The 70,204-nt window shown below is 49.8% G+C and overlaps 1 protein-coding gene across 1 annotated transcript; it reads right to left on the bottom strand.

Moving 5' to 3' along the window:
* Positions 1-30,437: 30,437 nt before the first annotated feature.
* On the bottom strand, positions 30,438-52,252 carry WSCD1 (WSC domain sialate O sulfotransferase 1). The gene is made up of 8 exons (XM_088537976.1): positions 51,717-52,252; positions 45,214-45,328; positions 44,538-44,722; positions 39,685-39,806; positions 33,289-33,463; positions 32,244-32,408; positions 31,312-31,512; positions 30,438-30,848 (listed from the first exon to the last, which is right to left on the bottom strand). Exons 1-8 carry the CDS (start codon positions 52,144-52,146, stop codon positions 30,496-30,498), a joined length of 1,746 nt encoding a protein of 581 aa, XP_088394102.1. The 5' UTR covers positions 52,147-52,252; the 3' UTR covers positions 30,438-30,495.
* Between the last annotated feature and the right edge of the window lie 17,952 nt (positions 52,253-70,204).

The raw sequence follows: 70,204 nt of genomic DNA, 5'->3' as shown, positions 1-70,204 counted from the left end.
AATGTTTGTTTTTCACTGGGGCAGGTATGTGTATGACCATGTCATCGAAGGCTGTGTCCTCAGTTAGTGTTCACCACTCAAATTCCGTGCTCCTCCTTTGGAGAGCTGGCGCAGGACGGGATGAGTGCGTCCGGTGGCAGCAGGGAGGTGACCTGCTGCAGGTGCAGATGGCTGAGGTGCAGGTAGACCCTCTGGAGAAGAAGTGTTTCATTTAAAATGAAACATAAAACATTTAAAATTAATTTTTAAAAATGTTAAAAAATGCAAAACATTTAAACATTTAAGAATGCAGTTCCCTTGGGCCAGTGCAAATGGGAGCTTCCATTTCATTGGAAAAACAGTATTTATGAGGGGATATAATCTCTCTGAATGTGATTTGGGATGAAAAACTGAAGTTGTAGCAGAGACTGCATTTTGGTGACTGAAGTATGAGACTTGGACAGTGCATCTCATCCTCGGGGTTTCTGTTGGTTATTCCCTGCTGTGGTGGCTTTGCTTGGAGAGGACAGAGAACATCTGAAAATCCGTACTTATGAAGAACTGTTCTTCCAATTGGTTCCAGTACAGGATGTGTGCCAGGCAAGCAGAACATACCTGATGAGGTGCCAGAGAAGAACATGCTGGAAAAAATCCTTCAGACTTCGCGTTTGTCTTCTCCAGCCTCAGCAGCGCTGACCTTAGTGTCATGTGGAGGTTTGATTCAGTCTTCTCCCCTCTCCACTGCAGCCTGACCTAGGAACCATCTGGAGCAATACCTTGCTCCTAAGAGATGCCTTGCAAAACTAAGGGATAAATAGACGTGCCAGGGCCGCCGGCCATTGGGAACCGGCTCTGTGACCCCGTGCGAGAGAAGGGCCGCGCGGGAGCCCGCCCGGCGCTCCTGCCCACAGAGCCGGGGAAGGGCGCACGGAGCAGCGCCGCTGAATTGCCGCTGAGAAGGAGAGGTCAACAACGCACCTCGTCTCGCCAACCTCCTCCTCCCCCCGCGTCCTTCTTTCATCCCCAGGAAAACGCATCTCATAGGAACAAGAAGAAGGGTTTCTGCAGACCTAAAAAGATCTATAGTTAGTTTAAAGCAGCTCACCCAGAGAAAGCCTCGGGCTGCCTTGTTGCGGTGGCATGGCATGGCCGTGCTCAGGCTGTGAAAGATGCTGCTGAGTTATTTCAGACCCTTGCTGAAGGCCGCTGCCTAGGCATGGAACAACCCGTGTTTGCCTTGGGCTGCCAGGCGTGTGGCCCATGGGTAGTGAGGACTGATGCTGACCCAGCAGTGCCATCCCCAGCTCACACGCGGCCTCCAGGTTCTCCATAGGCAAAACCTGTCCCGTGTCCCCCTGCACCACCTCTTTCAGGGGCAGCCTCATGGCTCTGGCTCCACCAGAGCTACAGCAAAGCCTCTGCTCTTTGCCCGGCTGTAACCACGAGCTGCCGCTGTCCCCAGGCACAAGGTCGTAAAGGTCCCGCTGCCTCTCGTTCCCGTGTGCTTGGGCTGTCCATCAGAGATGTGCACAAGGTTGTAGCCTGGCAGCCTGCACCATTTCCCCTGGATTTCTAGCCAGGATCATCCCTGCTCGCTGCAGGCTTTGGCAGTGCTGCTGTCAGGGAGTCCCCTGGTGCGTCAGGGAGTAGAGGCCCGAGGCTGTGGAGTCAGCCTTGTCCTCGGACTAGGAACCCCATTTTGACACCTTTGGGCAGCCTCGGACAGGCAAGTTGGCCTCTCAGTTTCTCCCCTTGAAATGGGAACAACAGAAGCTTTCCTGCCTTGTAGGCTTCGGAGAGGGAATACTATGAAGTTTGGAGATGGGCTCTTACCTCAGAGGTGGGGACCGTGATTACGGATGTCAGGTTACAGAGACCCCAGTTGGTTTGTGGCTTGTTTGCTTGGTTGGGGTTTTTATTGGAGGGACTTAATTTTTCAGAAGAATGATTTGGCTATTTTAAATGGATATTTCCAGTGCAGTGATCTTGATGAGGATGCAAGTATCCTGCAAGAAACCCAGAGAAAAACAGACTCCTTTCCGTTTGTCTTACTCATGATGCCTGTTTTCTTCCCTTGCTTTGTGTAATTGTCTCGTCCACAATCTAATATTCTGGATTTATGGGTAACAGCAAATCAATATTCTCTTTTTTGAAAACTGCAGATTAATTAATTGCTAGTGTCTGCCTGGATACTACAATTGTATTAGATGTCAGCAGTAATTAATTTTTAAAGGAAATAGTTCTTGCTCATTTTTTAACAGCAGACCGGCTCCTGCCTTCACTGTACATTCATCTAAAGAAACATTAGGCTGCTCCCCGCTGGGCGCATCTCCTGACGGATGAGGTGAGGAATGGGCCCTGCTCGCAGGGAGATGGGAAGGTGACACATCTGCACTGCAGCTCCTGGGGACTCTTGCAGCATTTTCAAATTAAAATATGTTACCTTAGCCTCTGAGAAATTGAAATTGCATGCAGAAAACTGAGACAAAGATATATATTCCCTTGAAAAAAATAACCATCCTTACCAGTGTAGAAAAAATATTCTGCAAGGTCCCCTTCTACTGTGTTGCAGACACATTTGCTGTGGTATTGATACATACTTTGAAGGAAAATCAAACCTCAGCTTTTCTGGCTGGCGTACAAATTCCCTGATGTTATAAACCGAGCTTAACTCAGCTCTCATTATAAGTTTTTGTAGGGGATACAAGGTAAGTACTGAATTTCTGCAGGCTTCAGTGAGGTCAGTTCTCTTCCCAAAGGCCGGGTGCCAAAGGCTGCTCACGCCTCAGTCCCCCACCTTCAGGATCAGCTCGGAAAGTATCTGCATCATTCAGTCGAGGTGCAGGAAGACCCGGTACTGAATTCTGTGCTTTTAACATAGCCTCTTCTTTAAGGTTACCCGAAGCCTACGACTTCATGGTGCAGGGAGCAAATCTATAATATAAAACCTCCATTTGTGTAAGCTTTGGTCTTGAGGAACGCTCTTGGGGACGTCTCGCATGCCACGCGGCACGGCTGTCATTTCAGCCAGCACTGAAGCGCCGCTGCCCCAGGACCGGAGCTGCAGCCGCTCGGCAGCGCCAACGTGGGCAGGTTTGCCTGGTTCCAAGCACGTGGCGAAGCCCTCTTGTTGTCAGCCAGGTGAGAGGAGAAGAACACGACTTGCCAGTTTGTTGTTCTGCAGTAGGAGCTCTCTTAGAGTTTTTTCAGTGGCTTATTAGTTTAAATAATTTCTTAATGTGATAGACTTTTTCCTCTCTCTTTGCTTGTTGGCACAGGATTACTTGTGCAAAATCACTGGTTTCCTCTTTCATGAACATATTTCAGCACAAGCAGCACTGATTTAGTGTTGGGAATTAATAAGTGATTTTCCAGTGATCCCGTCTGTGGTTGAAGTTCTTTTCTAACAGGATTAGGCGCTGTGAGGGTTGAGCTTTCGATTTGTGCCTCTGAAGTAGCTGGGAGGTGTTGGGGCAGTGCATGAGGGAGAAGAGATTTTAACCTGGGGCTGCTGCTTGTTCCAGGCTTGTTTCGATCCCTGCCCTCCCTGTGCTTGGAGCAGCCGCCGCAGAGCTCCCGAGGAGGCTGCTGTCCGCTGGGCTGCAGGTGCGGCCGCTCCGCAAGTGGTGTCACCTGCTGGCATCCTCGTGGCTGCCCTTGCAGGTTGCTTTTCCACGCTACAGCTGTGATGGCCTTAGAGGCTGTGAAAAAGGGAAGAAGGGAAACTGCCTGCTGAAGAGGGCCAGTTCTGGCCTTGCAGAAGTTCTGCTGCTTTCATCAGGATGCTGTGTCCATCGCACCAGAACTGTGGGCTATCTAAGCTGGTGCCTGACAGACAGGGAGCAAGGTGAGCCAAAGAAAATCTACTCTGACTTGAAAATTAAATGAAAGGTGACTTGGGTTAGGTTTGTTTCTATGTGAGCTGTACTTAGAGCTGGCCCCTCTGCTCACACCTCTAGAGAAGCAGAATGCCGAGTTCTGTGATCGCGGCACAAATACAGGCTGGTGTTGTGTGCGTCAGGGGACTGTGTGGCTGGTGACTTGGTTTGACCAAGAGTATCCTTCTATCCTCTGCACAACCTTCAGCACAAGCCTAGGAGTCCTTAAGCCTTCAAATATCCCCCATCTTTTAACAAGACCCAGCTTTGCTGGTAGGGACTGCTTTGGAGTGACTTGAGATAAAGCAAAATAAGGATTTTGTTTGCTTTTGTAGAAAGTGTGGTGTAGTTGCATCTGTGTTAGGGCTCTTAAGTTCAGAGGGGTGCCCATATCAGGCACATGTGATAAAGCCAGCTGGAGAGTTCACATTTTGTTAAAACATTTTGTGATAAAAATGGAGTTAAGGCAAAGTGTAACTTCGTGGGGGGGGGCAGGGAAGAGTAAAAAAGAGTGCTAGCTGTCTTGACCTATTTCTTAAAAACACCTTGAAAAGTAGCATTCAAACAATCTGACAGATATTTTTCATAAATCTTGGGTATGGCAGTTGGGTTTTCTAAACCATGCTGGAAAAAGGATTGCAGTATTTACAAAAGAGACAGGAAGATTGATTCTCACTTGGAAAATCTGCCAAACTTGTTGATTTAGGGAGCTGGTGATTGGCGGAGTGCTTAAACTTAATTTATGTTAGACTTGCTTTCTTCCTTCTCCCACCTGCTTGTTCCTCATATGGTAATGTGAGCTAGTCCTCATCTGAATGAGCTTGTTGCTTGTTTCATGAATCTTGTCTTCCTTGGATGTTTTTGATAGCCAAAACTCTTGTGTAATACCTGCTTCTTGCAGCTACACCTTCCACTTCCGTAAGGTGTAAATCAAGGTGTTTGGCTTTACGCCGAGACAACCATCACCGTCTCGTGCTGGAGACAGGCACACGCCGTCAGAAACGCTGGTCCTGGAGGACCTCAGCTGCAGGTACCTGGTGCTCGGTGCACCCTCCTGCAGCCCCTCAGCCCTGCTGTGGGGGAGAGGGTGTAGGCGGGTGCTGGCAGGGATGGGGACAGGGACAGGGATGTCCCTGCACGGTTGGAGGTTGCCAGCAGCAGCCCAGTCGGGGCCGCCTGGCGGAGGCAAAGCAGGACAGTCCTGTCTGCAAATAAATCAAGGCTCGCTCTGCGCCACGGGGCTGTTAATCCATCCTGGGTGACTCTAAATTCTCTTGAATAATTCAAAGCAGTGGCAAGCCAGCAAAGAAAATGAACACACGTCAGAGGCAAAGAAACTTAAAAGCATAATTGATGCCCTATCGTTATCATTACAGCAAGCATCTTATATCACAAAAGTAGTACAGGGCACTTCTATGCTACAGCTGGTTCCGAATCATTAATTAAACTGTGAGATGCTCCTGTTGCTGTGCTTTACTTCCTGACTTTCCCATGCAGGTCTGCTTTAGCTAAACAGCCTTCGTGTTGTCCCCATGCAGAGCTTTTCCACCTAAAACTGCTGCTAATGGGGCACCCAGTGTGTTCGTTTGTCGTCTTACCTCTTTTTTTTTTTTTTTTTTGCAATTAATTACTGAGACATGTTATTCTCAAACTGATCCATCAAATCAAATGATTGTTTTCTTAAAAAAAACAAAATAGGTGGGGGGGAGGCAACAAGTGATATTCTCAAGTGTAATATTAGTAATTCATGGTATTTGTGGGGTGACACTTTCAGGGATTTGGGCAGTTCCCTTGTATGAGTCTAAAATGAGACAGTTACATAGAGGTGCTGTTAATTAGAAGAAAGGAGGGGGAGAAGGATGATGGAGCAGCTGCAGTGAGGCATTGGCATTTTATTGGTATGTTTTGCTCTGCTTTCTTGTCCTGCAGAGGAAGACTTTGTGAATAGAAGATCCAGAGTTTGGGAGGCAGTTGGGGTAAACTCAGCACCCGAGCCCGGCCGTGCAGCTCTGCACCGTTTCCCAGCGCTGGGCTGTTGTGCTGAGCTCTTCTTGCAAGGCAGGTAGTCACTGCAGTGCGGGAAGTGTTCTGATCCAGCCTGGTTCCCATGGACGTTTAAATCCAGGCTTTTAATCTAAAGCACAGGCAGATGATGCTTGTTCCGCACGTGGAAAGGCTGTCTTGGTTCAGAGGCCTCTGCAATAGATTGTCTTGAAAAGGTGTGATGACATCAGTGGAGCTTTAGAAGTCGGGTTAAGTACAGAAGCGAGGATGGGTTACAGATCTCCCGACATTCCCCTGGCTCCTGCTCCTCTTTGCCAGCTCTGGACAAAGTGTAGAGCAGTGTCCGATAAGCCTGCTCACAGAGGAGCACATGCATGAGCAATGTTTAAAAAATGTACCTGCCAGGTAGATTTTAATACTGATATTTGTATTTTGAATAAAAACTTTTTGGTTCAGATATCATGTAGCTGAGTACTAGCAATCCAAGTGAGTAATAGCTGAATGTGCCTAATGACACTGCTATTGAATTGCAGGTGAAGAATTGAATGGATTAAAAACAAAACAGGAAAAAACGCCCTCTTTGCAAGAATCTAGTATTGATGAAAGGGTCATGATGCATTTACAGTGAAGTCTGCTTCTGTGAGGGGAGGTCACATCGAGACCGGTGTGGTGCTCGAGCCCCTGGGGTTTGAGTAGAAGTCAAGTTTTGCGTCAGAGTAGCACTGACCTGCTGCACAGCGATTAATTTCACCCTTATTACTTCATGCAGTTTTCAGTTAATTAGAATACATCTAGATTATCTCTTATTAAATCATTAGTGCTCTTTTAACAATAAATTAATATATAATTAACATAGACAATCTTATTAAATCCATATTAGGGAGCTTATTTGAGACAATTGAAATCCTTAATTGGAGGTGTTTCTAAGCGCCTCTCATTCCTACAGTAGTAATTGTAGTTCCTTGCTGAAGCATTAGATTGTGGGGGCAAAATGCCCCCCAGGGTGTCCCTAGGTTGGCGCATGACGGGGAGCAAATCCCCGTGCTGAGGCGTTTCGTGTCTGCGACGGTTCTGCTCTGGGCGCTGGGCGTTTTGCAGGCCTGAGCCAGTCCTGGGGCAGCGGGTGCTCCTTGGGGTCCCGTCCGGGGTCCCCATCTGGGCCAGCTGTGCAGGGTCCCCGCGGGGCCAGCGGCAGGATGGCAGCGGGGACCCCGCGGGCAGGGCGCCGGGCACGGCAGGGCGCATCCTCGTTAGACCAGCGTGGCTGAATCTGCTGCTGATCAGGAGAGCTTTGTTTGGCTCAGCGTCAGGCTCCTCTCCCTTTCCCAGTTTAGACCTTAGCTAGACTCCCAAGATCAGAAATTTCGGTGCCATCTCTGCTCCGAGCATGTGTAGATCTGCATCACTCCATCTTTATTATGTTGATAGGAACTCTCTCTGCCTTGACCTTGTGCTGGCTGAAATCCTTGTTTTGCCTTTTTTTGCGATATCTGTTTTTTTCTATCAACTTCTGCCGAGGGCAGCGTGGCTGCTGGGCAGCTCCCCCCGGCCTTGCCGTGGGGCACAGCCGCGTGCCCGCGCGCGAGGGGAGCAGCAGGGGCTGGCGGCTGAGCCCGGCCCCGTGCTGGGCGCTGGGGCAGACCAGCACCAAGGGGGGCCAGAGAAGCCCCATGTCGTTTCCGTGTTTTCTTCTGTGTTTGTTTCTCAGGTAGGTGAAAAAGAAACTATAAAGAAACTATTTTGGAAGGGGTGAGAATGGTACAGCTGTTATCATGGCTTTTTTTTTTTTTTTTTTTTTTTTGGTCATCCACTTCCCCTTGATGAATATGCTCAGATTCGGTGCCAGGAATAAGAATCAGCCTATCACGCTTATGAAAGTAGAGGTCAAGGGAATATCTGTCTGTTCTGCTCCTGCAGTGCAGTAACTGTGCACAGGAAACATCTGCTTTGGAAACTACTTAGCAGCTCAGAAGCTTGTCTGTGAGTCAGAGCATCCTGCAGTAGCTGCTCGTTACGGTCGTTTATCCTTCTTCGCTGCAGTGAGCCACGTATCCTGGAAATATCACCGCGGAGCGGCTCGCCGCCCTGCCACATGGCGGGAACGTCCCAGCTTGGGCCAGGCCACCAAGCGGAGCTTGAGGAGCTGTGCTCAGCAGAGATCTACCAGAGCAGAAATATCCCTTTTTGGTGATACCTGTGGAAGTCCTGGCTTGTCTGGGACGTTTCTCGGGCCTTGCCCGTGTCCCAGAAGCTCCTCTGCTCCTGTGGCAGTGCCTGGGCTTGGGTCCCAGGGTTGGTGTGGCCGGCTCTGGAGGCTCCGGCTCCGCAGGCCCTTCCTGCACGGGCGCCCCCCGGGCCCTGCCCGGCCTCGCGGAGCAGCCAGGGCAAACGGCCCCTCTGCCTTGGGCTCCTTTTTCAATACGGGAAGGCACAAAGATTCACAAAGCTTCTCTGGGACATATGCTAAGAGAAGATTTTGCACTGATTTATTATTATTATTTTTAATGATAGCTGTGACTGGAACATTCTCCCACCTATTTTTGTTGCTGCTGTTATTGTGCTTATAATTAATATAATTTATTCTGTAAAATACCAGAGTTATTTAGTAAACATGTCTGTAGAGATTTGTCCTCAATAACAGTGCTTTATCAGAGATAATCCTCAGCTACTCAGCTCAAACAACGTTTCAGAGCTGGAAACTGCTCACAGAGAAACCAATTGTGAATATTAAAAGGGATTTGGAGAAGGAGGGAAGAGTACATTTTCACATATTCCAGCGAGTTAAAGATTTAACCTAGCAACATCATTGAATCCTTACACTGACTCGCAAGCCTGTTTTCTTTTATATTAGGACTCTTGGCTGCACTTTAATTGTGTGCATAATATTATTGATATTTAGCAATTGTTTCTGTCACCTTCACCTCAGTCAGCATTGCAAAACACAACTTGAATTAACTTAAAGCTAATTTCCTGGCTAATATTTTTTTCTCATCTCCTGAGAGGAGCTGATATAATAGCTACTAAATCAAGGATCAAACAGCTCCCATTTTATAGCTGTGCTTGCTCTCCAGACTCTGATCTCCGGTTGAAATGGAAGTTATTTCCTCTTGCAGGGTGAGGAGGTGGCTTGGCCCTCGCCTCAGAGAAGCGAAGCACCTAGAATTCAGTCCCATCCGCTAGCGTTTTGTGCTCTTCCTCAGCTAGCATGCAAAACCAAACCAAACCACAACAGAGCTGTTCTGATTACAGATGCTCGTAACGCTCCAGTCTTGGCAGTTAAAATGTTGGTAGTGTTTCCTTCGCCTCAGACCAGACGTGCCCCCTCGCTCACCGTGGGTGCTCGAGCTGCAGAGGCAGCTGTTCGGGCCGGCAGCCCTTGCTTTTCCTCAGCTGGTGTTTCCGCCTTGCAGTAGCTACGTATAGCAGTTTTTGTAACTAATGCAGTAATCGCCTTGTCTGCCAGGATTCGCCGCTGCCCATTGGTTTAGCGGCTTGGTTGGGTGTATGTTAGTTGTTTGTCACAGCGTTCGGCTCCTGTGCTAAGGCTGGGCAAATCTTTGGGCTAAGCTGTTGGCAGGCAGGCGCCTAGCTGGGCTTGTGCCCCGTGGGCAGGGAAGGAGGCGAGTTGTCACTGCGCAGCATCGCGTGTGCCGTGCCCTGCTGCGGCCTGGGCTCTGCCCAACGGGAACGCGCGGCTGCTCCGGGCGCGTGGAGTGCGCGTGCCCGCCGTTACAGTGCCCTCTGCCCAGGACGTGCTCTGGCTCAGGCCGGCGCGGCGTGGCGCACGGGTGGCTGCCCGTCTAGAAGGTACTCGGTGGAGATGTTTCAACGTTGACCACATCAAGTCTTCAGAGAGTTTGTTCATTGCATCGGTTGATGGTGTCGTATCCATGCCGTGAATGTTGCCTAGACCGTAACTAAGTAGGTGTCTGTCAGGGCTTTCAGTTTCACAGGTAGGACTTGACTAGCATCCAGACTGCAGGGCTATCTGAAGCCTATCTTGTGATATGAAAGTCATGTTTTCTTCAGTGAGCTTTGACTCAAGATCTAATAGCTTCAAATTTAGTCAGAAGTGGGGGGAAAAAAGGCCGTTTGGAGAGGAGGGGGAAAGGTCTACATATTATAATATCTTCATTTTTATATATGTAAAAAAATCAGCTCTGCTGTTCTAATTTAAATGTGCACAGCATGATAACACAGAGCCTGTGCCTGGTCATATCCTGGTTATGCTGTAGCACGGAAGTTTGAATTTAACCTTTTGTTCTTCGGGATGTCTCGGAAGGACTGTTTCTGCTGGATATCATAATAGTTTTCATATCACTAAGTTCTCCTAACAAGTTTGCACTTTAATAAGGAGCTAAGAGCTTCGATCCCTCCTGATTTTTAATAAATCATATCCTGGTAAGTCAATAAGCTGTCAAGTGCTACTCTGTGTGTTCAGCTAAATAACTCCTGTAAAGCAGTGCTGATGTATGACCGGGAGGTGTAGAGGGAGATTTAAGTGTAATCCCGTGCAGTGCGGCCGTGGTTCGGAGCGCTGGCCACAGCAGCCCTGTTGGCTTTGCATCCCCTGCCAGGAGGGACCTGTGGGCACGTTGTTCTTGCCTCCTTTCTGCACCATTTGAACTAGGACAGATTGCGTGAAGAAGGGAAATAACAGCTGGGGAAAGGGAGCTGGCAGTTCAGGGTACCTACCAGCCCAGGAGGAAACGTTGCCCAGCAAAGGGAAATCAAATTAATTTTGAAGTTCACCACTGTCAGAATAACTGAGCACTCACTCCAGGACATAATTTAATTGAGATAAATATAACTGAATAAAGAGCCTTTCCATTAGGTAATAACTTGCCTCATACTATTTCTCTCCACCAGTCTCGGCGTGTTTTGCAGATGGGGGAGCCGCAGTGGAAGGAGCTGCCGCGTGCAGGAAGGTGGAGGCGTTGGCGGCCCGCCGAGCCGCGCTGCCGCCTGCTCTGCCCGCCGGGGGATGTCCTGGGCCTGCTTCATTCGTGACGGTCTCTTGGCTCCTCGAAGTGTGGACCCCATCTGGAAAGAAATGCAACCATGTTAAAAGGATGTAGCGCTAAGGGAAGGAAAGGCCAGTGTAGGGCCTACATGATGTTACAGAATAACAAGATGGGTTTTTTTTTCCCCTTTAAGTGTTTATCGGTTAAGAATGACCTTTCCATGAAGCAGATATTCCTGCTCTACCATTCCTGTCCCACAGAAAAGGGAGCTTCTGCCTTGGCTGGTACTTTGCATTTTATCTGCTCTTTGCCTTCTCATCACTCCTTCCCTGCATCCCCAGCTGCCGTAGCAGTCCTGTCTCATGTGAACCTCTTCTGAGGGGCTGTGACCCATGGGTTCTGTTTCTTCCTCTGGAGGAAACGCTGTAAGACAGGTATGAGCAACTTCTACCCTGGTGTAACCACCTCTGTTTGGGAAGATGATACCTTTTGGCCAAGCAGCCGCACGATGGAGGCCCAGCTGCTGTGTGTGATAGGGCGCCCTGTCCACAAGGCCAGCACGGGTCGCTTGTCTCAGCCACCTGCTCGTGGGAGAGCCGAGGCTGCTGTGGTTTAGCCAGTTGGCCTCGCAGCCGAGTAGTGCAGCCCGTTGCCTTGCTCCGAATCACCGTCATCATCCGAGGCTGCTGCCGTGAATGTGGCTGTGAGCTCTGGCTCTGTGCTCGCAGTGCAGCGTAGTCTGGGGAATGGGATCTTTGAGGGGTCCTTCTCCTTTTTCTAACCACCGCTGTGATAGGGACCCTGAGGCAAACGGCACGAGGCCTCTCATTTGTGCCCGCGTCCGCCAGCCGCGTGGCACGTGGGCCCGGCCAGCGCGGCGGGGACGTGGGGCCGTGTCAGCCTGTGCACCCGCTCGACCATGAGCAACCCTGAGGGCCGGCCAAGGAGACGGCCGCGTCTTCCCGAGTTCGTACTGAGAACGCAGACCCGGCTGTTCTGAAACAAACTGAAAACAAGGCAGATAATCAAGGGACAGCGTTGCTGTCGTGCATGTTATGTGCGTGTTAGTATAGGACGAAATGCGAGGAGCTGTCTAGTAGGATTTAAGCTCATTCTCTGCTTATAGTTGTTTGGGCTTTTTGCTGCTGATTAAACATTTTGCAGGAAGACATATCACAGAAAGGCTTTTGCAGTGGTATCCATGGAAACAATAGGATGTTTCTATCTAACATACATACTAATTTTTCCAAGCTGTTATTAGAACTTGGCTGTTCCTGCCAAGGGGGTTTAAAGCAGCAATAAGAAAGCAAAATATTGTAGCAAAAGATGTGAAACAGAATCAGTGTTACAGGTTTATGAGGACGGGATACTTTTTCAGATAGTTTTTCAAACCAGTGTAAAGCCACTAGCTTAGGCTGCATCCTTTAATTTCAAAAGAGTTGAATCATTGACATCAAAAGTCAGCAGTGACTTAAGTCACACCCATGCTGTCAGAAGCCCGATTTATATTATAAGACAGACAATATTAAAGGGATTCCGTGAGATGAATGAGAAAAACATTGTCAGGGTTGGTTCCATGCTTACCCACCATTTGCGTTGCTGTGGATCAGCTTGGGCTTTTATTATTTAAAAACAAAAAGTTCTAAAAGGTTTTATTTCAGTTTCTAGCCCTCTCTTTACCTCAGTAAAGTAACTGATAGTAACATGTTCTGTAGCAAAAAATAGGAAAGAGCCTGAAATTACAGTGACAGGATTATGGCACAGTTATAACATCATGTTCATTACTAATTCCTTTAGCATGCATTATTGTTAGATGAATCATAATGAACTCGTCCGGTATTAATATAAATGCAAATCCATGCAAATTCCAGTGTAATTCAGCATTATTTAATGTACAGTTAAACTTCATAAGCTTCCCCTGAACCAAGGTCTTCCTTTGAGAGCCCAGCTATTACTGAGGAATAAAGGAGTGATAATTTGGCTACTGGGCTCCTTATGGGACTAACAGAAGGTAGCAGTTAGTCATTGTGAGCGACTGTTAAAAAGAGAGACATTTTAATTCAGAAATTAAGGCTGAGCATTGTGAGGACAGTATGCAATTTCAGCATCAATTAAAGGCCTTTAATTTTCCTTTACAGCTCAGTAAATGATCAGATCTAGGATGTTTTAACTGAGGGTCTGTTTTATTCTTTTCCGCCCCTTCAGGCTGCTGATGCAGCACTGGGATGCAGCTGCTTTTAGGGAAAAGAGGCAGAGATGTCGGTCGCTCCTGCCTGCTTTCCCGAGCCCTCGTGCCCGCGGGCACCTCGGAGCAGCCGGCAGCGCCGCGCCGGGGAGCCACCTCGGAGCGATAGGAAGGAGCGCCCGAAAGGAGGAGACTTCTGGTGCCTCCGTTTAAACTGCCTGCTGTTCCAAAGACAGCGAATTAGCATTTTATCTCTCTTGCAGATTTCTTGCTCTACAACCCCTTCAGAAGGCTTTGAAAAGCATCCTCTGTTGTGCTTCCCCTGGGAAACAGGGTCAGAGCTGGCTTTACTGCTTCTATTTCTGGAAATATCTGCACATAATCCTGGTTTGTGTTTCTTCGTATTTGATCCGTGCTTGCAGGAGTTTTCCCTGGTTGAGATGTCAAGCAGCTGTCCTGGTTAAAAAAAAATGTTCGAAAAACAAACAAACAAAAAACAGAAAAGGTGCAGAAATTCATTGAGACCCTGCATGAGAGAAGCAACAGGGAGTGCTTGATCCTTCTGTTTGCTGATGTTCTGGGATGCTTTAAAAGAGGTTTGGTGTGTGGCTTTTAGTGACAAGTTCGGGCCCTTCTTAGCAGCCTGGTTAAATTCAAAGGGAATGTAGTGTTCTTAATTGGAAAGAAACTGCTTGTAAAATTGTGGGGCTGCTTTTGAAGTGGAAATGGCCATTCCCGCATGCGGGTGGAGGTGCCCTCGGTGCTCGCTGCACTCCGTGTTTCTCTGAGGCTTAATTCTGCTTTCCCGATGGAACCTTTCCTGCCGCCTGCATCCCGGCACGGCGGAGCTGCCGGGGCCCGTCCGCCTGCGCCGCGGGTGCCCTGCGGAGAACCTGCCGTTTCCTTACGGGCCCTGCAGTAATTAATTATTCACTGTCTCTCTAGTCAAAGGCAGCGCAGAACAAAGGAAGTCCCCCCCTCCTTTTAGGAGGCAATGTCTTGAAAATCAAAACACAACTTGCAGCGCACCAGACACCTACCTGATTATCATAATTAAATTAATTACCAGTATTTGCTCACTTTTGAAAGATGAACGGCATTAAATACTAGATGTGTCTCTCTATGAAAGCGTCACTAACCACATTAAAGGTAGGCATGTGGAAAGGAGAGCTGTTCCCGCTGGAGCAGCAGCTCCCGCGGGGATGCGATGGGAGGGAGCGGGGCAGGGGCGGGAGACGCTCCGTGCCCGGTGCCTTCCAGCGGAGCAGGCTGCGGTGGAAGCGGCTGCGGGCCGGGATGCGCTCACAGGATGGTTTTGTATGTGCTAGTAAGCAAAAACTGCAGCCTTGGTACGTGTACATGGTGAGTTCCAAAGGGGAATACGGATTTTTCTCTTCTCTGAAGAAGATGCAGTGACCCCTTGCAGAGGTGAATTCTGCCCCCTCACAGCACGTCACCTCCTGTGTCACCAGAACCGGTGATCCCTTCCCCGCGGGTACGGGAAAGGCGTCGTTACGGCTTGTTCATTCCGCATGGGGACAAGGCTTTGAATGGGAAATACAGCTATTTCTTGCTTTAGGTGCTCTGGTTATAATCCTGCATCTTTCATTAAATGGCAGCTTTATATATTTTATGTTCCTTTGCTGTCTCGAAGCGAGCGGAGCTCCTCGGCGGTGCGTCCAAAGGCAACAAGTGGGTGCAGACGAGGGGCCGGGCTCGGGGCCCGAGGAGGTGCCCGGGGCCGCAGCGTCTCCGCACGGAGCGTGGGACGGAGGCCGGGGGCTCCGCAGCGGCAGAGCCGGCGCGCGCGGCGCAAAGGGACGGGCGTTTGACAGCCCTCTGCCCAGCGACAGGGGTTTGGCTCTGCCCTGTCCTGCGTCTGGAGAGAAAGGACCTGTTTTACTTGGTGTCGGTGGTATTGACTCTCTCCAAGCAGAAACTAATGGAAGTGTTTCTCCTCTTTACGGCTTCAGGGCTTGCTGTTGAGAAGGAAAAAACACCTGCCCATCCGTGATTCTCCCTGCAGTTCCTTCTTACAGCAGTACGTGCCCATTTGTGTCCGCCTTCCTTTCTCCCCAGTTTTTAAATGTACGCGGTTACAGGACCTCTGGTTGTGCTTTGGAAAAGGATGTTTAATGCTTACTATTGAGTGCGATAATTTCTGATAACACAGGCAAGTAGTTTAATAAATAAATAAATAAAGCTTAAATTATGCTGTCCTGCAAGCGAGGGCGAGTGTTTGCAGCAGTGAGCAGTGCAGGAGAAATACTGCTTTCTTTGTCTTGATACAGCTCTCACTTGCTCTGGCCTCCTTCACGCTTGAGACAAACAGATATTTTTGCTCTACCTGGCAGGTTATGAAACTCATAAGGTTTTAATGATTATTTTCTAAATGGAGTGCAACTTCTTATTTGTAAGTGCTATCTCTACAAACGCATAACACGGTCTGGGGATACGTAGAGTGAACGGCTCCCAGATCAGCCCCAAGGTGATATATTCTGCAACTCCCTTGACCTTCTTCCATTTCCATCTCTTGCTGGAAGTCTCTCCCCCGATAATTGAATATGTAAAATTCTCACCTTGCAGGCAGCCAGGGATCAATGAGGGCTGGTGTTGTGCAGGCGAAATATATGGGCTAATGGCTTTGGTTTTACTGAGCCATTCAACAGCGATGACAAGGGGCCCTGCCATTGCCTCACTGCTGCCTGAGGAGTAAATCCATCCTGCCCCAGCAGCGCGCGCGGGACCGCGAGGGCTGGGGCGGTTTGTGTGCGCAGCCTGGCGTGGTTCGCTGCGCCAGGGCCTCGTCAGGAAAGACTCCTAGTTAAATTAGGATTGGCAAAAGAGAGCGATTAAAGAGGGAAAGCAGAGGAGCATTGACGCAATTCTTCAGTTTCAGGGCACCTTAATCAAACCGACACAGTGGACATCTGCTTAACCTGGCAGTTTGCGTGAGTTGTTTAACTGCTCCAAATCCAGAACGCTTCTCCCGGGCCAGCCAAGCTCTCCAGCGGGAGGCTCGGGGAGGACAGAGGGTCTCGGATCCCTGCTCAGCTTGGTGGGGCCGTCGCCCCCAGTGCAGCTTGACTCGCAGATGCAGACCCCCCTGCCCGGAGCAGCCAGGGCAGCTCCTGGTTGGCGCGGGAATGCGCCGTGCTGCGTGGGCAGCCCTGGCGCTGCCGCGGAGCCCCCGCTGCTGAGCCGGGGAGCGGCGAGCGCCAATGGGGCCTGGGCCGCCCGCCGGCGCGCGGCCCGCAGCATCCCTGCCCTGCAGGGCTGGCCCGGCCTTGCAGCAGGGCGCGCGGCGCCAAGTGCCTTCCCTGCAGCCGCCTGGTTTTCCGAGAAACCGCTACGTGGAGCCGTGATTTGATCTTTTGGTTTGTGTGAGTTACGAGTTTGTTTTGTCTCCTGCAGCCTGCAAACTGATCACAGTGAAGTCCTGCCTTTCTAAATCTACCCAGCACCGTGCGTGCTGAAATATTGGAAGCTGCCCTATATTAACAGTATCCATCAAATCCTAATCCTTATTTTCTAATAAGTATTTCCCAGTGGGGAATACTCCTTGCAGTACTTTTCCTGACTGTTTCCTGTACGTTCTGCGCTGAAGCAGGGGGTAGCGAGGCAGCTGCCAGCTGTGATGCTTGTGGGTTTTTCAGCTGTACAATTAACTCCTTTCCTTGGCAAGGCACTGGGGCACTGAACAGCGTGGTACACCAAGCATTGCGGAGCTTTGATTTAGAGAGAACAAGGATGGTTTAGCATGTTCTGGGCACCAACCAAGGGACTTATTTAAACTTGTTAAGTATAGTCATATATTTATATTCATATTCAGTGAAGATTTGGTTCTTTTTTTGCAGGCTTTTCTCCAGTCACCAAATTAAAATAAATGCCTCGGAGTGTTCATGCATCTGAACACATGCTTTTTTATTATTATTTTTTCCAATTGAATAGGATCCTTAATTACACACTAATATTTCACCTTCTGAATTAGTTCTCCTATTCCATGAATTACTAAGCATATGTGTAACAGAGAGCATGGGAAATACTGGTGCAGTTGGCTTTAGGGCTGATGCTAGTAAGCATGGGGTGTAAATGGAAAGGAAATAAGCTGTGGATGTCTAAGGAAGAGCAAATTGCTCAGGAAGTGAGGCTCCTGCCAAGCTCTTGTTGGACTTAGTGGAGTAACAACATCTGCTCCTTTTACTAACTTGAATTCAGTTCTCTTTTTGCCGCTGTGCCTCCCACATTATTTAACTGATGTTAAAGAAACATGCATGGTACTGTGCATATGCTGGAGTGTTCACTGCAGCAAGGTGTCTCGGCGTGTCACTGGGGCAGTAATACCTAGCTGGAAGCTGCAGCTCGCAGCAGTTCCCGCGTGATGAGGGTTGCAGAGCGCTGGGCTTGCTGCAGCGGGGAGAGTCCGGGAAGCTCCTGCTGGCACGGGGGGCAGTGCTGCAGGGCCCTCCGCTTCCCGTGGTGCTCCACCAGTGACCTGGCCCTTACTGGGACGGGAGCTTGCTGCGTTTTCCCTGTCGCAGAGCTCCGAGAAGGCCGGGGGGAGCGTGGGGCCGCAGAGCTGTGTGTGTGGAAGCCCCGTCCCCACGGCACGACGGGCCTCCCGTTGGGCTCGAACGAGCGAGCGTCTTCCTAGCTCAAACGGTGGGGTCAAGGTCCTGTGCTCTTCCTGCAGCTCCAGCAGTGCCCGTGTGCCCTTTCCCACGTGCCCTTTGAGAGCAGGCACAGCCTCCATTAGGCCCTCGGCTCATGAAACCTTCTTTCAAGGTTCCTTCCAACCTTCCATCCCGTGGACACCCCTCCATGGAAGCTGCCGGGTGTCCGTGGTGGCACCGCCCGACCTGCCGTGTGCCCGGCTGCGGTCCTGCTCTGCTGGCAAGGGGCAGGGAACTTGTCCTGCTCGTACGGAGAGGCCACAAAGATTCACCATCAGTGCAGAGCGTGGGTGCTGCTTTGAAGGTGACTGGCCCCTCGGAGGTAGGAGAAGTGTTTGGATGCATTCTGTCAGTTAGCAAATTAAAGGCAAAAGATGCTCTTCAAACGCTGTCTCCACAAAAAGGGCTGGATCCTCAGCTGCTGTGCGCACCCTGTCAAATCATAGAGCCAGAGATGGGCCCCCAGACTTCATCCGGTTTCCTTTGCTCATGTCTGGAAGCCTAGAATTATAATCAGCTCTAAATTGTAGCTTGGATTGTGTTACACAATTGCTTAGATCCTTGTTCCTGCTTTTGAATGTTCATTTTCTACATTCTTTTCACAGGATGTATTATGTAGTGCTTGAATATGTTCCGATAGCTGGAGGGTATCACCTTCTCTAATATAGTTTAATGGGACTTCCTTTCCTCTCCTAATCCCATGGAAATAGAAGTTGTGCTGGATAGGATCACGTATGAATGTTACCATCGTTTTGTTCTGTGTCAAAGATCTGATTTCATCAGAGGTTGACTGCCTCCCTAATTCGAGAAAAGGGCATAAGCATTAGAGCTGAGCCAGGTAACCTTTAGCAATCCTTTGGTTTGGAGGGAGCTGTTTGGGATGCAGGTTGTTGAGCATTATGCTCTGAAACATTCCACTAACTTTGAACTGCAAAATTATTCGACTGTCAGAGCTGGGGTCACTTAACCCAGCTACAAATCTGAACCATAGCTTGTAAAGGAAATAAGAATGCTGCTAATATTCAAATGAATTTCTGCTTCCATATGAAAAATCGAAGACTTCATTGTAACTATAATTTTAGTGTCAGCTTGTATGGAGAAGGTGAATAAAATATCCTGTCTTACCACGGGCTAATCGTGGCCCTGGCTCTGAGGCGGTGTGCTGGGAGGGCTCCGTGCGGCCGGCTGGGGCTCCAACTGAGGAATCTTCTTTCTCTGTTTTGGGTCCCAGAAGGTGCCAAGTCGTCCCTTTAGAGCTGGTGCTGGCTGGCAGCCAGAGCCACCAGCGACGCTGTGGAGATGCTGAGGGCGGCTGTTCCAGAGCAGGGTGCGGACGCGGCTCTCCCCGCTCGCGCTGCGGGGCTGGCACCGGCCTGCGGCTCTGCTGGCCGGCAGCGAGTGGCCCTTGTGTCCCCGTGTCCTGCCGCGTTACCTGCAAGTCCCACGTGGGGCGGGATGGCGACTCGTGGTGGCCATCATCTCCTTGTGTCCCTGCTGTGTTATGTGCAAGATAAGTGTCCAGGTTTTACCCTGTGAAGTTTCAGGACTCTCTAACTTAGTGAGAAATGCAGGATTGATGCTTTGCAAACCTTAGCCCATATTTCTGCTATTCACCCGAATCTGTCAGTTATTTTGCCCTTGGCACACAAATGTGGCCAAGCACAACCCAAAAGGTGTTTTCTATGCTGCTGCTTCCAATATGCTGGTAAGATTCTAATACTATGATTTTGTGGAGGTTTTGATGGGATAGGTTGTAAAGACTGGCATAGACAAAATACAATAGCTCCCTTTGAATTTCACCACAGAAGATTCAGCCTGCAAGATGGTAACTGTGGCACAGTTTGTGGCTTTTCTGTAAAGGGAACAGCAAAGTGAGTGCTTGTGCTCGGTCTTGCACGTCCTTGTGGCTCTGCTAAAGCAGAGCAGGTGAAGGTGCCGTAGCGGCTGGCTGCCCGGGGATTCCTCGAGTATTCCCCGGGCCGGACAGCGGGCCGGGGCAGCCGTCGCGCCGGGTGCCGCGGTGCCGCTCGCTCGGGCGCTCGCCGGGTGCCCGGGGAGGCCTCGCTCTGGATGCGCGGCCCCGTCGCGGGCGGGAAGCGCCTTCCCTCGCTGCTGGCCTCTCGCCTGGGGGAGCGCGAGAGCGGAGGGAGCCTGTTTGTGTTCCTAAGGAGAGCCTGCCCTCCTCAGCCTGGCTTATTGCCCTCGCTTTGCTTCCTACCAGCTGGCTGGGGAGCAGCTTTCCCCAGGGGCTCACAGCTCGCTCCGTGATTCCCTTGCTTAGTTGCCCACTTTGTCTTAGATCTTCCTGATTCGAGGGTTGGTGCGATGTTGAGTAAACCTCTCCTGCTGCCTCTCCAGCAAGCACGAGCGTTGCGTGGGCTGACGGCCTGCGCTCAGCGGCACGTCTGCGCTTGTACGTGTGCTGTTTTCCTGTTCAGGGTGGGCTGCCTGTTCACAGTGAAGAGTGATTGCAGAAAGATTGCCTTGAATAATGCAGGAACTCCTGAGTCCTGGAAAATGCAAAGCTGTTGATAGATATGGTGCAGCTGCAACAAAAATGAAACAAACTTAAAAATATGACTTTGGCCTTTTACCCAAGGTGAATAAGTAATTCCTAATAGAGGCTAACTCATCTCATATTTCCACAGAATGTCTGTGTTAATTTGTGGTTGCTGCTGTCCACGACGAACAAGCCGAGGTGCCCCCAGCACCCTGGCTGGAAGGTGCCCGCGGGGCTGCCCGGGTTGTTCCCCTGCACTGGTGATTGCCGGTGCTTTTGCTAGACACCGTGTGCTTGTGTAGCCTCGCGTATTCGCTCGGTTTTGTAACGCGCCTTTTATTTTGCAAAATATGCTGAAAATGACCTACTTATTTTACTGTGGACTGCCAACTAATTTAAGATCTAGCAGATTAAAGTAAGTACAAAGAAGGCAATTTTCTTAATCTAAGGCGCAAGCAATTCCCATTTATTTAGATCATCTTTTATCTGCCTTGGTTTTCCCTGAATTAACCCAACCTTGTTGCCAGTGGAGCAGCATTGAAGTGATTGCTAACAATGACAAAATCTCTCAAAACCAGGCAAGCGAAAACCCAAAGACCAAAGCTCCATAAGTGAGTGGTGAGCGCGGGCACGAGACCGAGCGCCAGTGGCGAAAGGAGCCCGGTGCGTGGGCAGCGCAGCGACGCGTCGGCCCGGCTCGGCGCCGCGCAGGAGCAGGGCTGCCGCGCGGGCTGGCGTCAGGCTCCTCCATAGCGCCTGCCCCGCCGGCCAGGGGACGGTGGAGAGGCAACCGCCTCGCGGCCCGGCTGTTTGAGCTGGGGGTTGTGTTAACCTGCTGTGCGCTTGGTTTGCAGCCCAGGGCCGGGGAGCGGGCAAGGTGCTGCGGGCTGCTTGGAAGGGTCCGCTGGCTCCGGCAAGCTTTCCTGCCTCCTGTGTCCGGGGAGCGTGGCGACGGGAGCGCGCTGAGCCGCAGAGCTCAGGAGAACTGGCGTGACAGGGAGGAGCAGAGTACAATGGGGCTAAAAGTGTGGAAAACAGTTAACGTAGCACAGCAGAGGAGTCCTGGCTGGAGAGTACACAGGGTAGTCATCTGTGCTGTAAAAACTAATTTTCTCTCGCCATAGGGATTTGTGATTTAGTGACAATGTTCTTAGCCTCTTTGGCATCATCCATGCAAGGAGATTTCCAGAAATTAATTTGCTTGTGCCAAATCCATGGCTGATCTAGATTAACTAAGGATTTGGCCCTGACTGCTGCCTTTGGCTGAGTCTGGTGGAGCATGTTATTTGCCTGAGGACTGTAAGATTTTTGTGAAAGCCCTGAACTCAGTTTACGGAACATCTTAGCCAGCCATGAACTGTCTATAGAGTGGTGGCACCCATGGCCTCTATGGGTTATTTTAGTGAACATTCACTGGTCCTGCTTCAGTTACTCGAGCCCCTTTGCTGAGCTCCATTTTACTCTTTGAGAGCAAAGATGCTGTCAGCTCTGTCCTTAACGACTGGCGAAATACAAATCTGAGAGACCTGGCTGGCACTGTACATTAAAATGGTAGGAATGTTGACCATTGCTTCCTCTAGCTGGTTATGAGTTCTTGTTTCTTAGGTTCATGTATCCTGAGCCTTGGATTGTGCTGATCATGAAACACTGATGCCAAAGAAGCTTCTGGATTAATGCAGACCTTGGCTCTTAGACCACCAGATTTTTAGTTTTGCAGTAACTTAGGTACTGTCAGGGTGCAAAGCATTGCAACCTCAAAGAGTAAAATCTGTCATCCCTGCCAGGATCAGAGAGTGCAGTCTAACAAGTTGCTGGTGCTGGATGTGTTTTTAAAGCTCAAGGAAAGCAGGGTCTTTGAGCCTTGCCAGTTGCCAATAAGCTAATCCTTGCAAAATGAAAATTCCCATCTGCTCCTGTAATCAGAGGCAGGCATTTGGGCCCAGCTCTGGTGGGTTTGGAGCGGGTATTGGACCAGGTGCAGGAACACATGTCACTCCTGCGAATAGCTGGTTGCTGTTCCTCAGTAATACTACGTATGACATCTGGCAAACGTAATAATTTAAGTTGATACCAACTTTTTAAATCTCTTCTGTTTCATAAAGAACCAACAAAGAATATTGCTACATATTATTCTCTAATATTAATTTCAAACTATTATTTAAACTGTCAACACCCTGATGTAAGAACTAAAAGCACATGGTACTTCTGTACAGCCTTTGGTGCATACAGATGAGCCCAAATACGTACGTTTAGGTTATACACTGGTTAAAGACAGGAACCTGCTGTCTACCCCGGAAACCTTGGGGAACAGATTCTGAAACGCTGAGCTCTGCAGCTGGGAGGAGCGAATGTCCCCCTGTGCTGGGCGCTGCCGAGGCTGTGCCTCAAACACTGCGTTCGGTTCTGGGCCCCTCGCTACAAGAAGGACTTTGGGGGGTGTCCAGAGAAGGGCAATGAAGGGGCTGGAGCCAAGAGCAAGAATTCAGTAATGCAGCAGTATTGTTGTTCATGAACTCAGCTATGGCAGGAATTTAAGACTTGTGGGTATTATTTTTCAAGCTGGCGTGTTGGTGGTTTCCTGCGTGACTTCAGAGCAGGCCTGGCTGCCCTGGGCTGTCCCTTCCCAGGGCCTTTCTCTGCGTTTTCTTTGCCCTTGTGTCTCCTGCAGCCGGGTCTCGGCAGTGTGCAGGGGGCTGGAATAACCTGCAGCACTGCTGGAGTTTCTCCCTCCTTACCTGGGGCTCTTGCAGCAGTCTCTTCACTGCATGTTGGGCACAAAGCTCATTCTGCCCTTGTCTGTAGGGTACAAAGGGGGCCGTGTTTGAAAATGAGATTCCCTGGCCTGAAATCAGTGCCGTATGTTTTCATTAGCTTTGGGACTGAAGCACAAAAAGCTCTTTTTAATATTGTTTTAGATAGCTGGGCTTTATTGTTTGTAGAAATGCACTGTGGCTCTTGTTCTGGACAAGATGAAATTTTGCTCATATCTTCAAACAGAAAAAACACTGGGCTCTAGAAATGTTCTTAAGGAAAGTGTTGCACTGCAGCATTGCTCTTCAGGAATGGATGGACGTTAAAAGGGAAGCAAGAAGGCAACAAAACAGTATGAAACAGGTCATAATGCAGCATGTAAGTCATGCCAAAAGGGGGTATTCCAGAAGGCCTTATTTCACGTGGAAGCTACTTTTCAGATAGCAAATCCAGGAATCGTTCCCCCCCTCCCTCCCTTCCCCCTCCTGTGCCCGGCTGTCGGCGCGGGCGCTGGGGGCTCCTCGGCCTCGTGCCCTGCGCGGGTGCCTGGGGGCAGAGCAGGCTCCGAAGGCTGGGGCGGGCAGCCCGTGCCACCTGCAGGCTGGCCCTAACTGCAGCTCTCCACCAGGGCCGGAATTGCGCGCGACATTTTTTTGCCAACATCTAGAACTTGCTTACATGTTTATTTTAAATTAAACAATAAGTGTCTGTATTTATAAGCAAACATTTGTTCCTAAACTTGCTTCAGGATTCAATTTGTTCCATTTCAAGGATTTCTAATCAATATTGCATTCTAGCAGAAAAATAAAGTAATAAGCTATTATTAAGATAATGCTGTATTCCTTTGTTGATGCTTATAACTGACAGCTAATCTTTATTTTAATTAATTTTTAGATTAGGTAAATAGAAGCCTTTCTCATTTTTCATGCTTTAAAATTTATTTATTTATTTTAAATTGTATGTACCCAGCAGGGTTAAAATCAGAAGGATTGACTGGAATTTTATATTCTGATGCTATGTAACTTTAAAGTTAATTTCTCAGCAATATTAAGGCAGGTTTGTTTTTATTTTTGGAGCTTAGCAGAGTGCAAATACCGTATCAGTTTTCATAAAATACTGTGGAAATACAAGTTGTTGACACAAGCGCATTGTGCGTGGTTCGGGTGGGAGGCAGCCTGCATCACGGCCACGTTGCGGGCGGCGCGCGCGGAGAGCGTCGCGCTGGGTGCGGACAAGCCACGTGGCCTTCCCGAGGAGGGAGCGGGGCGCTGCGCTCGCGCCGCGGTCAACGCGCGGCTCGGACGGCCTCGTGCAGCTGAGGAGGTACTAGTACCGGGCCACGCTTCGCACCGTCCTCCCCGCTCCCCCGGCGCCCTTCCCGCCCCTGCGGGAGGACGGTTCTCCCGAAACGCAGCGGAGTCGTCGGCGCCTTGTGCTGCCCTTGAGAGACACTTCTCGGCTGCTGTGTCCTGGGAGGGCTTCCTCCATGCAGGAGGGTTTGACACGTTATGGGAGAAACTCAGTCTTGCAAGTAGAGCTACACTGACCTTCTAAACTAATACAGCTCAATTCAAACCTTGCAACTGAGCTTAGCTGAAAGTAAATTATTGAAAGGGATGGAGCTTCTGTTTGGTTTGAGAGTGAATTTCCATCTTTAACATTGACTTTCCCAATATTTTAAACAGAAGGGTGTGACTTTTCCAGGCAATACCAGGTGGACCTTGTCTGCAGCAAATGCACTATAAAACAGATAATGTGAATAAGTCTGTCTACAGCTCATAATTTTTCACTCTCTCAAAAGTAGATCTGGTGCTCTGGGTAGGTTCAAAATACAATGCGAGTATCACTGTAACATTTATTGTTCTCTCATGTAAAATTCACTAAAATTTTTATGGTCTCTGGAATGCAGAGTTGTTCTCTAAGGGCCTGCCCGAGCTTGTTGGTGTTTGTGCAAAGTGCTTTCCTCACTGTTTACAGTGTCCAAGGAGCAAGGTGGCCTTGAAAGGATCGTTAGGTGACACGCGCGTTGCGAGGGCCTGGGCAAAGGTGGGACCTCCCCGCCGTGCTCCTGGCGCACGGGTCGCTCGCCGGGCTGCGCCTGCACGTTGTGCATGTCGAAGTGGGAAGGGAGCCAGGTCTTGGCTTTCGGGGACTCCTGGTGCACCGGAGAAACCCGAGCTCGTGACCTTTACGATACATAAACAAACGAGACCTTCCCCGCTTCGAAACGGTGTTCCGGGCAGGAGAAGTTTGCGCTGTCTTTGTGTCTCCGCTTGTAGCATCCTCCCCACATCAAACGAGTGCGTACGCCCAGTGCAGTATCAGCTGCTCTGCTTCTCTGCTTGAAAACGTCAGTGGTGCTAGATCAGATTTATGCTGCTAGTCATTTCTGGTAGAACGTAGTTTCTAGAATTATATTCAGGGACATGCAGTAATTCACGTTATTAGGAATTTGATCACTCATCCACATGCGCATCTGGGCTTTCTTCTGCGGTATGTGGTTGTTCATAGAGCAGGTCTGCAATAGTGGGAGGCACAGCGTTAATGAGAGCAGATTAGCACGTATTAGGCCAACTCCAGATGCATCCTGTTTATTGTTGCAGTTTTCAGACGAGCTCTTTCTAGCTTGTGCTGAATTGTTGTTTTTCTCCCTGAAAACAAACAAAAAAAAAATACTGGATTTCCTTGGACTGTAGCTGTGCTGGGAAAATTGCTGCAAATAGCCATTTTGACAGCCTGTGTACTTTAAGTCAAGCTGGCAGCTACCCAGTTTTATACAAAATTGCAGTGCTTAATTCTCCCTTCCTTTTATGGGAAAACTTTTCCATTTTCCTAGGCCGCTAGTTTTCTAAGCAATGTGTAGGTTTTTGATACCTTGGAGAAAAGAGCTTGCTTGTTCTAGGTCACTTCAGGCGCAGGCTGTAGCAAGCAGTAGGAGCAAGGGAGTAGTTCCTGCTCTTGTGCTCCCTCTTTTCTAATTCCTCCAGTTTTGGGAAATAGCACTAAAGTCTCATGGGATTTCTCACGAAACTTCAAAGCTTAATTTGGTCTCTGCTGGATGGAGAGAGGCATGAAAGGGGCGCAGCAGAGCCCATTTAAATGAATGGCTGCAAAACAAAGGCAGCTTCTGAGAAATGAATGTTCTGCAGAGCTCTATAGGGGCAGGCGCTGCGTTCGGGCGGGCACAGGACGAGGGCACTGGCTGCACAGGACGAGGGCACTGGCTGCACAGGACGAGGGCACTGGCTGCCTTCCGTGCCTTCCACCGCCCCCGGGCCGGGCTCGGGCCTCCCTGTCCCCGCGGCCGCTGTGCAGGGCCCTGGCGCTGGGCCGGCGCCACCAGCGCGCGGGGAGAGCCAAGAGGCAGCGGCGCCGCGTGCACACGTTGCGTCTCACAGCTCTCCAGAGCGTCGCTTTCGTAGGGTGTGGCAGCATGGAAGATGTGGGGTATTTTACAGAATATTTGATGCTTCATGAAGGATGCAGTTTTACTTCAGACCATTCTTTGTAAGGTAGCTTGTCGAGAAAACGTGCGTGTCATTAGCAACGTGTTTCCTTTAAAAAATAGGGTTAGGGAAAGAATTTATCCATTGTGACACATTTTCTTCTGCAAAATGGGCTGCATAATTTTGTGAAGGCAATGCTAAGCTCCTTCCTTCAGAAGCATTATAGCTTAATGCAGACTTTCAGTGTATCTTAAAATGACATAGGCCGGTCGTTCCTCTGCAGTGGTTTTGGGATAACGGCCCGCAGTGCCCCTGCAGGCAGCGCTGGGCCTCTCCTGATGCCCGCCACGATGCCGAGCTGACCTTGCAAGATCCTGGTGTGCGCCACAAAGCCCTTCTCCTTTCCCATAGTTGTCCCGGAGGCTCCTGCGTGATTCCCTGGGTCTCCTGTGAGCCTGGGCGGAGGGAGCTCCGGCCACGTCCCTGCCCTGCGCCCAGACGAGCCTGGGCAGCCCAGCCTGCTGCCTCCTGTGCGTGGGGGCAGGCCGGGCACTGCCCTCCTCTGCCTCCGCCCCTTCCCAGGGCCTTGCCCAGCCTGCGGCGCCAGGGTCCCCATGGGCAGCCCCTCCGGAGCGCGGCGCGGCGGGAGGGCCGGAGCGCATCCGCGCCGCTCCCAGCGCCCCTGCCCCAGCCTGGCGACGACCGACTGGGTGCGGAGAGACAGCACTAGCTGGATGCTTCTTTTTTGTTAAAAGAAAAAGAAAAGTCTTTGGCCCTATCACATCAGTTTAACTATTGCGTAAAACATTTCATTTTAATAATGTGCCTTAATTGTATTTATTTCCAGTCATGTGGGACACTGTTTTATGCAAGTAAGATTAGCCACTTTTCTCTCTGCTGCTCTTACAGAAAGCTGCAGTATGGCCTGGCCGAAAACACTGCTCTGTCGATGGTGATTGTGCCTCACGTTTCTAAAAGATGCATTTTCCTGATGTGCTTCCTGTGTGTTCTTGGATGTGCATGTGAGCTGCTGTGTTTGTAAGAAAAGCAGTATTGCAGTGCCATCTGAGAGCCCTGCTGGGCTGTGCTGCTCAAGGAGGAGGCAGTATTGCATTAGAAAAGGCTTCTGACCTAAAATCCATTAATTAAAAATAAATAGATGCTCTAAAGAAGAACAAATGCTGAGATAAAATGCTTGGCTGGTCTGAGTATGAAGAAAGCTTAAAAAATGCCTCTGTGACACTGCAGTTTGAAAGGGAGGAACAGATTTAGTCCTTTATAATTTGTACATCTGGAAACTTGTTGGAGTAATTAAATGCTAATATAAAAAGGAGATTAAAAGGATTGCTTCCTTAAAGATTACTCTCAACTGCCTAAGGTCAAAAGTAAATTATAAGTAATGTAGCTGAGAAGTTGGATCTTTCTGGCTGGTAAATGTCACAACTGAGAAAAACAGTAACTCAACTTTCTATATTTGAACATCTCATTATATCTGAGGCCATTGAAAGGCACATTAGGATCCAGAGAGGTGACATGCAAGGTCTCATGTTGAAAATCCATCCTTTAATTATTTTATGGAGGTTAATGCTTATGTATTAGAGTGGTAGCTTCATCTTGGCAGTGAATAATAGGTTTCAGTAGAAATGACCTTAATGGAAAATTAATAAAGCAGCACAGAATGGCTGAATTGCATATGAAGGCAGGTGATGACATTAATGTGTTTTAGCATTGCTTTAAAGGGTCTCGTATTTCAGCTGTTTTCCAGGAAGTAAACCCATTTTGTCTGCTGTTATGTCCTCTGTTCCTGCTTAGCTTTTTTCCCTGTCCCCACATATAAACAGTGCAAGTGTATTGTACTGGTAAATAGTCTTTGAACTGAAATAGCCACTTGTTCTCCACTGGAAGAAACATGACAAAATGCTCCCTTCCCACTCATCCAAAAGCGCCAGATCTAGCAAAACTAACATTTGTTTTTGTGCTGCTCGGGCGGGCGTCTGCAGCCGCGTGCGCGCGGAGGCTGGTCGAGAAGGAGGCGCTGCGCCGGAGCCGGGCTCGGAGCTCGGGAGCGGTCGGGACGAGGCTGGGCTCCCCGCTGGCCTGAGCGCGGTGGGCAGCTGGTGAAACGTAGCGGCAGCCTCGTGGAGAGACTCGATTCCAACTTGCTTGTTCTCATAGTTGTTTGCTTTGATGAGTTCAGGTCTTAAACTCCTCTTTTGAATACAACATCTCCGTTTTGAGTTTTTTTTTTTTGTTGTTGTTGTTTTTTTGTTTATGACTCATCATAGTGTTAACTTCATGAAGAAAACTGAAAGCCTGAGGGAATTGCATTTGTGTTTCTCATGTGCTACTATTGGATAAGAAGGAAGATGTATGTGGACTGAATCATAGGATCATAAGGGTGGGAAGGGACCTCTAGAGATCATCTACTCCAAACCCCTTGCACTCACAGGGTCACCTAGAGTGTGTTACACAGGATTGAGTCCCAGTGGGTTTTGAACAGCAACATATTTTTTAATGGCACGATAGCTTATAATTCTGACTAAAACATCCTGGTTAATTAAAGTTCAGTGTGATAAGTGTAGAGCTTCTTAAGAGGAGGAAAACCTGCCTTACAGGGGATGTTTTTTTTTTTAAAAAAAAAAAAAGCAAACTTCATCAGCTCCTGTATTTCATTAAAATGGATACAGGAAGAAAAATAATTCAAATTAAACTTAGCATTCAAGATAATCTCCTACGACACACCAGTCCCAAATGTGACTTAATTTGACCAAATGTATTACTTTTGTGGCTAGTGTCAGCCCCTGACCTGGCATGAAGCAGGTCCTAGTAAAATGTAGTTGAAACCTACACTGAGGAGAAGATCTGCTTGTCCAGAGTCTTCTGTCCTCTTGATCCTGCCGGCAGGTTTTAGACTCAAACCACTGCGTTGCCTCTCCAGACGTGTGGAGAGGTCCATCTCTTATACTAGGGTTGTTACTTCTGTGGATAATCACAAGGGGAATAGGGAGGGTGAGCTATCTCCAAACCAAATTTTGGGCAGAGTGGGGCAAAGATAACTGTTTTAACACACATGTTATTGGAGCTGCCCTGTCCGGATATCTCCTCATTACTAAGGCTAGAAATGCAGAAAGAAAATGACCTCTGCCATTACTAGAGCCACAGGCAGGTTGTGATTAGTGATCAGAGCTGAAGGCAAGGTTAAGTGTATGGTGTTGTCTTTCTGTCTGCAGTGGTTATGTGCCCCCATAACCTGCCGTGATTTGGCCGCGTTCATGAGCAAGGCTAAATCAACTAGCTGCTTCTGCCTGTGCAGAGGGGAAGAGAAGGATGGCAGCAGTGTCTGTGAGCATGGTGCTGCTTCTAAAGCCTGGTACGTGCACACGAAGGAAGTCCAGCTCCCTTAGAGAAAGGTGTTTATTAAAACCACGTGTTTCCATACTGCTGATGGAGGTCTCCGGGCTCTCGCGTGGCCCAGGCCGTGGTGCCACCTCGCTCGATGGCAGTGTCGCGAGCACCAGCCACCGTGGCAGGGTCACAGCGCGCGAGGGTGAGCGCAGCACGGGGCTCTGCGGGCGCCGTGGGGCCGGAGGAGCCTGGGGCCAACATCCACGGTCGGGGGTCGCAGCTCGCCCGGCCCGGCCCTGCCTCCCGGCACGTGGCCGGTCCCGGCATGAGGAGCAGCGCAGGCTGCGCGCGGGCCCGTCCCGGCTGGGCCGCTGCCAGGGCCGCCTCACGGCCGCGGGGGCGCACGTAGAGCCGCCCCGCGGTGCCCTCCCTCCCGCAGGGCTTCCCGCTCCCTCCCAGCCCTCACCACGGTGCCCGGTGCCTTGGCTGCGGCAGCCGTGCTAAGAAAAGAGCCACTCGTCTTGTTAGAAGCTGGGTGAGGAGCGTTTATGAGGAGCAGGTAGGAGTGCGGAGGCGTCGCACGCTGGCCTGGCTGCCAGCGACGGCGCTGGGAGCGTTGCCACGTGCAGCTCCTCAGCCCTTGTCGTCCGGGCCGCCTGGCACGGCGCCCCCGGGAGCCTCTGCAGCTCCGCCAGTCTCTGCACTGCTCCAAAGCTCTCCTTTCCCTTTTTATTGCTGTCTTTCAGTTCTCAAGCACAGCTCCTGGGCTATCATCTCGGTACGTACTCTCTGGGCAGCCCGGTGAAGTTCCTTTTTCTCAGGGCCTCATCCACAGTCAGGATGTAGCTGTTGATCAGGTCCTTCATCTCTGGGGTGAACGGCTCAAAGCCCTTCTGCTTAGTACCCGAGCGCTTGAAATTCCCATCCCGGTTGTTTTCCACGCACAGCAGCCGGTCCTCTGTCACCGTCATGTTCAGGAACGCCACCATCTCCCTCAGCGTGGGGATGAGGCTCTGCTTTAGGTCCTCATAGTGGATGACGAGCAGGCGTTTCCCATACTTGAGCCAGTCCAGGACGTGGGACGCCCACCACGAGGCGTAGCTATTCACAAAATCAGGCCATTCTAGTGGGAAAGCAGGGGAAGGAGACTGCGTTAGTCATGCTGAGCTTTAACCATTTCCCACATGTTACCTTGGTGCAAGGTGATAGCTCTAATGCTGGTCTAAGCTTTGGGTGGCCCGAAGCATATCCTTTCACCATTGTGGTTCTCCTACCTTTTAATGCCCTTTTCAAATGTTGCCTGAGAAGGCCGGCAGGGCTGCCCTTGCTCCTCCGTGTGTGTGTATGCAGCGTCCGGCACGATGCCGCTGTGCTCCTGGCTGGGGCCCTGCGTGCTGCTGACTTCAAATGTGCCACCTGCTCACCCCCCTGCTCTGGGGAGGCTGGGTAGGAACTAGGATTAACGAGGAAGGTTCTCCTCTTCCTGCGCGTGAGAAGCAGCACTTGCTGCTTGTGGCCCTCAGTTTAATTTTCTGCGGGTTGTGATAGAGGCGCCTGAAGGCTGGAGCTCGGGAGCGGTGCCTTACCTTTGCTCTTCCAGTTCCTGTCTGTCGCGTAGCCCAGGTGCCCGGCGTATTTCCTGTTGAACTCGGCCACCAGTGACTTGTACGGGTTCCTTATCAGCAAGATTGCGGAGTCAAACATCTCGATCTCTGTCTTACCGCTTTCATGTGTTTTCACACAGACGGTCCTTCTGCTTCTCCAGTGGTCCTTTTCTCCTTTAAAACCTGTTTTGTAAGGACAGCATGATTTGGTTTTTCGCTTGTAAGGATGTCTGTGCCTTCCACATTATAAAACATAGTGTAAAATGTTATGAGCACCGCTTTGATCATCTAGGGCCCGGGGCTAGAGCTGGAGTTTATTCTTGGCCTTGCCTCTGACCACTACCAGGCATCGTCGTTTTACTTGGCTTGGGGCCCTCTTTCTGCGTGTCCTCGTTGCCTGCCCCTAGGAGCCCTTGCCTGCCTTGCAGCGGGGGCGCGTGCTGGAAGGCAGCGCCCGTGCTCCGGGGCGCCTCGCTGCGGACAGCGCTGCCCTTCGCAGGGTCGCTCTGCCGCTTGCTGTCACGCGCCCGGGGGGTGGCCTCTCCAAGCAGCGGTAGCACTTAAACTTATCCCAGATCTCCCGCGTGCTGCTGAAAGGTCTCGGGGTTCTGCCCGTGCGTCTTTTGGGCTGTTCGTTTGCATGGGAGCTGCATGTGCACCTGCACAGCGAGAGCACTGCAGGTGACTTGCAGCTTTGCAGAGTGCTTTTGTGGAATACCTGCCTGTCAGGCTTCACCTGCTTCCTTTTTAAGTGTCTGCTGTCTCCATCACATGAGCCCTCTCATTCCAAAGACATGTTTAGGCGTTACCAGATGTGATGATAGTGACAGCCTATTTCATTCTAAACAGGAGACTGTCAGAGCAGGTAAAGGGCTGTCCCAAACGCTTGGCTTCCCCACTGCTGGGAACGGTACCTTTGTTGTATAGGGTGCCATCGAAGTAGTAGCTGCCCGTGTAGTATCCCGTGGCATGTTCTATTAAGTGACGAGCCCAGGTATTCCCAGCCCCAGGAAAGCTAGACAAAGCAACGAACACTTTGGATTTTGTGGTTAAGAACTTCCGGTCTGTGCAGCGGGTGTCTGTGGAGCACAGAAGAGATTTTACTGTTAGCATTGTGGCTTTTTAATAATCCTATCAACGGCGCATGATTACAGGGTATATTTCAGCTTTTTTTATACTTTTATCAATGCAAGGTATCAATTTGAGTCTTGGTTGTGAGTCAGCTACTTCCCAAAATTAATTCATCCATAAGAAGCTGAAGAGATTATCCTCTGGAGAGGTTTTTGCCGGGTTTGTGTTAGGACATGCTTTATTGTTGGAACTGCAGCTAACTATTGTACTTGCCAGCAAGTCCTGACAAAAGGCCTTGGATGCCTGTTTGTCACCTGCTGCTTGCTGGCAGGCCACCTCTTCAGCGAAGGCCGGAACGCGCTTTGTGCCTGCGAACCGCCGGAGAAGCCCCTCCTGCTGACGGGAGCTCCGGTTCAGTTAGACCTCTTAGGCCTTTCTGAGGCAAATCACAGCCTAAGGCAGTTAAAACCCAGGTCATGCAAATTCAGTGGGGACCAGACACCTGCTTTTCATATGTGATTTTTGAAAATCCCACCCTTATTTCTCTGGGTGCCATCAAAAACGAACGTGGTAAGACATAGTAGGAGTTCAGTGGAGCTAGATGCATGTGCGCGGGTGGGATGCAGGTGAAGGGGACTGGGAACCGGAGCGCAGCGATCCTTATTCCCCACCGCCCCGCGGATGCTTTCCCAGCCTGCGTCGCGTTTGCTTCATCTGCAAAGCAACTAACTTTTCCTGCCGGGAGTCCCTGTTACTTAATGAAAAGATGTTGGGAAAATACTTGGAAAAGCACGTGTGTGAGGGGAAGTGCAAGGGGGGAAATGAGGGGGCACGCCGCGCTCCTGCCCGCGCGCGAGAGCCGTGCCTGCGGCAGAGCCGCGGCCGTACCTTGCACCGGCGTCTGGTAGACCAGGCAGTGGGTGCCGGCCGCCGCGGCGCCCGCTCCGTTGCCGCTGCGCGGCCGCCGGCAGCGCGGCCCCTCGGCGCCGTCGTGCAGCGTGAAGCGCCGCGTGGGGTAGCCGCAGTAGCACTCCGTGCCCCGGATCACCGCCAGCGGGAACTCCTGCCAAAGGAGAGCGCGTCAGCGCGCCGGGGCCGCCGCAGCGGTGGCCTGGGCACGGCCTCCCGATGGCGGGAGCAGAGCAGCATTTCTCCTTTCACTGTAAAGCCTGTGTTTCATATTCTATTACTGGAATTTCTGAGTGTTTTTTCTTTATTTATAAAAAAGGAAGTCAGTAATATTCCGCAGCACTCAGTGCAGAATTTCACCTTACATCTTCAGTGAAGCTATAGTTCTTATTTACCCTCCAAATCTGCACTGGCAATCAGATGCTGCCTCTTAAGCCTCCATTTTTAGACTCCAAATTGAGCATTTGGCTGGTAGAAGGTTTAACTTGTTCGGTTGGCTTCACTGGGATTTGTGAAGGAAACCTGCCCTTAAACTTAACGCCGTAAGGGGAAAATGAGAATTCAGACCCACTAACTGCTGCATCTTTCAAAAGAGAGGCCAAGCCCTAAAAAAACACGAGTATCCTAGTATGCCTTTTTCACATATTGGGTAAAGCAAATGTGAGAGTTACTGCATTTATTTTTGGAAAGAGCTTTGAAGAACAGGACACCAAGTGATTTTTACTGCTTGTGTCTGGGGAACCGTGCTGACTGCCCGTGTGGCTCAGCGCGAGGACGCGGAGCTGCCCTGAACTCATGCTTGTGAACCGTGAACGCTTCGGGCTATGAGGAATGAGATGTCACTAAACTTTCGGTGCACCCGTCTGACGTGGCTGCAATGCAATAGTGCTGCTGTATTGAGAAATGAAGTGGTGCAGCAGCACCAGGGCCGGGAACATCTGTAACACGGGAAGGAGGGGAGAGATCTTTGTCCTCAAAGAAACCCTGTCTCCTGTGGTAAGTAGAAGAAGTAAATAAATGGTCTCTGGGGCTGAAGAACTGGTGATAAGGAATAAATCCATGAAGGTCAATTTAGTGCAGTATGAGGAAACATGAGGTCCTGTGCTAATGAATCTTAATTTTTCTTTACCCAGGCACGCAGCTTCCCTCTCAAATTATGCTAATAATAACGAAGAGAAGTTTTAGAAGGAAAAGTGTGCTAATTATTTGCAGAAGAAATATGCAGTTGCTTATGTGCCTTATAGGAAAAGCACACTTACTGTTCGGGTAAAATTGGCCGTAAAATTCAGTCCTCCTCATACTGGGAAGACTGTGCTTGCTTTTTCTTGGGTTTGCAAGGTGTCCTTGATGAGTGGATCAGAAGTGTGTGTGCAGGGGCGGGCTCGACTTCAATGACAGAATGGTTGCAGGAAGCCCAGGGGGTTATTTGAGCACAGAGCATTGAACTCTACCTATTCCGTATCAACACTTTTTGCCTTTAAAAATCTTTTGGAGTTTGGAAGCGCGTGACAGAACTGCTGAGCAGCTTATCTCCCGCTCTTCCGCCACGTGCTTCTCTTCTGATAAGGAGTCAAATACAACACATGTGCCATCTGTGCCCAAACAGCCAACATTTGCTTAGTGAATGAGATGTGACATTGTCAGAAACTATTTACGGATTTGATCCAAGGGCAAAATATTTCTGTTTCTGCCTGCAAATACAAGTTTTCCCCTTAAGATGAAGCAGCGTTGTTCCATTTGAGAAATTAGTAAATGACCTGGCCCTCAAGCATAACCTAAAATGAAAATGTACCAATTTTGTTCTACTTGGCATTTGTAAAGTGTTTGTTTGTTTTGGAAGCTTGGAGAATTTATTAAGAGACCTGTTAAGAGACCTAAATATTTCTTCCTTCCTGGGCGGGGGGGAAGCGGTGCTGGGGGAGTAGCTACATGTGGCTGCGATTCCCGAGCGCGAGGCTGCGACCGGGCTGGGAGCTGCTCGTGCCTCCGACGTGCTTTAGTGCAAGGCCACCTGGCCAGGGCGCGCAGCGGATGGACTCGCTCGCTGCCTTTCCCGTTTTAGGGCTGTTACTTGGCCTCTCTGTCACCCTAAAAGTACGGAATTAATTGTGAAGGATGGAGACAAATCATGCCCTTACTCCATTTCAGGAAACGTTCCTTTAGCAACATAAAATGACGCTTCTTTGCTCAGGTAGCTAATTTAGACGTGGCACACACAGTGCCTTTTTCGTGTCAAATCCTTGCACATTTGTCAATTGCAAAGAGAAACCAAGATAACAAGAATTGCCTCTTTCACCTCCCCACTCCGTATTCCTTCAGTGCTGCTGGCTTTAATATGATGGCAATTTTTAAATCAAAGGAAGACCTTGCCTTTAACTGTTTGAACTGTTTTGTTTCGTCAAGTATATTAAACTGTCAAACCTCATTTTTACATTTGCAGAATGACTGGGGAAATTCAAGTAATAATGTTGCTTTACTCACAACATAAAGGTTTCAGCACCATGACTTGATCCTGAAAATGCAGAGCATTTTTCAGTTCTCTAGGAGATATCTAGGAGTTTATTTCCATAAAAAATAAATATATATGTCTCTTCTTTCTCAAAATGCATGTTGAAGCCAGAGTGTTTTCAGTGAGTGTGCTGTGATCATTGTAAAAGCCTGGCAATAGTTCCAGGGAATGCAGCAGGATCCTGTAGTGCTGGCACTATAATCAGCACCCTGATTATTCGGCTTGTGTGCCGATCTGATGGTGCATGTGGACCGATTGCAAAATAACATATTCGATCCTGTCTTCCCATCACTGTTTAATCAACAGCTAAAATCCACCCACTTTAACTCATTTTGTGTATTTATGCAAGTACCAAATGATGGATACTTCTTTAAGCAAATACATGTTTTTTAAGTGCAGGACTAGTCCACTTCAAGTTCGACACACGTAAATCTGCCTTTCACTTAAACATCACAGTTTAAGTGCTGTAACAAAAGCAGTCATTCTCCAGTAGCAACATGGATAATGTAATGATTCAGTTATGGTTTCTGTTAGATAATATTCAAATTATGGATTCCCAATAGAATAAAAACATACCCTCGTTACTCTGCTAAATTCCTTTCCTGTTCCTTTACTAACTTTCTTAAGACAAAGTTAAAAGTTTTCTCTTAAAGTGCCAAAAGCATAAGACAGGGATGGGCTACCTGTGAAAGGAAATGTCTTTCTCAAGTGCAAATAATGTGTTTGGGTCATTTGAGATTGGGCAAGGTCCCTTTGCAGTAAATCTAGATGTCATTCATCGTGGTTCCCTTGGCACGGATGTTCCAAGAGCAAAGAATAAACCATGCCCTGAATAAAAATGCTGGCTTGTTCATGCTGCCCTGTTACGGCAGGGGGGCAGCCCCTGGATGTGTCCCGGTCCCGAATTAACCCCCTCTCGCTGCTCCGACACAGTCAGTGGCCTGCGGTTGCTTGCACCAGCTGAGGAGCTGGCCTGGGTATGTGTTTTACTGTGTCAAAGGGAATTCTAACTGAAGCCCCTCCTATTTCTACAAGGGGATTTGGATCAGAATCCTTTTGTTAATGGGTAAACGACAGCAAATAGCTGCGTTCAGTCTCCAGAATGACAGGTCTGCTTCTGGAGTTGATGTTCTTGGCATATTCTTGAAGAATCACCCTTGTGGATCAAGATGTTGCTATTCTGTGCTTAATATAGTTGTTTTAGTCTTATATACAACTACATAGAATAGCTGACTAATAAAGGGGCCGATTTAAAAAAAAAAAAAAAAAAGCCTAAATCAAATGGTGAAGGCTTATCTCCTTTGGGATTCAGGTTGCTTTATGGAAGATCATATATGAAAATTATGGCTTCTGGCCAAGGGACCTGGCAGAGAATCACTTTCCTGGCTGTGTTATGGGATGTTGATGAGTTGCTATTAAGCCATGTCATCACTGTGTTAATTAAGAAAAAAAAGATAATTAAAGGTATTTAGCAGGTTTCATCTAAAGTTGTTACCTCAAATTCATTCCTCTGATGCTTCCACACTCCTACTGCAGTCGAACTAATAAATGTGGTGCGTCTTGCAATTGTTTTTCTTTCAAGCCCTGAAGAGCAAAAGATTTACTTCTGCTTTTAAGTATCCAGCTAGTCCCCTTAAAAGGCCTGCTAGCTTAATCTGAATGCATAAATTTGGTGAGATGGTTCTTTTTCCCGTAATGTGCTGTACTAAAATGACAAGGCTTTCTGGATTTCAGGACAACTAAGGTGTTCTTAGCATCTAGGAAGCCGGACATCTTCTTTTGAAAGGAAGAGAATCGAAGCCAGGACAAATGTTAATAATCTGTTAGAACAGTTGTCGTATCACCTGGAGTTAAAGCTCAGTCTGATCCTGTACCAGCTCCTGCTCACACTGAGTTGCTGGTAGTTTGTGTACATTGTAGTTCTTCCTTCGTTTTGCATTGTATCCTCACTTATTAGAGCATTAATCACTGAGATGAATGGAGTTGCTTTTATGGGGGGTGATTTGAATGAAATTGAAATCTGGCAGTTTGATCGTAGTGGTTTTTTTCCACTTTGACCTGATTATTTGTAGAAAGTGTACACACCAAAAGCAAAGTGTGAAATAAAAATGCGGCCTTCCCCCCAAAGCACTTGCAAGCTGTGTTGCAGGTTTCATTGAAAAAGATCGACCACAGATTTCACAAGTTTTTCCATCCCGCATCCTTCATCCAAAGCTAATAACACTGAGCTGCTCTGTCTGTGCCAGCTGAGGCATGCAGAAAATCACATTGCCACCACAGAAACGTTACAGGGAAAAAAAAGAACGGCCAACTTGGAAAATGTGAAATTGTAAGAAAAGGTGTAATCCTGGTACTTGTGATGTTGTGTAGCATTTTCCTAGGAGATAGAAAGTGGTATTACCCTGTACAAGAACTGAATACTGTAATATTCTAAGTCATGCATAATAACTAGACGGGTGGATGTGCAATCGCTGTTCCTCCAGTGGAGGAAGATCTTGCCAGCTTTTCTGCAGGCAAATGTTCTATTCTAGTCATTTTGCAGAGGTGAGAATGGTGCCTAGTAGAACTAAGAGGAGAGAAAAAGGGTAAATAGTTGTTAACCTAGATCTTTCCCTGCTCTTCTGATGAAGCTTTTACTGCACATTTTCATGTGTGGAGGAGATGAGCGTGTGTATATGCATGTAACGTGCCATTTACGTAGGGCAGTTCACTGCAGAGTCAATCCATGATGCCTTCTCCAGACACGCTGGTATAAAGGATAGGTTGACTGGGAATGGCCTTCCCACTCGATATTGCAGAACTACTAAGATTACTCTAGCTGGTTATTAAGGAAAGTTGTTGTTCATACCTTAATAGTTTTAATCAATCTTGTGATGCTAGCAGACAAAATAATTGCATGTTCGCCATAGTGCAGAAGACTGTGGCTGCAGGCTAAATGCGACCACAAAGGGAAGCTTCTGAAAAGCCCATGAGAGCAGGAGGACGGGAAGGGGTCCCTCCTCCAGCAGCAGCCACTAAAGCACGAGGGGCCAGATGTGCCCTCCCGTTAGGCTGCCTGCATCTACGAGGGTCAGACCCTCTTTCGGCTCGCGTGTCCATGGTGTGACTGGACAAACTAGGGTGTCTCTTCAGAGCAAGAGCCCCCAGGCAGCCATGGGTCTGGCGTGTGCCGGAGCCAGTACCGCACTGCCCTGCTCTGGGGTCCTGCTGGCACCGAGCAGCCCAAACGCAGCCCGTCTCCAACGTGGAAGAGGCTTGTAAAGAAGGTGCAGAGAAGCTCCCCTGCACTAGGTATGCTTGCCTGCTAAAACAGTTCTCTTGTGGCTATTTTTTAACTGAGCTTATATGCTGAGGGTGCTGAAGCTGTGTTTAAGGAGGACAGATGCAGCTACATGCTGAACGGTGGGCAGGGGAGCAGTGGGACCTTTGCTGAGCGCTGCTGCTTTGCGCGCTGCAGAGCTGCTGTTCCCAAGGCCCCGCTGCTCCCCGTGGCTGCAGGAGCTGGGACGCGCGCGGTGCCGCCCCGGGCGCCTCCGCCTCTGCTCTCGGGTGCGCTGTGACAGGGAAACAGAACTGACCTTTCCTGCGGATCGTATTTGTCACGTAAATGGCTTTTCTGCGCGTCACATCCAGTGGCATAATTCTAATAACCTTCCTTCCCACCTTCCCCATGCAAGAGCAATCGGACCAGATATATCACTAGATATTTATTCTGATGAGTTTTGTCCTTCAGAAACTCATTTACATATTCAAAGCTCTAAGGTACTAAACTTTCCTATTCTCTTAGTAGATTAAAATTTAAAATAACAAAAACAAAAACAAAAAAAAAAAAAAGAAAAAGGATGTGAAATGAGAACTGTTCTTACTTTCTTGGAGCAAAATTCAGAGCACATCTCCACCGTCAAATTGGGCTGTATCAAAGAGGCTGGAAAGGTGTCTGTTAAATTTTCTGGAGCTCTAAAACATCCTCGATAGATAACATTCCTCCCTGCAGGGATATGAAATAGGTTTCTCTTGAGAAAACAATGTCCATAGTATCCTACCACTATCACAAAGAACAATATTTGGTTCAGAAGCTAAAAAAATAAACTTTATATTCCAAATGCTTTAGAAATAAGAGAAACCATGATATACACTAGAAAAGCGTGTTCCAAATCCCATGGTGTTGAAAGGAGCACATGCCTTTAGCTTTGTACTGACTGCTAAAAGTAGGGCTGCAGCAAAGAGTTTAAATTAAATTCCACCAGTGGAGGGCATTGCTATTGTTTGCAAGTTCCAGTTTTCTTTTGAGGACATACTTTCCCCTGAAAGGCTTAAAAACCCTGATAAAAATCTACAAAGCTTCCCCTGATCTGCACAAGAAAAGGAGTGGAATTTAAATGAATTCAGAAAGCCCCTAAGGGACTCACCTTCCTGCACAGCTGCTGCGGTACTGAGATATCCCTCTTCTCTCCCTATTCACTAGCTCCTTTCAGGGAAAGGGGGTTTGCTGCATCCCTCGAAATCTAAAGGAGGCTTTTGTGAGTTGTTCAGGGAGAAAAGCTCTCCTAAAGTCTTCAGCATCAGCTCTGATCTCATCTGCTCTTGTATAAATGCCACAGAGCTTGGCAGAGTTGCTCCATTTTTTCATCAGTGTGAGATCAGGATTTGGCCCTAACCCTTGCTACTTATAGTAGTATAATTCTCCCTCCTGCTCCTAATAAAACCAAACTTCCTCCTGATAAAACCAGATGAAATCCCCAAAGTATCATAGAAACTTACTGCCCCAGGCATAGCAATGGGCTCACGGAGGTGAACTGATGGTAATGAAGACAGTGATATTGTGCGACTAGGTTAGAAAGAGAGGAGACTCTTTGTTGTGCAGCACTTCCGAAATCCCTGGAATTTTATGGCCTTTACAAAGGTGGAAAATGTCTTCATGTCATGGATGTTTGGATAAATAGAGATGAAGTAATTTGCTGGCGTCACTTAATAGGGAGAAATGTGGGTTTGAGGATGAATTTGGGTCTTCTGAGTCCTGTCCATCGCTGTGTTCTTGAGGCACTGCTGCCTATTGTAAGCAATTCTCAACAGAATTGATGTGGGAAATGTGTTGGATAAGCAGCGATGTAGTGCCATTTTGAAGGACGGTTTTGGTTCTATGTGAATTTTCTGTTAGAAGGGCCCAGATTCTCCCCTAGGAGCCAAAAGCAAATCTCTTCAGCCCCTCGCTTACAAGGGTGTTGGAGGTTTGTCCTTGGCCGTACAAGGGTGTGCCTGGGTCAGACGGGGGATACGCTCCAGAAATGCGTCTGCCGAATGGTCCCTGCTCTCGGGGCCTTTCTTTGCATCGTGGCGCAGTCTCGTGCCTCGGCACGTGGGTTCCCTTTGGTGAAAGCAGGGCAGAGGTGCAGAGGCGGGCGCTGATGCTCCCTGCTTGCCCTTGTACGGCCTTCAGCCTGTAGAGCTAGTCCAAAGTAAAGACCTCAGCGCGTGGGGGCGTCGGGCCGGGGCCGCGCAGCAGCCGCGCTGCTCTCCAGCCCTGCTGTGCCGTGGGCCTTGCCAGCGTAGCGTAGCTGGAGACACTGCCTTTTTCAGTAAGGGAAAATAAACCTGCAGTAGTATCCCTGACGCTGTACTTACAAGGTGTTTCACATCAGGGATGTGTTTTCTGTCTCGCAACTTTCTCGGTCAAAAGTTTTAGAGCCATTTGATGATCTAGTTTGTCTCCTCTCTGTAACACACAGCAGAATCCTACTTGGTTACTGCAACCCAAACTTGAATTCCTGCCCGGAGCGTCTCCAGAGCGGCGTGGCATCCGCCTCGGCGCCTGCAGGTCGCAGGCTCGATCCCTGCCGTGCGGGACACTGCTGCACTAAGTGCCACCCACTCCGTTTGAGGTTTGCCCAGTACGTTTCTGTCCCCGAAATGTCTTGACTGACTCGGTGCCTTTCGTGGGCTGCTTCCAGGGCCCAGCGCGCCAGATGTGCCCTTTGGCAGCTGACGCGCGTGCACTCGCGCAGGGAGCGCGTTTCTGGCGTCCCCGTTGGCTGCTCGCCGGGGCGCGGAGCCCTCCGCTCCTGCGGGCTCCCTCGCTGCCGCCGGCCCCGCTCGGCCTGGCGGCCCGGCCGCCCCCGCGGGAACCCTCCCAGCGGGACCGCCCGCGGCAGCACCGGCTTCCTGACCTCAAAGGGCGCTCCGGAAAAACCAGAAACCTCGGCCTGATGTTCATCGGCACGCATTTACACACTGAATAAGACACGTGGATTAGTCAGCTCCCTTTGTAAAGACCATTTTCTCTTTTTCATCATCTTTGAGATTTTTAAACCCATCTGAGATTTGGGTGCCCGGGTCCAATGAAAAACAAGGAGGAAAATTGCATCTCCAAATGGTACTTAGAAGCTTTGAAATTCCCAAGCAAACTGGCCTCATTTTGATTCCTCCCAGGAAAGGATATAATGGGCTAGAGAAAGCGAATCCTCAATACTCGCTGGGAAGAAACAAACCATAAATAAGTTAGGCCCAGGATACATGTGAAAGTGATTAAATCAGAGGAGACAAAAGGTTCATGTCTGTTGAGTGCTATGTGGTATAAAGGCTTTCCAGGACAGTACTAAAGAATAGTCATTTCCCTCCCCACCATGATGTCTTTCCAAGTTTTTCCCCTTGGGGAACTATACATGGAACAGAAGCATCTTGTCTGGGGAGACCTTTGAATATTTTCAGAATGAAAAATCAATATATGTATTTTCTATTTAGGAGAAGATAGTAGCATGAAGAGGGGAATTCCTTCTTCATTGTGTGCCAGATTAGACTCAAATTCATCAATACCTTTGCCCAACTTCTTAATAGGGGAAAAAAATGATTTTTTGAAATTTGAAGATTTACTTTATATATTTTGTCCAGACTGACTTCCATTCTTTCAGCCTATGCCTTTATTTTATTCCTTTCCTGACATTCTTTGTTTCCTTAAGAATTACCTGTGAGATTATCTGGCACTTCCTAGAGGATTTAAATTGACTGCATAGTGGAGCAATCCCTCAAAACAGTTATTGGGGTAGTGTTGTGTGTGTGGGAGCATTCAGGGATGTGAAGATAAAACAACCTGATGCTAATTCAGAGGGAAGGAGTCTCCCTGGGACCAGGCCGCTACGAGCACTGAGAGGAGAGAAGCTCCTCTGCTTCCCAGGCTGCTTTTGAAGGACCTCCCGCTAAACCGAGCACCCATATTAAATCCCTGGAACAACCGTTACAAAAACATTTAGGATTGTGTTAAATCCTGTCAGGAACAAAACTTGAGCAGCCTGCACCAACAGTTAGAAGAGAAGGATTCCCATAAAACGCACCAATCATCCTGGAAATAGGATATTTGTGTTTCACGGGTTCTGGAGGAGCCTGTGGCCGAGCCCTGCCCCTAGGCCAGCCAGAGCCGCCCGGCCCTCTCCTCTCAGGAAAACCGGAGCTGGCTCAGTGCGTTACAGGCAAAATGTAAGGATTCACCTTGTTTTTTTAATGCCAGGTCTATTTTCTGTACTATATCTTGTAAATTATGGATTCCATTGCTGTTGCAGAGTTACTTCCCAATATACTTGTTCATCCTGATTAATATTGTCGTTAGCCTCTCAGCTCGCTTATTCCTGCATGAGTCTTTGAGAGTCGAGTATCAGTATTACTAAGGGCAGACAAAATACAAATCTGGCTCCAGGCCATCATTTGATGACTAATTCGTTAATACTTAAGGAAAAATAAATGTCACCTTTTCCAGTGAAATATGTGCATATATATTTTTACACTGAAAATGTAAACAGTGATGCAAGTCCTGGGAAACCTGCCAATGTGCCTGTCAGCCTGACACTAGCAATTTAGGTCTGTGTACCTTTGATGTATAATTTATGTGTAGCTGGGTAGATTACTGTACAAACTTTACGAAGAAATGAAATACCACCAGTACTGGCACAACTCGGGTGCTGGTGCTCGTGCTCAGCAGACAGCATCCACAGGATCTTGTGAGTTTGCCAAGAATAAAGACTGCTTAAGTGTCTGGATATTTTAAATGCTTTGGTTAGCCCAGAGGTGTATCCGCTGCATCTCCTGTGACAGCCAATTGGTGGACAAGCAGCGAGGAACATCAGTAAAGATGGAACAGAAACCCCAGCTCCTGGGGAACAGGAGTCCTGGGGAGCGCGGGACCTGGATCCCGTTTTTCTTGCTTACGGGTACCAGTGTGCTCCTCTGGAGAATCTGGCCGTTCTCCAGCTGGAATGCCGCTGGGGGTGTTTTATTCAGGATACTTTTAGCTTAGAATGGCATTGGCATGTACATTTTTCTTCCATTTATAAAATACCCAGTTTTAGAGTTCTTTCTCAAATGCATAGTTTTGCTCCTTAGTAGTGAATGTGGAAGGGATTTTTCTGGCAGTCTCCTGCTGACATTGCTATCGCTCTGCGCTGTATTTGCTGGCTCTGCAAGGGACACTGACTTTCTGTGTAGAGGGACAGAGGCAGCCCTGCAGACACCTCTCAAAAGCGCAAGGCAAGGAGCAGGACTGCTCTGGCGAGGCAGCCGGCGGCACAGGGACACGGTGCCCTCCAAGCGCCTCGTCCTCGCCCTGCTAACCCCGTGAAAATGGAGTGGGATGAGCAGCGGGAAGCGTCCGCTTGCTTGGGCCTCCCGTGGCATTGCCCCGCGCAGCACGAGCGCCGGTGCCCGGGCGCGCTGCCCTCCGGCACGCTGCACTTACGTGGCTTTGCCGCGGCGCGCGGCTCCTCCACCCTGTAGACCGAGAGCCGGTTCACGCCGCCGCACACGGAGCCCCTCTCCCCCTTGCACTCGCTGTTGCACTCCTCGGGCTTGGAGGCTGTGCTGGGCAGCCTGTTCCCGCAGTAGCACTCGGCTCCGTACTCCAGCCCGGCGTAGGCATAGGCCCTGCAGGACACCCAAGGACGCGGCTCAGGCACCCGCGTCCCTCCCTGGCAGGAGGGTTGCAGCTGCCCCCCCTGCGCCCCCCCTGCGCCCCGTTCGTACCGGGCTCCCTCCTCGGCAGCCCCGGGGGCAGCGGCAGCAGAGGACGGGACCGGCCCGGCAGAGCCGAGCTGACAGCCGCAGATCCTGGGCCACAGATTTGGGCTCAAGAACAATTTATAACAGCTGAAGTGGTAGTTTTTGACCAGAAAGTATATTTGAACAGGAAACATATTGCAAATAGTCATGCTAAAATAAAGAGCCATGGATAGGCAGCAGTGGAAATAGTCTATTTAAAGGCAGGTTGTAGAGATGCTCCATCCCTGCAGGTATGAGATAATTGCAGTTTTTGGAGATGCAATCTCTAACATATGCATGCTTTTTCTCCTTCTGAATCTGGTTCAGCTAGTTATTTGAAAAGAAAAAACTTACAGTGCAAAAAAATATCACTTTACCTCTCAGCACAGGCTTCCTGACAGTGAGATACTGTCATTTTTCTTAAGTCATAAAACACAGCTCCCTTCAATGTCCTCTCCCTGGAGTCATCACTGAAGCAGCCAATGTAAGTTCCTAGGAGTATAAAAACCACATCATTAGGCAATGTGCATGTGCCAAAAGGAGGAGAAGGACAGGCATTCCCGAGACGACAAGTGCTGCGAATGGCAAGTGGAGCTGCCCAGGATGGAGCCAGGCCCAGCAGGAGCCCAGGACGGCCGAGGCTCTTGGCACGGAGCTCTCATAAGTGGTGGTGACGGGATCAACCCAAATGAGTGGTGGGAAGGAAGGGAAGGGGAATTTCTCTGTTTTTTACTGTATAGCCTACTCTAAAGAAGGCTGCCCATCTCCTCAGAGCTACTGCTCCTTGGGGCTGTGCCTCCCTGCTCCTTCCCCTAGTAGCACAAGCGAGGCTCCTCTTCCCACACTGCAGTCACAGTCTGCTTTTCTGCCTCATCCGGGCGTTTGATCCCTCAAAACGTCCCCGTGTCACCAGGTCCTTCTCCCCTCCTGCCACTGCCCGGCGGTGGCGGCTGTTGCCCCCGCGCAGGCGCCCACAGCTCCGGTGCCCCTGCGGGAGCCGCCGACGCCGCGGGAGAAGCGGGGCCGGCTTCCGAACCAAGGGACGGGTAATCCTGAAAATGGTGTAAAGTTGGAGAAACCTTCTTGGATTTCTCCCAGGTTTTCCTGAAAAACTCTAGTTGAAATTAAGATGGTGCAAGAGAAATATTTTTAAAAATCAATTTCCCATGGGTATGCAGAGTTATATTAAAAGCTTATAATGGAAAGATAACTCCAGCCTTAACTAGGGAGCCCTGTCTAGCTATCACATTAAACGCTTTCTCTACAGTGCCAATGAATCTCTTAAAATGTCTTGCTTTACTTAACATATGAAAGATAAATATTTCTGTTAGACTGCATCCTACATTAAGCCTCTTATTTTGTTGTCATGAACAAAATGCAGTAAAATCTAGCCTGTATTTTTGTAATATATGATTGCAAGAATGACCTAGATTCCCACTATTATACAGCAAGTATATATATATATAAGTACATGTTATTAAAATATGAAGAAAGAATGGAAATTTGATTTTGGAAATAACAATATTGAGATCACAATACTGGAAAATTCAAATAGCATATGGGCTGTGGGCAAGAGGAGAATATGTGCTGAGAAATGAAATTTTAAAAGAATTTTATTAAATTAATATGAAAACCTTCCAGACAGTCTAACAGAGAATTTTAGAGCTGGGAAAATAAATCAAACATTTAAATACGACAGCAATAGTTTCAAAGAACTGCACGTTGGTAATTTGTAAACATGCAATTAGAAAATTCCCAGACACTGAATATACACCCACATGGAGCTGTCAGTGAGAGGGGAGCTATGCACCTGGCATAGGGATGTTCTGTATTTTACTGGAGACTCCTGATTTTGGTACCTAGATCCAAGCGTGCGGGACCCAGGTGTCTCCCTCGGGAGGCAGCGGGTGTAACGAGCGCCGCTGCGTCTGGTGTCTCCCCAAGCCTTGCGCGTTGCCACGAGCCCTGTGTTGGGTGTCTAGCGGTGTCTCCTCCGCTTCGGGAGTGTTTGGAGTGTTTCAGTGGCTGTCACCTTTGAAACTCTGTGCAATGGCATAACTCTGTCTAAGAGAAACAACGTAAAACATCCCATACACTGGTAGCATTCTTAACAGAAATGAGTTACTACCAAACAAATTGCTGTTTGTATTTGTGGTATTAACAGTCTTTTCCAGTAAGATGCAGTCCCTCCCAGGACAGGTTAGCAGCTACTGCAAGGGAGTCTCGGGCTGGGGCTGCACTTCAACATGCACTGTAACCACAGGGATTTTCACTGTGTTGATGCACAGAGAAGTAACAGCCTGCAAGCTTACTAGGAAATGTGAGCGGGGCAGATAAGTTACATTATATAGGAAGCTAAATTTTTAATTCATAATAATTTCCAAAGGCCTTGCAATGCTTACTAAAAGCACTGTTATTAATAATGATACTTCATTTTCAGTCTGATATTCAAATGATGCGCATTTGAATCAACATAATTCAGCAACAAGGAGCCCCTTCGGCCTTTTCTCCATCAGCAATTACAGCTTGAGCATGGCACTAGGTTAATGACTGATATGGGCATTAGCTTTAACTGATTTTTATGGATTTTTTAAAAAATTAATCTCTTTGTTTTTAATTGAGTTCTTAGGGTCATTCAGGAAATCTGTGGTGGCATCGGTCCGTACTCTTGTCACACATTTGAGTAGCGCACAAAAGCTCCCCTTGTTTCTGCACTTTGATCTCTTCTTTTGTTAACTAGGGACACCAGAGCACAGCAGGCAGCTACAGTCAGTAGAAATCCAAACCTGCCGTTTTTGTACAGCCTGGAACTGAGGAACCGTTGAGGATCCCGGGCAGTGCCTGGGTTGAGCGGCGGGTGCAGCCTGGCGCCGCGGAGCGCGCGGCTCCTCCGGGCACGGCGGGCTCGGCGCCCGCACCGTGCGCACGGGGCGGCTCTCGGCACCCAGCGCGGGCGCTGCTGCTGCGCCCCGAGCACTGCAGTTCTGTGTGCAGGGCAAGTTACTGGGATGCAGCGGGTTTTCTGGGGAACATCTGCGCTTTGCACCGTCTGTTCTCTGCCACCAAATCTGCTGGCTGTGGGATTTTGTGAAGTGCCTGGGGACACGGGGAGAACCCTGGGAGGTTGCTGCTTGGTGCTTCAGATACTCCAGCTGTTTTGGTTTGCCTGACTCACGCGGTTTGACTCATCTGGCCTACACCATCCACACCAACTTGTTTCCCCTTCCAAAAACTCATTCAGTAGTAACTACACAACACCTTTGTGGAATTTGCAGGTAACATTATTCAACAGGATAAAGAGCAGCTCGGTAATGTGGTGTCTGGTTGTTCAGATCTCATTCCTTACGGCAGTGATGCACCTCAAAGAGAAACCCTTTCTGCTGTGGAGGAAAGGTAGCACGCGAACCTTGGAGGAAAGGTAGCGCGCGAACCTTGGAGGAAAGGTAGCACGCGAACCTTGGAGGAAAGGTAGCGCGCGAACCTTGGAGGAAAGGTAGCGCGTGAACCTTGGAGGAAAGGTAGCACGTGAACCTTGGAGGAAAGGTAGCACGTGAACCTTGGAGGAAAGGTAGCACGTGAACCTTGGAGGAAAGGTAGCGCGCGAACCTTGGAGGAAAGGTAGCACGCGAACCTTGGAGGAAAGGTAGCACGTGAACCTTGGAGGAAAGGTAGCGCGTGAACCTTGGAGGAAAGGTAGCACATGAACCTTGGAGGAAAGGTAGCACGCGAACCTTGGAGGAAAGGTAGCGCGCGAACCTTGGAGGAAAGGTAGCGCGTGAACCTTGGAGGAAAGGTAGCACGTGAACCTTGGAGGAAAGGTAGCACGTGAACCTTGGAGGAAAGGTAGCGCGCGAACCTTGGAGGAAAGGTAGCACGTGAACCTTGGAGGAAAGGTAGCACGTGAACCTTGGAGGAAAGGTAGCGCATGAACCTTGGAGGAAAGGTAGCACGCGAACCTTGGAGGAAAGGTAGCACGTGAACCTTGGAGGAAAGGTAGCACGCGAACCTTGGAGGAAAGGTAGCACGCGAACCTTGGAGGAAAGGTAGCGCGTGAACCTTGGAGGAAAGGTAGCACGTGAACCTTGGAGGAAAGGTAGCGCGCGAACCTTGGAGGAAAGGTAGCACACGAACCTTGGAGGAAAGGTAGCACGTGAACCTTGGAGGAAAGGTAGCACATGAACCTTGGAGGAAAGGTAGCACGCGAACCTTGGAGGAAAGGTAGCGCGCGAACCTTGGAGGAAAGGTAGCGCGTGAACCTTGGAGGAAAGGTAGCGCGCGAACCTTGGAGGAAAGGTAGCGCGTGAACCTTGGAGGAAAGGTAGCGCGCGAACCTTGGAGGAAAGGTAGCACGCGAACCTTGGAGGAAAGGTAGCACGCGAACCTTGGAGGAAAGGTAGCACGTGAACCTTGGAGGAAAGGTAGCGCGTGAACCTTGGAGGAAAGGTAGCGCGTGAACCTTGGAGGAAAGGTAGCACACGAACCTTGGAGGAAAGGTAGCACGTGAACCTTGGAGGAAAGGTAGCACATGAACCTTGGAGGAAAGGTAGCACGCGAACCTTGGAGGAAAGGTAGCACGTGAACCTTGGAGGAAAGGTAGCACGTGAACCTTGGAGGAAAGGTAGCACATGAACCTTGGAGGAAAGGTAGCACGCGAACCTTGGAGGAAAGGTAGCGCGCGAACCTTGGAGGAAAGGTAGCGCGTGAACCTTGGAGGAAAGGTAGCGCGCGAACCTTGGAGGAAAGGTAGCACGCGAACCTTGGAGGAAAGGTAGCACGCGAACCTTGGAGGAAAGGTAGCACGTGAACCTTGGAGGAAAGGTAGCGCGTGAACCTTGGAGGAAAGGTAGCGCGTGAACCTTGGAGGAAAGGTAGCACACGAACCTTGGAGGAAAGGTAGCACGTGAACCTTGGAGGAAAGGTAGCACATGAACCTTGGAGGAAAGGTAGCACGCGAACCTTGGAGGAAAGGTAGCACGCGAACCTTGGAGGAAAGGTAGCACGTGAACCTTGGAGGAAAGGTAGCACGCGAACCTTGGAGGAAAGGTAGCACGCGAACCTTGGAGGAAAGGTAGCACGCGAACCTTGGAGGAAAGGTAGCACGCGAACCTTGGAGGAAAGGTAGCACGCGAACCTTGGAGGAAAGGTAGCACGCGAACCTTGGAGGAAAGGTAGCACGCGAACCTTGGAGGAAAGGTAGCGCGCGAACCTTGGAGGAAAGGTAGCGCGCGAACCTTGGAGGAAAGGTAGCACGCGAACCTTGGAGGAAAGGTAGCACGCGAACCTTGGAGGAAAGGTAGCACGCGAACCTTGGAGGAAAGGTAGCACGTGAACCTTGGAGGAAAGGTAGCACGCGAACCTTGGAGGAAAGGTAGCACGTGAACCTTGGAGGAAAGGTAGCACGCGAACCTTGGAGGAAAGGTAGCACGCGAACCTTGGAGGAAAGGTAGCACGCGAACCTTGGAGGAAAGGTAGCACGCGAACCTTGGAGGAAAGGTAGCACGTGAACCTTGGAGGAAAGGTAGCACGTGAACCTTGGAGGAAAGGTAGCACGTGAACCTTGGAGGAAAGGTAGCACATGAACCTTGGAGGAAAGGTAGCACGTGAACCTTGGAGGAAAGGTAGCGCGCGAACCTTGGAGGAAAGGTAGCACGTGAACCTTGGAGGAAAGGTAGCACGCGAACCTTGGAGGAAAGGTAGCACGTGAACCTTGGAGGAAAGGTAGCACGCGAACCTTGGAGGAAAGGTAGCACACGAACCTGTCTTCTCAAAACAGCCCCAGTTACCGACCGCTTCGCCCGCGATTGCTGAGCGGGAGGCCGTTTGGGCGCCGTCCTGGCCGCGAGGCGCAGGGGTGGGTGAGCAGGGCAAGGACGAGCGTTGTCCCCGCTGTTGTCCCCGCTGCGTAACCGCCCGTGCTGCGGCCAGCGGACTCGGGCGCTGCCCCACGCGAGGCAGGGGCACAGGGCTGCAGAGCCCTGCCAGAACCCTGCCCTGCCTGCCCTGGATACTGCCTTCTCTAAACGCTTCCTACCGACTAAACCAAAGCAGCTCATGTGTTTATTTGTTAGCAGCAGTTAGGGTAGCAGACTCGCACTGAAGTGAACTCAAATTTCATCATCCCTGAATGGCTTTCCATTTAGGATATCATTAAATCATGAAGCCTGGAAAATCCACAGTTTTGTACCTTGTTCTCTGGCTGCTAATGCGTGGCACCAGGCTCCCCTGTGCAGCGGTGCAATTCCTCTTGCAGTCTGCTGGCGTGTTGCTAATTTCTAGCAAACTCGCCAAACACTGAGAGCTGTCTCCGTTCCAGGAGCTCTTATCTCATGGTAGGCGGTGAGGGGACGAGGGGCTATTCTGACCTACATCGTGTGCCTCTAAGGACAGCAGAAAGCCGGGACAGCTACAGGGGCACGTTAGGACAGCAGGTCTGTTTGCAGCAGCAGCATTCAGGATGTGCAGGAAGGGCTTCACCAGCACAGGGCACCTGAAGGTGCTGTGGGCTTCTGGAGAGTCAACTCAAAACCCAGTTTTAAAGTTTTCCCCATTCTGAGGAAGAAAATTAATTAAACAGTGTTTATCTTTGCCTTCTTGAAAAGAGAGTAATTTAAAAGGGGGCAGCATATTTCACTACCTGGGCTGCCATTCAATCCAATAAAAACACTTTTCAAGGAAGTTAGAGCACAAATAGGCATGTCTGAACTTAAATTTGGCACGTGCATATGCTTAAGAGCTGGCTTGGAAGTGTTGAAGAGCTGGAAGAAAAGCATTCCTGCAAGTAGTCTTTGTGATACCTGTTAACCTTTGCCTGGAGCGGTCCTAGGGGGGATGCAGTTTCCATGCATGCCCGAAAATGGGGTAGAGGGGCCGTGCCTCTTACCTTTGCTTGCAGCCGCCCGCTCCATCCCGTTAGATCCCCTCGTGTGTGCGGGCTGCTCCTCATCAATGAACCTGTGGAACCACCTTCTGCGCAGCTGCCGGAGCTCCGAGTTGCGGGACATGAGCCACCGCGGGCTGTGCCTCTGCTCCAGGGCTGCCTCCGCCAGCACGGCCGTGCCTGCCAGGAGCCCGGCGCTCGGGCGGCCGTTCTGCATCGTCCTCGTGTCCACGCCTGTGCCAACCCCTGCCATCACGTCCGCAGCGGGCACAGCCTGATTAGCAGAGGTGCCACGCGAACCTTGCTGGATAACCAAGCGGGACCGCTGCAGCAGCAGAAGGCTGCCAGCCATCAGGTAAGCTGCTGTGAGGAAAAAGAGCAAAAACTGGGTCCGCCGAAGAAACTTCTGTAGCCTGAAGAAAGCTTTGGCCATGCCCTTGCTGAAGCTAGGCCTTCACGCCTTCCAGATGGACCCTGAATCACCACTCGCGTTGGTGCCAGTTCCTCCCATAAGTTCAGCCCATCGCTTTAGTGCCTTCTCCCTGTTCTGTCCGGATGGCGGTGCCCGCCTGGCACATCACACGTGCCCGGGCCGCGGGTTCCCGGCTGGCCGGCGGGGTTCCTGCAGGCCCGGGGGGACCTCCATTGTCGCGGCCGGTGGAGCTTGGAACAGCTGCTGCTGCAACCTGAAGTACAAAGGTGGGAGGGGAGAAAAGGGCTGGCTCAGATCCAAACAGTAGATACTTGGTATCAGGGGGGCTTTCCCCGCTGGCTCTCTCATCTAAGCATTTGTCCATCTGTTGTTTATAATTATGCACTTTAAAGACAATAATCGTATTAGAATGATTGATTAAGCAGAAGCTAAAACCAGATCTTCAGTATTACTTGCTTCTTTAACCCAAAATGCCCAAGGAATACCTGTATGATGAGGTCATTTCTCTTGGGATGTTTGGAACATTAAGTTCTCTTTTCTTTTGTAAATAGCTGACATCTCTGTTCTTTGTTACTGACTGGAACAGGGGCTGCAGTACAGGCATCTTTTTAGGAAGGCGTTATCAGATACTTCCTTTTCAGCACAGCAGTAGCTAAGCTACAAATGCAGATCAGATGGAAATGGACATATGGGTGTATAGAAAACAAATGAAATTGCATCAACTTGCTATGGATAAGAGAAATTATTAATCTATTTGCAACAGCAAGTAAGGCATTATTTTGAAAGGATATCCTGGGGCTCTGTACTTCAATACAGAGAGCTATGGGAGTTACTCTGTGTCTTCCTTTAACAGAAAGCAACAATCTTACTAGTTTTCTTAGTAGACCTCTATTGACAAATGTCAGCATGCAGATGCTTTCACACAAAAGCTGGTGAATGTTTGAAAAAAAATCTTTTCAAGTTGCAGCAAGTGTCTCTTGGTGCCTCCGCAGCTCTGCCAGGCAGTCAGTTATGCTGGTGTGTGCCCCAACAGGACCGTCCCCGCAAGAAGAGCCTCTTTGTGCTCTGGGACCTTCTAACCTCCTGCAACAAAAGCTGTCCTCTCCGCAGGCTCCTAGCTGCTCAGTCAGTCGCTGCTCTGTGGAACCAGGCAAGTGTGGAGAAAGATCTAGTGTTTTCCAGAAAAGAAAATATTATGGCTTTTGCTTCACTTGCATTTGGGACACACTCATGAAATCCACAGTCCTGGCAAAGAAACATATGCTCACTATATTCCTTGTTTCAGTATAAGGTTGCTTTTTTGTGGATATTCATATATGCCTTTTTCTATAACACATCTTGCCAAGTAAGTCTTCACTCATTCCCTTTTGCTTTTACTCCTGTAATTTCTTTCGTCTTCAGCAGCAATCAAAAACAAAGCTCTAAAACTTCTAAGCCAAAAGTATATTAAAGCTCAGCGGAGTCTTTGGTCAGCTGAGATCTACAGCTCTTGTGCGACCACCTTTCCATCTGGATCACTGGGTTGGGCTGGCACCAGGCAGGAATCGGTGCTGACTCCTCTTGCAAGTCAGTCTTTAAGACCCAACTTACTGTGGTGGATTTCATCGTTGTTCAAGTTCATGAATTGCATAGGGTTGAGCAGCACACAGAAGATGTTTGTGTTTATTTCTGTCCCTAATCTTTCTCCAAGTACTTGGTTTAATAAGACCTTATGGGCATTTTGCTGATGCCTGTGGATGTTTTTATCCTGTCCTCATTTCAGCTGACTTTAGGACAGGTGTGATGGGCTAAGATGCAGTATCATGCGTTAGTAAATTGCTTAAGACCACTTTCTCCACTATATATATATATATATGTATAAAACTACTCCGTTCTGATCACCTCTGAATCCAAAGAAAAAAGACTGATGTACACCAGCTAAAGAGCCAGCCGTTAGATTTAAATTATTGAAAATCTCTGATTAATGTTCTGAGAGCATAGGAGTTACAGGAAAAGGGTCGGGAGTACCTAGACAAATGAACAGAAAATTATCTATAATTAGATACTGTGGAATGTGACTGTGCTAATTTAGCTGAAGAAACAGCTAAAGGTACCGTTTGATTCACTGGTTGTTCGTGACATCGGCGCACAGGAAACTTGTGAGCAATTCCCAAAAGAGAAGGGTGTCAAAAGGAACACTTTGCTGTTGCTACTGGCTGGAAAAGTTTAAATGGTACAAACCAGCGTTACTGCAGCCAGTGTGGCTTATATAAATTACCTCCAGATGCATTCGCCCTCAGTACAGTTGCCATGACAGTGCATTGTAGTAAACCAAATAACTAAGCAGACCCTGCCCACAGCAACTGCTGCAAAAGCACAACTTGAAAATTAAATGTTGCTTTTTAGTGGGGAAACAGCAGAGTTCTTCCGACATTAAAAAAAAAAAAAAGCCATTTGATTTTTCAATAAACTGTGTACTGCAATATCATCAGAGTATACCTGAAAGAACTGAGGTACATCACTTTGGGTATTAAAAAGGAAGGGAAAGGAGGGTGTGAAGAGGTATCTGCTAATAGAAAATATATCATTTGTCTTTGTTATATATGTTTCAGTTAAAATGAAAGAAGTAAAATAGAAGAAAAAATGGAAAAATAAAGTTGTATCTTAGTTGAAGAGAGTCTTCTTTCCCTATTTATCAGTTCTCACAGCCATAGTTTTTTTAGGACCAGATTGACAGTTGAGCTAAAAATTAGTAAAATCATTAGACGATAATAGAAAGGACTCTGCAATAGGCGATGAGAACTGTTAAGCAGCAGCAAAGACCTCTAGGTGGAGAGAACAAGGGAAGGGCTGAGCTGCAAAAAAAGAGAGGAAAATAATGAGCAGCGGCAGAGATCAGTGGCTCAGATTTGGGTATCATAAATGGTGCTACAGGAGGAGCGCTGGGTGCCGGGTCTGCGACGGGAGGGATGCCTCGTGCCAGTAAAAGGACAATGTCCTTCTGCAAAATGCATAATTATGCCACGAAGCTCGCTTCCACAGGTTGCTGCAGGCAGGAATATGGGGCGCTTCAGAGAAGCCTTGATTGGCCCTGTTTTATAAAAAGCATGAACTTATTCACTGCATTAGTGACGGGTGACTATTCAGAAGTCAGATAACAGTTCAGTTTGAACAGTGCTTTTTGTTGTTTCCATGTGAAATTTTTGCTTGGAAATGACATTAGAGGGAAAAAAAAAGCCTCTTACATTTTTTCTAATGTCCCTAATATTCCTATTTCTGGTACAGCTAGAAATACCCTGTGAATAAACCTTCCAATATTGTGTAAGCCAGCAGGACTGAGCTCAGCGGTGAGAACCCCATCTTACCCGGAATTCCGCGGTATCGAGACATGGATCTGCCCTGTTTCTTCCGCAGCTGGGCCGTGCGCGTTTCCTTCCCTGGCTCGGGCACAGCCGGCACCGGGGCAGGCAGGCGGCTCCGAGCCGGCGGGCCGTGGCCGCGCTGCCCCCCGGGCCGGGCGCCGTGCCCTGTGCGCGGCCGGCGTCCCCGGCGGGCTGGGACACTTGCTCGCTCGCTCGTTCAGGGCCGGGCGCTCCCGAGCGCGTGGGGCGTCAGCGGGGGGCGATGCCCTCCCGCTGTCACGCACGAGGCTGCCGCCTCCTCGGGAAGGAGGCCCCGGTCTGCTGTGCAGCTCTTGGCTTTCCTGTGGCGGTGCCCGCTGCTCGAGCCCCTCGGGCAGGGCGGGAAGGCATTTCCCTGTCACGAGTCCTTCTGATGCGGTCGGAGCCACCTGGTTGCGGCGCTGGCAGCAGGACAGCGACAGACGCACGGGAGCTCGCGCTGGCATCTCGTGCGCCCACGGGACTGCGCAGCCGACCAGGGCATTGCCCCTCAACTACCGCGGGTTTTCCTCCAGTCCTTGTTTTTCTATCAGTACATACGTAACACCAGACATGACATCTATATCTGCCATAAAAAAGTTGCTACAAGGAAAAGCAAGTCTGTAACTTGCTTCTGAAATTATCTCTATTGACAACCACTCAACCACTTTCTCCCTGGCCACAGAGTCATGCCAGGCAGCTACATTAACAGTATTCTAAGAGAAATCAAAGCAGTGGAGTTACTGGCCATTCTCCTCTCCTCACTAAAGGATTAGTTACATGTTTTAAAGGAGGGTTGAACACTGCCCCTGCTGCCATGCAAGCCCATAAGGGGTGGAGACAACGAGGAGGAGCAGCCCCAGGAGGAGGTGACGGGCTGCACCAGAACCGACGTTGGTACCACACTGGAGCGTGCAGCGCGTTAGCGCTGTCTACAGACCAGCGGGATTCTGCAAATTCAGATTCCCTGGCACAGAAGCGAGACTATGCTTCATATTCCAAACTGAGGCAAAAGGGACTCTCAGACATTGTAGAAAAATCTATCCCTTTTTCACGTTCTCGTCTAGTTTGTTAGCTTTCTTGGGGGAAAAATGTAGTCATTTTGGCAATGATTTTGAGGCCTAACAGAGAAAGAGATACTGCTTTGTAGGCTTTATTTTGGATGTAAACAGCCGTTTTTTACGAAGCATGTTGAAAAAGAAGACAAGGATGAGATATTGAAGCTCTCCCCTTCCTACCTTGAATGGGATCAGTCAAGAAATTCCACATCATAGGATAAAAGCCAGTTGATGTTTGGATCAAAATGAAACCATGGACTGACTTGCACATTTGTGTGGAAAGCAGCAGATGCCAAAAGCATAGCTTAGAAGAAATGTCTTGGCAGTGTATTGTCTTAATCCACTAAGATCAAGAACCAGCGTGATGTTGATTCGTATGGATTCTGACTCAAGTCACTGTTACTTTTTCTAGGTCCTTAAGAAAATGTCAGATCAGGTTGTCCTCCTAAATGGACAACGTAATTTAGGAATTCATGCAAAGCAATGAAAAGCTGCTGGTTTCTTAATTCCATCACGTTTCTTATATTCTTTTTTAACCAGAAGCAAAAGGAAGAAATTCCATGAGGAGTTACTATAATACTCATTTTTCTTCAATGTAACGTCTGAAATAAGATCTGTGGAATACAACCTGCTGAGTGACTTTCCTGGCAGCTACAGCGCGGTGCTCAGATGTGCCTCATGCAGATCCAGGCAGCCGGGCGTCCCAGCGGCTCTGGCTGTAGACAGAGCGGCAGCAGCGCTCGGGAGCGCCGCGGGGCCGGGGCGCAGCGGATGGACTGTGCCCTGTACGGCAAAGCCGGAGGCGCGTCCGGCCACGCCAGGGCTGGAGCAGGGGCTTTGCCTCGGGACGAGGGTGGGGGCTGCGGCTCCGAGGCCTGGGAACGGGACCCGCGGGAGCTGCGGGGGGCAGCGGTGCTGGCCTGGCCAGGTCCCCCGTCCTCATGCTCAGGCCCGGCGCAGGGCTTGCCTGGCGCTTGCACGCGGTGAAGGGCTTTGCCAATCCCTTCCCAAGTCCCTCTGCCTATTCCAAGCATAACTTGCCTTTTAAATACCTGCAGGAACTAACTTTGCCTCTGCTTTCTGCCAAAGTAGCCCAGCGCCGAGGCAGTCTCCGTGAGGCGGCCGGTGAGGAGCGAATCTGCGGTTACCGCTCGGGCAGCGGATCACTGTGACGGACACGCTCTCCTCCCGTGGGCTGGAGCCCTGCGTCCGCCCCCGCAGACCCGTGCGCAGCGGCGGCAGGACCAGGCAGCCCCTCTGCACAGGCTGGAGGGGTGGCCATGGGGCCGCGGTCATCCCCCTCCCGAGGGGACAGCGCGGCACGAGGCGCTCGGGAATTCTGCTGGGAAGGGGGCGGGAGCAGCACCGCTTCCCCGCTGCGGATGGGCAGCGCCAGCTAACAAGCGCCCCGTCTCTCATCGGGGTGCTGCCATCAGATGTCCTCTGAGTGCCGATTACCTCTGACAGTGATGTCATCTGAAGATGCTTAAATAATGAGCTGTGAGCTAAATAAACCAGAATAAAAACGGCATGGAGATGGAGAAGAACGATACACTCCATAGACCATCAAATCAAGTTAAAAATACGCTGGCTGATGCAGCGTGCACCCTAAGAAGGACGCCCGTACGCTACGCGAGATGTTCTGCAGCCGGCAGCTCGTTCAGCTTCAGAACTAGAAGCGATAGGTGAAAGCGGCGCCGCAGCCTGTGCTCTGGAAGGCAGCACCTACCTGTGCACGTTTGGTCTTTGGCCAGACACGGGATCTGCCCCTGTAGGAAGGCGCTGACCCAGGGAGGGTTTTGGCGGCGAGCGCTGCCCTGCGGCGAGGGACGCGGGACTCCCCGAGGGCCGGCAGAGACGCGATCGGAACAAGTGCCGCTCGGGAAGTCCTCCCTCCCCACACCGGGCAGGCAAGCATGATACAGTGTTTTTCCATGGATCCAATACTTTTTCCCTGCTCAGTGATAAAATAACAGTCTTCTCAGGAGCAGTGAATCCGTGCCAGTATGGAAAAGACGCAGCTATCCATCTATACGTACCTACATATATCATCACATCTATTTGCATATGTGTATGCAGGCTGCACATAAAGATGCGTGCTCAAGAGAGCAGATCACATACACTTGCTGCTGTCAACATACACCAGTAATCTGAGGTTTTTCCAGCAAACAGTATTCTTGAGCCGAGAAAGTATTTTGGTTGGAGATAAACACATGCAAACACACATCCCTCTTCAGGTACCCAGGAAATGATGCTCTGTGTGCCATTTCCCCAGGCAACGCGGTTCGGTGGCTGAAGTTCTCCGGGCGCTGCCGTGAGCAGTGCCGGGAACGGCGCGTTCTGCCGTGTCTCGCTGCGGCGGGAGCGGAGCGGCCACCCGCAGCGGGGCCGCAGAGCGGGGAGCCCGCGGCCGAGCGCGGCGGCTCCAAGGGGCCTTTCACGGAGCCCCGGCCGCCCCCGGGGCCGCGTCCAGCGGCAGCGGCGCCCTGAGCGCCGGGAGCGGCGCGGAGCGGCGCGGAGCGAGGGGTCCCCGGGGCCGCACTCACCTGGCGCGGGGCTCCCGCGGCGGCGCGGCCGGGGCGCGGGGCGGAGCGCGGAGCGGGGCTGAGCGCGGAGCGGGGCTGAGCGCGGAGCGGGGCTGAGCGCGGCCGGGGCTGAGCGTGGAGCGGGGCTGAGCGCGGCCGGGGCTGAGCGTGGAGCGGGGCTGAGCGCGGAGCGGGGCTGAGCGCGGAGCGGGGCTGTCACTGTCACCGCCGCCGCCGCTCCGCGCCCCGCGCCGCCCCCGCGCCGCGCCCCGCCCCGCGCCCCCGCGCCCCCGCTCCGCACATGCTCGGTGCGCCCCGCGCTGCCGCCGCGGCCCGCAGCGCCGCGTCCTGCCCCGGCCCCGGCCCCGGCCTCGCGCGGCTCTCCGCGGCTGTCCGCGGTTCAGCTCTCCGCAGTTCAGCTCTCCGCAGCCCCGCGCGGCTCTCCGCAGCTCTCCGCGGTTCGGCTCTCCGCGGTTCGGCTCTCCGCGGTTCAGCTCTCCGCAGCTCTCCGCGGTTCGGCTCTCCGCGGCTCTCCGCAGCTCTCCGCGCCGCACAGCTCTCTCGCCGCTGTCTCGAGCCGGCCGCGTTGGTCACCGGCGCTGTCCCGGGAGGAGCGGGGTGTTTGTCGCGTTGTTTTGCTTTAGAAAGAAGCATGTGGAGGAGCATCTGTCCCTGGCTGGAGGAGGTGGGAGCCTGGTCCTCGGCTGCGGTCGCCGGGGAGAAGGGACCCGCAGTCCCGGCCGGCCGCAGTCCTGCTCGGCGGCTCCCGCGGGGCCGGGCCGGGCCGGGCCGGGCAGGATCGCCCCGTGCGGCAGAGCAGCCCGAGCCCTGCGAGCCCCAGCGCTCCTCCTGCACTGCTTTTTCCCTGCAGCCTTCTTAGAATAATCCCAGGGGAGACCTGTGCTCTGGCTTTACTCACAGACAAGTGTGTGTGGAGCTATTTATCTGAAGGGACATTAAACGCTCATTCAGTTTCTTTAATTCACTGTGGAATTGGCAGGTACAGCATTCAGCAATTCTGAGGATTAGTAAGCAGAGAGCATGCTAAAAATGCAGTGTTTATATATGCGAACATATTGGTAATTTGGTGCATTCCCTTGTGACATAGGTTTTTGTGTGGGAGCTTCAGAGCCATCCGGTAAAGGTGCTGGTGAGGCTGGAGTAAAGCGTCGCTGCTGTTTGAGCTTCGCTGAAACGTGCAGCGGGCGCCGTCCAGTTTGCAGCTGTTGGCACGGAGATTAGCAGTGTAACGTTGCAGTTCTAAAATACTGGTGTCTGGGGATGTTTTCCCACCCCAGCAGCTTGTGCATTTGTTTGATTCCAGGCCAGCCGACCCTTACATGTGTGTGTGACTTTAAGGCTGAAGAAGTCTGAAATTAATTTAATTTTCCTGAGATTAAATTAATCAAATGTTTAATATAATGACATTTTTAAATGTTATGCTGGGCTGGGGCCTAAATCAATAGAGTTACAGGAATGTGCCCAGGTGAAGCAGTGACCGCATTGTCAGAACCAAAAATGGGCTTGGAAACGTGGCTGAGGGCAGGTTCGCGGCGTGCAGCGTCACCCTGTGACACACGGCCCTGAAATGGCCTTGGCCAGCGCCTGGCCCCGAGAGAGACCGTGTCTGTGCAGCGCTCCCGGTTTGCGGCAGCGAAGGAGCCCGCGCCCTAAGGGCCCTGTGCTCATTGAGGGGTGCGTTAATTCTCCCTAAAAAGAGCTTCTCTCTCCGTGGGTTCCCACTTGCCAATAGGAGCTCGGGGGAGCTGCTGTCCCGGTGGAGCGGCTCCAGCTTTCCTGCTTTCCCGCAGGGAAGCGCGGCCGGCTGGTGAGGAGGGCGCCCCGTGCACTGCGGAGAGAGCAGACATGGCCAGCTGCTTTCCAAGGATTTCTGCACCAAACGCTGTGCCGGGCTTCCCGGGCTGGGTGCAGCAGTGGGCAGAGCTCCCTTGCCCCGTGTCCTGGGCGAGGAGGCTACGGGCGCGAGGACAGAGTGGCTTTTGAGCAGGAGCACCAATACACGTAGCCGGACCTCGGTCCCGATAACCCCTGAGCCTTGCAGCAGGATCTGTGAGGACTGGTGCTTGCACGGGGCTGCCGTTGTGTTCCTCGAGCCGCCCTCTCGGTGCCAGCTCTGAGGCTGAGCAAATACCTGCTGTATTTCAGCGCTGCTCCTTTGTGACCTCCAGCGAGGGCCGCGTGGCGGCTGCGCTGCCGCTGCCGCGGTTCTTGCGCCTTCTCGGAGGAGGGGATTCATGTTTCTGCGCAGCACCTGCGGCAGGGGTCGGCTTTCCCGCCTGTGTACTCAGAGCAGCTGGCAGCACGGCCTCCTCGTGCCCTCGCGTTGCATGTGTAGTCCGGACAGATGTTCGTCTCTTCCCTCATTGGAGGGATGTTCGTCTCTTCCCTCATTGGAGCTGGGGTGTTGTGGGTCTGCTCTTCTACAGTTGCAGTATTTCTCACGCTGAGTTTTTGTAGAATGTAACCTATAGACTTGAGATGTTTCCATCCTCCATCACAGTGGATCAGAGACAGGTTCTTCAGAGACTCCAAGCCAGTATCCTTGGGTGGGTGCTTGCAAGGAAGATGGAAGGAAGGAAGGAAGGGTTGTACTGCCAGTGAAGACGACACCACGTCTCGTGCAGTTAGGGCAGGCGAGTGGCTGGGCCAGGGCGGGAGATGCTGCGTTCTCCGTCCTGGTGCCCCTTGGCGTTGCACACAGCAGCATCCTCACGGTTCCTGCACTGCTGTGGGAAGCTTTGCGCACTGAGCTCTGCTGCAGGTTCCCCTGGGCCGTGGGGCCCGTCAGCGGCGCGGGAGAGGGGCCGAGCGGGAGCCTGTCCCCCGGCAGCCTCTGCCGGCACTTGTGGCCGTGCAGGGTTTGTGTGCGCAAAGCTTCATCAGTTTAACTGAATTCAGTTCAAGCATGCAAAAGGCAGTCTTAAAACTTGGTTGTGTCAGTTTAGCATGTCTAGCGAACCTGGATAAGGAGTTGGTAAAGTCTCTTGGCTGGATGATGTTAATTTCTAGGAGCCTTAATGTCTCAGTTCTGTGAAGATAGGAGTTATTAAGTGGTTTCAATTAAACAAAGCAGGGCAGTTCTAGATTAAAACAAGGCCTTCCACATAAGGTTTGCAAAGGCTTAATTAAACTAGTTGAATTAAATTGATGTGTGCCTTCACAGACCCCTCCACATTAGAGGTTATAGTGAAGAAGCCGTTTCCTATCACCACTCGCAGCACTGGGAAGATCTGCATCTCATTGATAGTCACTGCTTCTCCTAAAAAGCGTTGCTGTTCTGTGGTCAGATAATTAATAAATCTCTCAGTAGCACCATTTGGTAACTGATTTAATTTCCTTTCTCTTTCTTTACCCAACTGTAACAAATTTAAGTATTAAATCCACAGTGACTCTGGGTAGACTGTTTTAGCAAAGGTGCTCTGCAGCCTGAACTCAGCAAGGGGGAAGTGTGCGTGTGTGTGCGTGTGTGCGTGCGCGCGCGTGTGTGTGTGTGCGCGTGTGTGTGTGTGTGTGTGTGTGCGTGTGTGTGTGTGTTCGTGCGTGTGTGCGTGCGTGTGTGTGCGTGTACGTGTGTGTGTGTGTGCATGTGTGTGCATGTGCATGTGTGTGTGCGCGTGTGTGCGTGCGTGTGTGCGTGTGTGTGTGCGTGTGTGTGTGCAGCCACATGTCAGATCTTCTCCAGTAAAGAAGACAAAATGTCTCTGGCCAGTTGCAAATTTCGGTATCTTCCTTTTACTTCTAAAACAAGTAGTTCATGATAATGCTTTAAAAAATACATGTTGAATCTGTGTGTTGGTAGTTCTTTTTAAGTAAGCTGCAATTACATTTCCTTTCACAATGCTCATGTCATCTTCCTTTTGATGCTAATATGCTATTATGCAGAAAAATAATAGTCAATATGGCATTCCAGTCCAGGAAATAGCAGAGCAAGTTCTGTTCCTGTCTAAATGCCTTGAAGAGAAATACCCGCTCTGTTCTTGGAGTGCAAGCGCAGTCTGCAGTGTGAAGTCATTGTCCCGAAGGTGAGCCCCGAGCCGGTACCGCGGGCTCTAGGACGACTGAGAATGAACGAGGGGGCTTCAGGACCCCTCTGCGTTAGCTCCTGTCTGCTGCCACCTCCCACGCTGCCAAACGGGACTGCTGAGAAAACATCCCGTTCAGAGGAAGAGGTTAAAACTATGATGTGCTCTGTGAGAACAGGCACGCGTGGTGTTCATTATGAAGAATGATGTGTGATTGCTGCCGTGTTTCCAGACACAGGCCTGCAGGACATTATTCTCGTTTCACTTGCACTATTTTCTCATCTGTGCTATCCTGTTGGCATTAGAGAAGTCGTACCTTGATAAGATGCATGTAAGTGGCTGATGCAGCTCCCATTAAATTGAGAGGAAAATGGATCAGATCATAAATTTAAAAGATGATCTGATATTTCACGTGGGAAAAGTAGTGGAAAAAATGGGAAAAGAGGAGGAAAACCAGGTTAAAGGGGGAGTACGATGCAAACTGGGGGAAAATATATTTGACAATGCTGTGAGAAAAGGGATGAAACTAGGAAATTAAAGGCCGTTTGTGTTACGGTCATGTAAAAGCAGTCATCGTGTTGAACCAAGTTCCAAGCGCTTGGTTCCCCTGCTCAGTGGGGAACTCCAGAAAATAGCTGCAATTGTAAAAGTATGGATCAGTTCAGGGATGTGACAGATATTACTGATGTTACTTCAAGAAGAAACATCTAAAAGACTGCATGGTTTCATAAATAAATGTAATGGAAAAAATACTCATCTCGTCCTTTGCAGCTAATAATCCTAAATACCAGGGATTAGGCATTCTATGTAATATCTGCCTACAATTTTCAGTTATTTCATGAAATAACTGTAACAGCCGTTTAGTGCAGTGGTTGACAATGTCATTCCTTTTCCAGAATGATTGGTTTCATAATATAAATGCCACATTATACATAATATAAGGAAAACTATTAGATCTAATACAATTATTGGCAAAACTCCAATGTCTTCAGAACAAGCAATGTTTCAACTGCCGTGTATTTGCTGAAGACTGCATGGATCAGGGAAGACTCTCACATTTCTCAGATATCTCTCAGAATTTGTTTTAGTCATGCAAATAAAGGCAGATACTAAAACAGTGCTAATCTACGAAGCAACACGATGTGATTTACAGCATATGGTGCCGTGGCAGAGGACACTGTCCCATTGCATCTGATCCACATGGTGATGGGAGAGGCGCTTGGGAAATGCAGAGCTCCTCAGCCTGCGGGCTGGGAAGGCTCCCTGTCCCGATGGCCTCCTCCTCCCCAGAGCTGCTGTGGGTCAAAGCTTGGGAAGCAGCCGATGCCCCACGGCGCCTGCTGCGCTCTGAGAGGTTGGTGTGCTGCCCGGCGGTGAGGTCTGCAAGAGAGGAGTCCTCAACAGACAAGTGAACAAAACGAGGTGAAAGAGGCTTTGTCTTTGTGGAGGTGAAATACCACTGCGGATATCAGAGAGCCCTTGTCAAGGAAGCCATGTTAATTCCAGTTTCTGAAGGAATTTCAAAGACCAAAGTAGACTTTCATCCCGAAGCACTGTGGTAACTATAGCTGTTCTTGTTGTTGCCCAACTTCCAGTTAATTAAAGAGAGGCTGAAGCGTGTTGTGAGTAAAGAGGATGTAAATAAACTTTGCTCAGGATGTTGCTGGTGTGGAGGTCACTAAGGATTTGTTCCTCAGCTTCAGCATCCACAGTCCTGATGGACCCTTGGCCTCCGCTTTCTCCCAAGGCAGCAGCAGTTACCAGCTAAGCAGCTGAGTTAGACAACAGCTTTGGAGGCCAAATGAAGAGGCAGAAAATCGTCCATGGACTGTAATGGCCTCTTTCCAGTAGTGAATCCAAGGGAGATTTTTGCTTTAGTTACTCAGAGTTTAAGTATTTTTGGTTGCCCTCTCAACATCTTTCTCTTTTTTTCAGGCTAGGTCTCTTCACATGTAGCATCCCTGGGAGAAGAGCGGGGAGACTCATTTTTTTCCTATAGGTGAAGAGTATGATCTTCCTAAGGTGTTAAACCATAAGGCCTATTCAGAGCTTTAGAACATTCCTCCTTGGCCATTGCTGTGTGGTATCAGTCCATAGACCCTAAAAAGGCTGCAGACCTCCGTAAAGGAAGGGAATCATTCTCCAACCATGTTGCTTTTGCTTTTCCAGGAGCATTTCCCAAGGAATCAAATGTTCAGGGACTCAGTGGGAATTTTTTCATTGACTTGCATCAGTTCGTAAAGAGTTCTATGCTATTGCAAGAACAGGAGTTGAGGGGATCAAATGAACAAGTCTGATGTAGTTGCAAACGAAGGTGGTGGTTCTTCACGTGTAGTTAAGCTGAGGGGCTGCTCAATTCAGAAATCAGCACCTAGCAGGAGCAGAAACACGGGCTGTTTGATTGCAGAAAGCCGCAAGGACGCTCGCCTTTGAGGAGCAAGCAGGCCTGCAGTGAGCAGCGGGAGGGAGCTCTAGTGGCCTGCTGGCACCTTTCAGAACTGGCAGAGGGAGAACGCCTATCACTTGTTTAGGATTTTATTTTTTATTAAAAACATAGTGAACTTGTTGATGTTCCCTTACTTCAGGCATACATCATGTTGTATTACGGTTTTGGTAATGTTTCACTTATACTCTTATAAGTTTCACAGATACTCAAATATTTTTTTGAAGAGGTGCCAGCTACACAGATGGCAACTGCACATATTGCTGTGCAAAAAAGTAATGGTGGCGTGGTTAGCATGCCTGGGAAAAGAAATACGACTGGTGGAACAGAAACGAGACGATGACATGGCTCTTCTGCAGCACTGGCAGGGAAAAGAGCAGCCAGGTGTCAGCGGGCAGGAGAGGGCTCAAGGGAATTAGCTGTAGGCTCTGCAGAGAGCAGCCAGACACTCGTGCTTGGTTTGGGAAATGGAATTTGTTGTTAGTTTTGCAGAAAATATCATCATTTTGCTGATTTTTTGCTTGTCTTTGTGTTTGAATATTCATGCAAAAACAGTTGAGGCAAGGAGTCATTTGTACTGAGCAGGGTGAGGTGATGCAAAGATCTTTTTAAGTGGTTGTTTGTAGGAACAAGGAATAGGAAGAAAGGTTGGCCAGGGATGAAAATGACAATGCTGGTTCTGATTACTTGCTGATTGCTTGATGGATGAAAGGATTTTCTGAGGCCAACCATTAGATGTTAACAAGGAACAGCTGGTGAAGGTAGAGATGTGAGTATATGAGGAGAGGCCCTGAATGGAGAAGAGGCTGTTGGGCCTCAAGGTTGGTGCCTGCTTCCCCTCAGTGTCTTCCCACAGGTGTTCAGACAAATTCCTTAGCGCGGCCCTCGTACAGGTTCGGGCCCCGAGGGTGCGGTGCTGCTCGTGGGTGGTGGTGGTGGTGGTGAACTGCGCAGCATGGGGAGATTGGCTCCGAGTCCTAGCGCGAGGGGTGGCCGTCCAGCACCGTGGGCACAGGCGGACCCCGAGGAGCAGCAGACCCGTAATGGCAGCAAGCTCAGCCTTCGAACGCAGCTTGAGCGCGCGTTCCTGCCGGGTAGCGCTGGTTTAACCGCAGGGTCCCGCGTGCCGGACGCAAGGCAAAGAGGCACGGCTGGCTCTGCTCAGCTCGCCACCCTGGGCTGTTCTCCCTGCAGCAGCCGTTTCCAGCCTCGGAAGAGGCGCTGGCCTTGGCGTGCTGCCGTCCCTGTGAGCGGTGCCCGTCGGCGCTCCTGACCTGCGTTATCTTTCACGCGCAGCTGTTTGAGGAGAGGCCGGAGCCGGCGTGCGCGTGGTGTCGCGCTGCCTCCCTCGGCCCGGCAGCCCCGCCGGGATTTCAAGGGCACCTCTGCTCCGCACGAAGGAGTAGCGCGGTTGGTGAGGCCTTGGCCCCGGTGAGCGCAAAGCAGCACCAGCTACAGCCCCCAGTTAAATAAGCCTGCCTTCGCTGCTGGAAAGCGGGTTCTTTTGACAAGTGTAAATAATGCCCTGTTCTGTCTTTTTAGTGGCCTGCAATAAACTTGAGTAGATAGCGCGTCGCCTGGGTAATAAGGAGCGGAGCGTCCCCGGCGTCCTGCTGGGCGTGAAGGAAGGGCGTCGCGCGCAGGCTCCGCGCACACGGGCTGCGTTCGGCCCCTCCGTGGCAGCCCTTGGCGCGGCGCCGCGGCCAGCGAAGCCGCGGGAGCCCCGCAGAGCTGTTGCTTGGTGACCAGCAACCGGTCCCCGAAATTCAGGAATGTGCCCTTCGAAGGAGCGCCCTGCCCCCGCGGCGCTGAATGCAGTATTTGTTCTTGCAGGGTCGTTTTCATTCTGCAAGAAAAAGCAAGTCTTTCAGCTCCAGCTCTGCTTTTCCCTCATCTCTTTCCTCACATCCCTCCCCAAAGGCGAGCCTCCTCTCTGGGAGGGAGGCTCTGCTCCCCTTTCCTTAGAGCTAGCTGCGTTGTTCCATTTGCTCCATTTCTGAGCTTTGGCCTGAGCACTGCCCATCGTGCGCGCTTGTGTTGCTCCTGTTCTGCCTGTTTTTCCTCTTCTAAGGATTGGGTAGTTCCAGCACTCTGGGGAGGGCAGGTCAGTGTGGCAGCAGTCGCTGGAGCTGCTGCTGGCCGCAGAGTTAGCTGTGAAGCTCCAGGAGGAGGCTGGGGCTGCGCGGCCTCCGTCTCCATGTTCCTGCCCGTGCAGCCCCTCTGCCGCAGCTGCGCTGAGGGCTTTGGTCTGGCTGCAAGCTGGGCAGTCACTCGGGGTCACCACCATTGCTGTTATCGTTAGGGACTCGTTGCTTACCAAGCTTAAGGTTTGCATGGCATCATTGTCTGGACACCTTGACATAATTACTTTTACATTGCATTGCTGGGAATAAATACCAGTATACGTATATAATATATAATATATATTTTATATATTAATATGTATTATATATTGATTATATATATGTATGGATATATTAATATATAGTATATAATGTATAATATTATATATAAATATATACTATATTTATTATATCAAATATCAACTATATCCCAATAACTTGCCAAATTGTACATGCACATGGTAACAAACCATCACTGCGCCTGTTATACCCTTTTGAGGTCACAGCAGTGCCCAGACCACTGAGCTGACTGAGCAGTGTGAAATGTTAGGTCATGCCTTGAGTCTCAAATGGCAGTCCAATGTGCTGGGCTTGGAGGTCAGCTCCACCAGTCATGCTGAAGCTATTTAGTGCTTCTGAAGAGCTGCATCCCATTTGTGCCAATTCAATCTGTTTGCAAATTGAAATGACAGTGTCTTAACAACACTTGATATGAACTGTCACTTTTTATTTCAGGACTGCTATCCCATCACCTAGAAACACACACAGAAAGAAATGGCTAACAGTACAGAGAAAGCATCTCTGAGCCCTATCCCAAATTTGTGGTGTTACGGAAAATGCAACAAGGGACCAAGATTAATTTGATGCTGGACCCAGGGTTGTCCAGCTTCCTAAATGTAGTCCAGTGCAGGATTGGGAGATAAAGATGCCTTCAGATGCCTTTATGCCTTCAGCTCTGAGTGCAGTGCAGGCCCTGAAGGCTGCCCGTCGTGCATGGATCAGCCTATGAGCTATTCCAAGCGCTCTGAGCTATCGTGGCTCCTTGGGTACCATTTCAGGGATAAGATATAAGAGATGATGTCATGCCCCAGCTGTCCTGCGGATGGTGGCCTTCCTTGGGAAGTGCTGGACTAGATGCTCTGCTGTTTGGCTGACTCATAGTCTAAATACTATCAACTATTTAGTTAACATGGCTGACCATCGTTTTAGTAGGCAACAGATTTTATTTCCTATTTCCTGCCTTTCCTTTCTCCTGTTCCACCTAGGAGATACTTTGCTAATATGTTTGCATAATCTCATCACTGATTTTATCCTGATTTTTACAACTGTGTGGAAAAAAATCAGCACTGTAATGCTTTGGTAGAAATTTGACTGGAGGAAGGAGTGCTCGCTTGCTCTTGACCCATGCCAGGAACTACAGTTAACTCCTTTTAGACCATCTGCTGAACACACCTTTCTTTATCCAAGTCTATTTTCTTGTGTCCCATTAAGCTCCCATTTAAATGGGATTTAAATCCCTAAAACCTTCTCAGCACCGGCTCCTTGTTGTTTGTCATCAGACCCTGCATGGGTAACACCTTGAGGAGGGGGTTCTTTTCACTTATACCCTGAACAGCACAGCATCCATCACTGAGGTTATCATTCTTGATAATAATCATCACCATTATCATCATTTATGTATCCTTGCTCCGGTTTATGTTATAGGACAGGACAAATAGATTAAAGCTCTCTATACCCTTGGCAGTGTTACTGAGTCATATTTCCACACCAATTATTATTTCTTCAAGTGGAGGCATTCGAGATATCCTCTTGGAGTCCACATTTCCTACCTGCTTTTTGTTTGTAGAGACATATTAACCGTAGTCAATTGGGTGTGGAAGAAAGATTTTAATCAGTATTACCGATGTGTTGCTGACATCCTCAGTCAAAGAAGGCAGATATTCCGAGCGTCCCTGGCATGGTTAGAAAGAATTAGACAAGAAAATTACCCATCTTATTTTTAGACTAGCAATTAAAAACATTCATAGCATTGGGCTGTTTTCACTAAGAAAATATATGACACACAAAAAGCCATGCAAGAAGCTAGCCGGACAAGCCAGGCAGCATATGGGTGATGTGATAGCTGTGCACAGAAACTCCTAAGCTCTGATGATGAATGGGTGCAGAAACAGCTAGTGGAGATCACAAGGAGAGGAGTCGGTTCTAATAAATGTTGCATTAATTAGAAAAAGGATCGCTCGCAGCTCAAGCTGAATTCGGCTCACCTGCCCTTCTAGCAGCAAGTTCAGAACTGACGCTCGGTTATCTGCTTCGTGTTCGGCCTGTTTGCTTTTAATTTCAGATTCTCTGTTCTAAATGGTTGTGGCCTCTTGAAGCTGTGGATCCATTAATATTTTAGTGAGATGGGCAACAGGACGCTGTGCGATGTCAGTCATCTTTTAAAGGCAAGAATGGTTTGGAAGCAGGGAATGGACAGGTGGTTGTCTTAATTCAGCATTACAGCAGTA

The sequence above is a fragment of the Tinamus guttatus genome, unplaced genomic scaffold (assembly GCF_059628265.1).
Source record: "Tinamus guttatus ecotype Peru unplaced genomic scaffold, ASM5962826v1 Tinamus_guttatus_pri_ptg000915l, whole genome shotgun sequence".
In the NCBI taxonomy this organism is placed as follows: Eukaryota; Metazoa; Chordata; class Aves; order Tinamiformes; family Tinamidae; genus Tinamus; species Tinamus guttatus.
This window is presented reverse-complemented; position numbering and strand designations above follow the sequence as displayed.

Bases quoted from the DNA above. Each gene is read 5' to 3' on its own strand.
- WSCD1 (XM_088537976.1), bottom strand. From the start codon at position 52,146: ATGGCCAAAGCTTTCTTCAGGCTACAGAAGTTTCTTCGGCGGACCCAG. The intron at 44,723-45,213 runs GTAAAGTGATAT...GGTGTCCTGCAG, and splicing joins CAGGAAGCCTGTGCTGAGAG to GGCCTATGCCTACGCCGGGC. The intron at 31,513-32,243 runs GTACCGTTCCCA...CTTACAAAACAG, and splicing joins TGGCACCCTATACAACAAAG to GTTTTAAAGGAGAAAAGGAC.